This window comes from Gossypium raimondii, chromosome 12 (genome assembly GCF_025698545.1).
Source record: "Gossypium raimondii isolate GPD5lz chromosome 12, ASM2569854v1, whole genome shotgun sequence".
Classification (NCBI taxonomy): domain Eukaryota; kingdom Viridiplantae; phylum Streptophyta; class Magnoliopsida; order Malvales; family Malvaceae; genus Gossypium; species Gossypium raimondii.
In genome coordinates this window covers 7389869-7461957 of record NC_068576.1, presented here as the reverse complement: position 1 = coordinate 7461957, position 72089 = coordinate 7389869, and the positions used below count along the sequence as shown (strand labels likewise).

At 33.0% G+C, this 72089-nt stretch overlaps 5 protein-coding genes across 7 annotated transcripts; 2 read left to right on the top strand and 3 right to left on the bottom strand.

Annotated features, from left to right (window-relative positions):
- The first annotated feature begins 2414 nt into the window (after nucleotides 1-2414).
- LOC105763102 (actin-related protein 2/3 complex subunit 2A) lies at nucleotides 2415-9282 on the top strand. Of its 2 annotated transcripts, none has more exons than XM_052625771.1 (10): nucleotides 2415-2646; nucleotides 3526-3592; nucleotides 3769-3976; nucleotides 4972-5141; nucleotides 5399-5479; nucleotides 5564-5696; nucleotides 5784-5875; nucleotides 8653-8709; nucleotides 8872-8943; nucleotides 9029-9282. In XM_052625771.1, exons 1-10 carry the CDS (start codon nucleotides 2585-2587, stop codon nucleotides 9065-9067), a joined length of 981 nt encoding a protein of 326 aa, XP_052481731.1. In that variant the 5' UTR covers nucleotides 2415-2584; the 3' UTR covers nucleotides 9068-9282. The 2 variants fall into 2 exon arrangements, with proteins under 2 accessions (XP_052481731.1, XP_012436642.1); XM_012581188.2 differs by having other exon boundaries at nucleotides 2416-2646; nucleotides 5402-5479.
- A 4428-nt stretch (nucleotides 9283-13710) lies between these two features.
- LOC105763100 (transcription factor GTE1) lies at nucleotides 13711-17840 on the bottom strand. Of its 2 annotated transcripts, none has more exons than XM_012581179.2 (9): nucleotides 17717-17840; nucleotides 17484-17576; nucleotides 16869-17084; nucleotides 16035-16112; nucleotides 15550-15774; nucleotides 15294-15392; nucleotides 15117-15175; nucleotides 14342-14492; nucleotides 13711-14222 (listed from the first exon to the last, which is right to left on the bottom strand). In XM_012581179.2, the coding sequence occupies exons 2-9, from the start codon at nucleotides 17574-17576 to the stop codon at nucleotides 14019-14021; spliced, it is 1125 nt and encodes a 374-aa protein (XP_012436633.1). In that variant the 5' UTR covers nucleotides 17717-17840; the 3' UTR covers nucleotides 13711-14018. The 2 variants fall into 2 exon arrangements, with proteins under 2 accessions (XP_012436633.1, XP_012436635.1); XM_012581181.2 differs by having other exon boundaries at nucleotides 17484-17600; nucleotides 17717-17785.
- A 23127-nt stretch (nucleotides 17841-40967) lies between these two features.
- On the bottom strand, nucleotides 40968-43926 carry LOC105763099 (hypothetical protein). Its single transcript, XM_012581178.2, has 2 exons — nucleotides 42620-43926; nucleotides 40968-41576 (listed from the first exon to the last, which is right to left on the bottom strand). Exons 1-2 carry the CDS (start codon nucleotides 43744-43746, stop codon nucleotides 41225-41227), a joined length of 1479 nt encoding a protein of 492 aa, XP_012436632.1. The 5' UTR covers nucleotides 43747-43926; the 3' UTR covers nucleotides 40968-41224.
- Nucleotides 43927-52041: 8115 nt separating this feature from the next.
- Nucleotides 52042-56154, bottom strand: LOC105763098 (uncharacterized). The gene is made up of 7 exons (XM_012581175.2): nucleotides 54748-56154; nucleotides 54549-54649; nucleotides 53653-54444; nucleotides 52902-53526; nucleotides 52643-52784; nucleotides 52461-52554; nucleotides 52042-52383 (listed from the first exon to the last, which is right to left on the bottom strand). Exons 1-7 carry the CDS (start codon nucleotides 55906-55908, stop codon nucleotides 52275-52277), a joined length of 3024 nt encoding a protein of 1007 aa, XP_012436629.2. The 5' UTR covers nucleotides 55909-56154; the 3' UTR covers nucleotides 52042-52274.
- A 10966-nt stretch (nucleotides 56155-67120) lies between these two features.
- Nucleotides 67121-69248, top strand: LOC105763096 (hypothetical protein). The gene is made up of 3 exons (XM_012581173.2): nucleotides 67121-67274; nucleotides 67370-67507; nucleotides 68925-69248. Exons 1-3 carry the CDS (start codon nucleotides 67184-67186, stop codon nucleotides 68939-68941), a joined length of 246 nt encoding a protein of 81 aa, XP_012436627.1. The 5' UTR covers nucleotides 67121-67183; the 3' UTR covers nucleotides 68942-69248.
- The last annotated feature ends 2841 nt before the right edge of the window (nucleotides 69249-72089 follow it).

The window sequence follows — 72089 nt, the reverse complement described above, 5'->3', positions numbered from 1 at the left end:
TAATGACATGTATAGGTTACCTTGGTCAATGTTGGCATGTAAATGTTTTGTTGTGATTAGCCATTGGAATGACTTGTGTTAGTACAATTATATATATGTATGTGTATGTGGCCTCATCAACTAGATATGTATGTGAGTGAATGAATAGAAATGAAATGTAAATTGAATATGCATGTAATAAATAAGTCAACAAGGTAAGGTTGTGCGATAAAATGTTAAGTTTAATACTTAATATTGGCTTAATTCAAATGTTTTATATTGGTTTGGGAATGTATTTAAGTGTTATTGTAGGTGGAAGACAAGTTTGGGTGAGAAATATGGCTAGGAAATGACCTTATTTTATCTACACGGGCAGAGACACGGACGTGTATCTCAGCCATGTATGACACATGGCCTAGCACATGGGCGTGTGTTTTGGCCGTGTGTCCCCTGCATCTTAAAAATTTCAAAACAGAATACTTAAAAATTGATCACATGGCCTGGCACATGGGCGCGCGGCTTGGCCGTGTGACCCCTGCACCTATTTAATGCAAATTTTCATGTTCACATGGCCTAGAACATGGGCGTGTGGCTTGGCCGTGTGACCCAAGTCAGAGAGTTACACGGGTATGCACATGGGCTTGGATATGGCCGTGTGCCCTATTTCGAATATCCACATGGCCTGAGACACGAGCGTGCTCACACGGCCTGGCTATAGGGGCGTGTGGCCCTGTACCTTGGAAAAATTTTAAAATTTTGCGAAAAATTCTCTGGATACCCAATTTAGTCCCGACTTATTTCTAATGTATGTTTTGGGCCTCGAGGGCTCATATAAGGGACTTTATGAATAATATCTAACATGAATGTTAAATAATATGAAATGTTTGTATTTGATTTGTTTATTCCGATAATGCTCCGTAACCCTGTTCCGGCGACGGATATGGGTTAGGGGTGTTACACTATATTAAGCTTGTTCTTTTTACAAAGGAACCAATATTTTTAGGGCATTTATGTCTTTTACATTATAATAAATTTTTAAAAAAAAATTCATACTAATAATGAGAATCATGAGATTTAAACCTAAACTATTATAGCTTTCATTTATCACAACTTTACCATCTTAACTAAATTCATGTTTGATTTTTATTTTAATTTTTATAAATTTGTTAATGTAGTTTTGTTTAATGGCTATTTAACATCAATGTTAGATATATTCAATATTAATTTCGAGATAATGGCATATTTGGTATTTAAACTTTGACAAATCTTTTAATGTGGTACTTGAACGTAAAAAGAAAGTCAATTTTAAATTTGTCGGACACGTGACCTAATCATAAGGTGCCGCATATTTCATTTTTAAATAATATACCATAGACGTAAGAATAAATAATTAAAAGAAGGTTTTCTTTTCATTTTCACCTTGTTATGTTTTTAATGTTCAAACTAAAATAAATTTAAAAATTGAAATTAACTTCATTGTCTTGGAGAAAGCAGAAAATATGTTTCCTACCACTTAAAAACCATATTGATTTCTTTATTCTTCTTTTAATTTTCTTCAAATTAATCATTCACATTCTTTTCATCTAATTCAAACCTTAATTTCATGAATTTTTAAAAAGTAAACAACCCTTTTGCAATAAATCAATTTAAATAGTCATTTTAAAGTTTTTTTTAAAAAAAATTAAGAACATTTCTATCCCCTAACAACATTGCCAATTCTCAATTACCAAAACCAAATTGACAACCTCCAATTCCGAGACAACTAAACATATTCACTCAAACTCACCAATCCATTAGAACACCAAGCCCAAAAAATTAACATCACAAATAAAACCCATCAATCCAAGCAGATCAAAACCAAAGCCCATTTCAAGTTTCTGGTTCTTGAGGAAGCCACAGTCAAAATTCCATCAGGGCTTTAAAAGTTCTAAATATTGTGAAATTTTAACTAAGATTTTCAAGAAAGCTAACCGGAAAACTAGAAAGAAGAGAAATAGGCGAATCTTTCTGTCAAAATTTTGGCTGGACGGTAGCATAATGGCAACGACGCCTAATTCTCTTCACGGAAGAAGGAAACAAAACAAAACAAAAAGTTATTTTCTTTAATATTTATAAAATACATTTTAAGGGGTACTTTATTATTTTAATTAAATCAAAAAAATTAAAGGCATATTTTGATCTTAGGCCCTTGTCCTTGTTCAATTAAAATATTTTTACCTAACTTACACGATTGGGTTTCGGGTCCTGACAAGTAAAAAATTAACATCTTCAGCCAAAGGTACTACCACATAGATAAACAATGTTAAAAGTTCAGTACCAAAATCAATTTTTCCAAAATTCAGGTACCAAATTAGAATGTTTGCCAAATTTCAGTAGCAAGTCTGTGATTATCGCTTTAATTTATTTCTAACTTATTCTTTTAAGAGAAGTATTTTACGGGTGATTTGATCCTCCGTCCGGAAAAAGCCTCTTCCAAAGTAAAAACACTGCAATAGAAGCAACAGATCCCGGCTCTAAACGATAATTGGCACCGAAAGGAAGGAGCCGGAGAGATAGTTCGATTTTGGTCTTGTTTGTCCTTTTCGATCGACGGAGAAAGAAATCGATGATACTTTTACAGTCCCATTCACGATTCCTTCTCCAGACTTTGCTGAATCGAATTCAGAAGTACTTTTTCCTTCGTTTTCTTTTCTTTTAATCCGATAAGTATAAGCTTTTATCATTTGATTTGATTTCTTTTATTTTACTTCTTTAATTACATCTTAGTTCTTGTATGTATTTGATGTTTGAAAGACATGTTGGGAATTCGAGCAGAGTCAGGTCAAGGATTCCAACTACATTTCTAATTCATAGATGTATTTTTCATTCTTTACAACCTTCTCTTATGAGTTTGATGGTTCCTTTCCTAATCAATCTTCCATTGCTCGTCTCATTTTTTTTAACTAGTACTGTTACTTTTAAATACCTGACCTCCTACCCTACGCTTTGGTATGCCAGAGATGTATCATCTCCACTGACGATACTATCATCAAATATAGCCCTTCTTTAAAATTTTGTAGCTTAAGTTTTCCCAGAATTAGTGTTTTTTTTAAAGTTTATATTTATTAATAGTAATTAACATGAAATATACAAACTCCCATTCAAAACTGTAATAAATATCTAAATTAGAGTAATATGTGGTCAAGATCAGTATACAGGATTGTTAACTATTAGACTAACAATAGATCATCAAGAACAATTGGATACGGTTAGAATTTTCAAATGTGTTTAAGCTCTAGGGTTTTTTGTGTTTTACGGTTTAGTAATATGTTAAAGGTGTGGACCAAGTTGGAACTATGCCTACTCTTTTATGCCAAGCATGCTGTCCATGATGTGCTGTGCTTTAATATTTGTATTTCAATTATACATCCTGGTGTTGAGTGTACAAACATTCTTATTTATTTTGGGTGTAAAAACTGAATAATTTTCAGGCTACCTGGACCTTTTCTGCTTATTGTTTACACTTTCTTTCTCAGCTTGCTGATTTCTCTCATGTCGCTTTTGCAGTCTTGAAAAGTGTATTGAACTAGACCATCACTGGGTTGAATTTGATGATGTTCGTTACCATGTTCAGGTGATTTAGAAGCTTTTTCGTTGTTACACCTATGTAAAAGAAATTGAGTGATTGTATTATGAATTATTCATACTCATGTATTTCGTTTTGCTCCTCTGGGCTCTCTGAACTTATAGTTAAGGTACAAAAGCCACTGTAATTATATTATGCTCATGTAATTTGCAAATGATATGCAGGTGTCAATGAAGAATCCCCATATTCTACTGCTTTCATTATCATTACCTACCCCACCTCTGGAAACTGTTTTCGTTGGTGGACTTCCATTTGGAGCCATAGAAGCTATTAAAGCAGCTTATGGTGTAATCGTGCAAATTCTTGATCCTCCAAGGGATGGCTTCAATCTGACATTGAAACTGAATTTGTCCAAACTTCCTCAAGATGAAGGTCAACAAGTTCATTTTCTTAGGTCATTATGAGCTTGCACGGTTATATGACAAAGTATTGGCATCAGCATGTTGAAAATTCCTGTCCTTGATTAAAAATGACTTAAGGAACTAGTATTTGGAGTACATTAATGCGTCTAAGGTTCTTTATTATTTGATAAGACATTTTCTTAATTTTTCTGTGCTTAATTCTCTTGGTTTTAAGCTTGGATTTTAGTAAGTACTGTTATACCTGTAGTTGAAAGGTAGAAGATTCCTAGGTGAGAACTCATAGCTATAAGTATATATATGTACACACACCCCTTTTCCAGAACACAATAGTAGCGTTAGGTTAAGAGATCAATCATATTTTGTAGCATGCTTGTACTAAGTAGCTTCCATGTCAAATAGGATGGTTCTCTGATAGTTTCAGATGCATATGCAACGTAAATCATACCCGTATAAGAAAGGGTGCTTGTCATAGAAAATAATGATAATCTGACCAGTGACCAAGGGGGTCAGTGTCATAACAAATAGAATCAGCTTACTGCATTTAAAGTGTGCTCCAAAAACTGAAATTGTGTAGTGTTCTCTTATTGCTTGCACTGGCTGGGCTTATTGCCCCATCTAGTTTAGGAACAAGACAGCGGTTACAAATGAACAGCTAAAGTGGAACAAGACAGCAGTTAAAAATGAATTACAAGCATTACTAGATTAAATTTTGAGTTATTTTATTTTATTTTATTTTTTAAAAATTAAAAAAGAAATATTTGGGCCTTTCTGTTACAAAAGGAAAGGATGGGTGTATGCCGTTCAATTTGTGGCCGGGGGAGGATAACAAAAAGTGATCTCTATCTATTATTTAGCTTGTTTTGTGGTTAATCAGGATTGAGGGCTTAAATATCCATCTTGGCTGACTTTCACCGGAAAACTCTAATGAGTTTAGCTTATACTTGTCTCCTTGGTCTGCGTCATTCTTGTTCTTGTGTGACAGTTTCAACTTTTTATATCCTGCAGATCAGCGACATACTCTTTTGGTAAAGATTGCATCTGTTAGAGAAGTGGTATTAGGGGCCCCTTTAAGAGTAATCCTAAAACACCTTGCTTCAAGAACTGTTGCTCCTGATATAGATCAGTTTGTTGCCCTTGTGCATCGGCCAAATGAGTCCTTCTTCCTTGTTCCTCAGGTATAGTTTCAAGTGACTAGCCTGATTTAAGTTTTAATGATGGACACAAATTTGTAAGTTCATGTTATATTTCATTCTCTTATTATCTGTCCTGCAGTTTAGATTTATTTGTTATGCTTCAGATGGTCTGTCTCTCTCTTTTCTTTTATACAATTAATTGTTTGATTGTTTTGGGTCGAAGGTGCAAATGTGTCTACCTCATGTATGAGTGACTGTGGATGCATTCTTGTTTAACTGGGTAGAAAATTATAATTTAGCAGGCAGAGAAGGTGACGGTGGTGTTTCCAATGAGATTCAAGGACTCGATAGACACTGTTTTGGCAACCTCCTTCCTCCAGGTACGGTAAGAGGGTGCAACTATTGTATGCAGATCTTATGGTTATTTTTCTTGTTTCCCTCTCAAATGTTTCATCATCTTTCAGGAATTCATGGAGTCAAGGCGTACAGCTGGGTTGAGTAATGCACCTCCGTGTTTGTGGTCTCAAACTCCACCGCTGGAACTGAAGGGAGTAACTGATGATGCATTATCAGCAAATGCAGGCTTTGTAACTTTTGGTAATATCAGAAGATTAGAGTTTTGTTTTTTTCCACTTGTAGTTCTGTTGCCAATATGACAAACTCTGTTATGTGTAATAAATGCAGTTATTTTACCACGCCATGTGGAAGGCAGAAAATTGGACCGTACTGTGTGGAATTTATCAACATTTCATGCATATGTGAATTATCACGTTAAGGTTAGTTTTATTTTGTTTAACTTTCTTTGTTCCATTAGCGCTTTGAAATTTGAGAAACAATTAAGTCAAGAACTTGTAACCTAATTGTTATATTTATGACTGAGAAGTTCATTTAATAGTCATTAGTCTGGGTTCTAAATTGCCTTTGAAAAATTAATGTTAGTTATTATAAACAGAAGAATGTAACATTCATTTTTATTTGTATTCTTTTACTCGTACAGTCAACCCTCTCTATAACAGCCTCATTTGTCTGCCCAGATTTTGTCTGTTATAGAGAGGTGGCTGTTGTGATAATCGTTGCAAGCTTACCATAGAATTCATATCGTGAATTTCCATCAAATAAAGAAAGTGAGAATTATGTTCAAAAAAGTAAGAAAGTAGGAATCAAATCAACAAAATTAAAAGACGTATAACAAGTGCATGTCTTATTGCTTTTATGCATCTTTTATTTTACATTCTTTCACATGATTAATTATAAAGTTCATAAATCTAACAAGTTAAATTAATCATTACGAGTTATCAAATTAAATTAATTAATTTATCATGAGTTACTAAATTCAAGTAATCAATCTATAAGTTTATGATGTTCCAAATTTATAGTAGAATATTTAATTAGGGAACTTAATAGTTTCTTGAATTGTTATCTTTAATTCCACTCGTTGAATATTGTTTTCATTTAATAAAATATGACTAATAGGTTTCTTCGTGTGAAGTTTCATTTTTTATTGAAATAATATTTTAGTTAAGATCATTTTCATTTAATAAATGATAAATAATAGTTTTTATATGAAATAACTATAAATTTACTTAAAAATTTAGACCATATGCTGTTATAAAGAACTTATTTAATAAAGAACATACTTCATAACTATGAATGTTGCTGTCATAAGTGAAAAGCTGTTATAGAGTTTTAAAATAAAACATAAAGAATCGGTTCTTTTAGGAACTTGGATGTTATAGCGAAATGTTGTTATAACAGGCTGTTGTTATAGAGAGAGCTGACTGTATATGTTTTTGTACTTTGTTATTGTCGAAAGGATATAGTATAGAGTGAATGAATGATACATCCAAAGCTCATTTATGTTCCATCCAAACCACCGTTATCTTCTATTGGCATTTTTTCTTTACAAATATTCCATTTGGCGAATAATATTGTCTTAGCTGCAAAGGTATCACCTCTTTAGTACCTTGACAAATAGAAAGGTGATCAATCATGTGTTTATTTGTTCCATTGTTGATTGATTTGAGTGTCTGCTATAGCTGCTAGTAAACCAGTTGGATGAAGCAGTTGGGTTGTGAGGTTGCAAATATTTTTAGGTTGATATGGCTATTTGCATTTCCGAAAGCAGTAGATTTTGGAAGAATTTAAAGGGTTGCCTCTCTGCATAGGGAACCTTGGTGGTGAAGGAAGTACCATAAGGTTACATAGGTGTAGAAATGAAGAAATCTGGACAAGTACAAAGAACAACATTGGAAAGAGAGAGGTTAAGAAGACGGTTGACATGCTGTATGAAATTCTTTTTAGGGATTTTGTGTGCAATTGAACGAGGAGGGAGAATGATATGTGTGTGTGTATGTTTAAAAAGGTGAGAGAAAAGAGGACACATGTTCAAATAGGTTGCAGTTAAATATTAGAGTTGAGAAAAGTGCTTGTTCCTGAGAAGGCTGTTAAAGACAGAAAATTGTTTCAAAAAGTTGTCTGATAACAAATTATTGGTGCAATTTGAAAGAAAATAGACATCATACTTTTTGGTGGATTCAACTTAATACTTATAATGTAACAGTTGCTTGGCTAACTGCTATGTCTGTAGCAGTTCTAATCCTGTGTAAGGGACTCGTCAAGGTACAACTGAGTATGTTTCTATTGTTATAGGTTGGTACCAATGATCAATTTCGAACTCATATTTGCACTGGTAATAGGTGAATTTGCTGAAGATGTGCTTTCTGCTGATGAAATAGCACCTGTTGGATGAGAAACTCAAGAACTGTATGGTTTTTTGCTCTTGGTCTAAACAGACTTATGAATGTAAATTTTAGTACAAGCAGCAGTAGAGATGGAGTTTTAGAGAGAATATGAAGTGAGCAACTTGAGTTTCTTCACTCAGTTGTCCAAAAAGAAAGGAGAGTTCATAATGATGTCAATCATGGGATTTAAGGAGGATGTCTGATATGATGCAGTCTTTAGAGAGGTTATTCCTGGCACACACTTTAACTGATATTAAAATAAATACTCATAAGATCAGCAAATTTGTAGAGGACATGGTGTCAGGCAACTGATATCGGTATAAGCACAAATTAAGTAGGATATGGCATGCAAGGAAATAAAGTGTAGAAAGGATTGCATGAAGGAAAAGATTGAACTCATGCCTATCGAGAACTAATTTGGAGTATATTTTCCCTATTCAGAAGATATAACTTAATAGAACATACCAAGTCAAGAGAGGGGCGGAAAGAGTGAAAAGGGTAGGACTCTGTTTTACTGAAACTACTAATAGTGTGGTTTTCAATGCCCGAAAAGGAAAAGGGAACCTGAGTTTAAAAAGGATAATAGTATAATATAATCACCAATTTCTTTTTGTAATCTGTTATGGCTTTTTTCTTATATTTCAAATTGCATAGTAACTATCTACACTACCTGGTTATATCATTTTAATTTGTTATTAACAGGAGTTAAAAAGGAGCATCATGCATTTGTGCATTTTTAACGTTCTGACATTGCTGCATGATTAGGCACTTGTGTGATATTTGATTTATATGACTGCCATTCTGTTCCTCAGTGCTCAGAAGGGTTTATGCACAGCCGGATGCGGCGGCGTGTGGAGTCACTTATTCAGGTAGTATCATCTTTTACTTGATAATGATTGCGTGAATAGCATGTGCAGTTTGATGGTGGTTCCATAAGATCCATTTTGCTGCTAGCTTTCTTGCTAATATGTTTTGAAAATTTTGCCTTTGACAGCATTACTGTTGGTTTGAATGTATATTTTGTCATGCAGGCTCTGAATTGTGCCAAACCAGATCAGGAGAAGACCAAGAAAACACCACAAACAAGATCTTTCAAACGTCTGGTATGTGATGTAAATGCTAAAGTAGATATTTAACAAGATGGAATTGGCTGATGCTAAATAAGAAAAGAAATACGGTTGGTTGCAGAATCTCAAGGACAGTCGAACCAATTCAAGTAGTTCATAAATGTGCTAGCTGTTGATATGCCCTTGTCGTTCGTACCAAGAATAGAAGTAGGTGGACTGCCTTCTTGAGTGAAAAATGATGGTATGAAATTATTCTATCCGATTTTTTTTGTGAATGTGGATACTAACTCTACTTTTGAATAGGAATCCTCGAAAGTTTGAGTTCGCTTTGGTTTATTTCGGATAACATTTGATATCTGAATTCTCTTTTACTTATGTGGATACTCAAATCCATTATCTGCTTACATTATTCTTAAATATTTAAAAAAAAATTATATTTTGACCCGAAGTTTTTCCTAATTCAAATTTGGATGAAATAATTTAGGGTGTGGAATTCGATTTCCAATATTTAATCCACTGCAGTCTTTAATAGGAAAACATTGGGTCAATGAGCCTCTTGTTGAATTAACACTGTTTCACAAATGATTAGAAAGAAACGATATAGCTTTATCTGATAACAACTAAATTCCAAACAATGAGGGATTCATACGGTTGAATGAAAGATTTTAATCCAATCTATTACAACCAATAAATCGACATCCTTTGACATATTATCATATAACCTAAAACTACATCCTGTCACGCCTCTTATACTAACACAAAAATAAGACATTTTGATCTATTCATTCTGACACACAACACTACTCCTTGGTGCACTCAATCCTTATCATGTTCCAAATTTTCTGCTACTGTTTCGAGTCTTAAAGTAATTATAATGAGTTGTGGTCGGATTTTTATGAAGATCGTGGATGTGAAAATATGAAAAAGGACTATATTAAAAATTTTAAAAAGTATGATGACTAAAGTGTAAAATGACCAATTAGAGAAATAGTGGAGTGATAAGTTACGACTAAATTAAATAAAATAAAAAGTACAGAGATTAAATTATAAAATTTTCATTTTGGCCAAAAAAGATTAAAGTGTAAATTTTGGATAATATTATGGACCCTTGTGGTGTTATGTGAAGTTATAATGTGTTAAATGTCACATTTAGTAATTATAAAGTGAAGTGACATGAGAAAGGGACTAAAAGTGCAAATACATTAAAAGATATTTTAGGCCTTCCAAGAGTATTATAATGATAGTTTTAGAATTTATTTTTAAAACATGATCTTTCTTTCCTTTGACCATTAAATGAAAAAAAAAGAAGGAAAGGAATAAAATATGAAAGCATTCATCTTTCTTTCCTTTTGTTACGTCCCTCTCCATGAAGAAAAGAAAGATTTCTCCTCATCTCTTCCTTCACTTTCTCAAATTCAACAAAAAAATCTTCACTACCCAAGTTGTTTTCTTGTTAAAATTTTGTAGAAAATCAATTTCTAAACTTAGTTCCACCATCATTTTCATCATTAGAAGCAAGGGTTTTTAAGAGCTGGAAATAGAATGCTTGAGTTAGTGTGAAAAAGTGAAGAATAAAGAACGGGTACCTATAGTGCAAGTGATAGTGAGGAAACTTTGATTTGGTTGTAGATGACCCTTTCGACTTAAGTGCATATATATGGTAAAACGAATTGTGACAAGAACCATTAGACTTGTGTCAGTAAAGATAAACAATGGGTATTGGCAGACCTGGGATGGTAAATTTCACAAATAGAAAGACTAGTGAAGCAAGCTATAACGATTTGAGTGGACTTCAAGGTGTATTCTTGCCCAAAAATGAACCAAACATGTGCTCTAGAAGTTGATTCCCCAAAAAGGACAGATTGATTGAGGGGATAATTGCTCAGAGTAACTTTGGAGGCTGGAAATCAATCCTTTCTTCATCATTGATTTGGGTATTTATAGGAAAAGTTCCTTGTCTATTCGTGTGATGTGGGAAGTTTCTAAGAAGAAAGTTATCCTCGTCTACTGCATGAAGGACATATATCATGAGGCCTATTCCGTTATTCATTCAATCAATACGAGGTTGTTATGCTTAGATGACCCCCGTAACCTTGAAATAGTGTTCACACTTGAAGAGCATTCACACTTAAAAAGTGGGTGGGTGGCCCTTTCTAAAAGTAGCGAACAGTCAAGAGCGTAGGATGTTGATGCTTCCTTAAGCAAAGCGGGTGGTTAGGCAAAGCATAGTTTCAGATGAAGTCAACAAAGCGGTCAATGCTACTTCTAGTGTTGACATGTGTCCAGATGGCAGAGGGATATAACAATAGACCCCCTCAAGTCGAACGAGAGGTTATAAAATAGCCTTCCATGAGACATGATCTTGATCAAGTATTTGATGATGGGAAATAACTTGCCTTGCTCTCAGACGCATGAGGAGAGACATACTGAAGGTAATAAAATTGTGTCGATCGCACTACCCTAGGCTCTTATGGCCTAGGATTACATGGGGAGTGTAACATTAGTATAATAATAGTAGGAGAAATCATTTGTAAAAGAATAGTGATAATTGATCTTTTATTGACAAATCGGACAATATATCATACATATAACACATTACTTAAAAGGAAGAACGTAATAGTAGAATAAGTAGATCACAAGTAAAATTTACAGAAAGAGTTAAAATAACGACCGATATGAGAAAGGAATAAAAGATGAGAGCCTTCATCTTTCTTTCCCTTTACGTGGTCCCCCTCTATGGAAAAAGAGAAAGATTTCTTTCTCATCTCTTTCTTCTCTCTTTCAAATTAAAAAAAAAAAACAACTGCACTACCCATATTGTTTTCTTGTTAAAACTTTGTAGACTAGTTCTATCATCATATTCATCATTAGAAGAAAGTGTTTTCATGAATTAGACAGAGAAAGCTTTAGTTAGTGTGAGAAAATTAAGAATAAGGTAAGAAAGTGCATTTTTGTCATCTTTAATATGATTATTCAAGGTTACTTGTTAGGATTTCTACATGAACATGATTTTTGGGTATCATGTGTGATATGTATTATGAAGGAAACGAAATTGATAAGTGGATGGTGAAGCTTTTGGCTAGTGAGTGTAAAGGGAATTAGTGATATTGCTCTTCCAACGGAAAGTAAGTTTTAAAGGATCCATCCTTACATTGTTTGAATTAAAATTGATTACTCTTAGAGGTTAAATGGCTAAATGCTAAAATGGAATTAAATATTAATAATCAATATTAAATGAAATAGTTTAGTGGAAATGAGAATAGAAACAATTATAAGTATGCCATGATCTTGGACCAAAAATGTAGATTGTGAGTCTTATTGTGTTTTGATAAGTAGTGAGTAATAAATTGATTTGAATCATGGTAAATGACAATTTTAAAAAGTTCATTAATTTGTAAAGTAAGAGTAAGTTATGATATTTAATGAAACATTCTATGTTTTGGTGTAAAAATGTGAAAAAGGGTATTAATACTTTGAACAGTATAATAATAAGAATTTGGAAAATAAAACATTTTATGGGATATAAATGTAATGGTAAATTGCAATAATGGAATGATTTGTAGCTCGTGGAGCTTTTGTGAATTCATATTATGAAATGTTAAACTTATGTTAAATTAGCGTAATATGACATAATTGTTCATATTACAAAACCCCATATTGAACATAAGTGCGAACTCTTAAATTAAAATGTGAATGATTGTCCAATGAATGCTTATTTATGAGATGAAATGTGGATACCACCTTGAGATGTATCAAGTGGAAATGTGTAAGCATAAGTGTGATGATGCGTGTGTGTAAGATTGTCTTATAAATGAAATTGATTTGTTAATTAAACTTTGCCGTAGAAACTTAGAAAAGTAGTTACGATAGCATGCTCATATGTATTAGATATAGAGTTCTGTTTATGGGCTTGGAGTTTTATTTTGGCATGAACTTTGTTTGACCAGGAGTTTTATACTTATTGGTGTTATGTGGAGTTCTAGGGCTATATGATGATACTTGAAGTTCTGATATGTTACCCCTTGGTCGGGTATACTATTTGGACCACTGGGGCACACACCACCTCTTTAGAGGTCCTCATGATATTTGGAGTTTTGTTGCATTTGGGCTTCGCACATATTACGTACACTTTCTGTTAGCCTTTGGGCCTTGCATTCATGAGCAATTTCTAAAGCTTTCGGGCTTAATGTTTCGATGCCCTCGGTGCTGTGGAGGTTAGCACTTGGTGGTCTTTGATGTTTGGATGTATCATGAGTATTCAAGTTTCCTTCTACTAGTATTTACCAAGGGCTGAATGTCATAAAAGAATGGAAATTCTAATAGGTTATAAAACATAACTACACATGAGATGCAATAAATTCTAAGGATTAAAAATGACTTGTTATAATGCTTCCAAAACATGAGTTATCATTGAATCACTAGGCTATATGGAATTGAGAAAATGAATAATGAATCATGTAGATTAATCTAGTTAAAGGAAATGGACTTATGAAAGGTATGAAATGAGAATGTTAGACCATCCCCCTTCATAAAGTTTAATTATATTGTAAATTGGTAATGAGAGAGCAAAGCCCTAATGTGGATTAACCCTTATAAGACCTCAAGGTAAGTAGAGCATCTTAGTAAACATTTATGCTTAACGCATCGTTAGTCCAAGCTTGTAGATTGATTGCGGATCATGTCGGGAGATTTCATCACCTTTGCAAAACTTGAAGAGTACTGTATAAACATAAATAATTCAAAAGACAAGGCAGTGAGGCATCTAATAAAATAATTCAAAAGGCAGTGAGGCATAGAAAGATATAAACAAAAATAAATGCATTGTATATAAAGCACGGACATGCCTGGCAGTGTCGCTATGTCATATGGTACCTGTATTATGTGTCGGCGTTCGTCAATGTCATTATTTACCCTTCAATAATAAGACAAAAAATTTACAAGGTTCTGTAATCAAAATCTATCTATGGACCTTTACATAGTCGTAACGAGTTCTGCCACCATCATAACTCCGATTCTAACAACTACACATTTAAGAATAATATTCAGCATCTGGGCAACTTCACCGGTTTAAGGACAAAACCAGTATAATACTAGCCTGCAACAGTGCTTGCTCATGAGTTAGGAGAGAGCTTCCTATTCCTCTTTATGGCATTCTTTGTAAGCGCGTCAGATATCTCTCTTCTTCTTTTCGAGTTGCTCTTGATGGTATTCTCATTATTGTTTATGTTGTTGCAGACCACAGCTTCAGAGCACTTTCCAGCAAGTTTTAGTTTATCTTGAACAAAAACCTTCAATCTCCACAACGTTAATTCACTCTGTGCAGTCAAAACAATGGGGGATACACCTTAGCAGCTGCTTTGCAGCCTTACACGGACATAGTTATCTATATAGAAAATATGAATTATTAGACTCATTACCGGACCAAAGCAATTACCTGGGCATCTATATCAAGATCAACCTCTTGTGCTGTTGGTTGAAAGCCTGGATTGTTCTCAGCAACTATCTCTAGAGCCTTACCAAGATCTTCCGGCGACAATCGGGTGAGAGCTGTCCCAAGTTTCTTTTTCTCTTCAGTCGACATTTTTCTATATGATAGTCCATAATCAGTATTTTTAACTAAAGGTCTCAGAAGAATTAAAAATACAAACTCAAATGACAGGCATATAAACATAGACAGAAACAAAGTGCAAGTAATACTTTAGACATATTTATTTACAATGGAATTAGCCCAACCAAAATGTTATTCTGTTTATGGCCAATAACCTAAATGTGATCTTTATTTTATCAACAAATGTCAGAATCTTGGCACCTCTACCAAAAACATGATAAATGGACCATCATTTACCACGAAACGATATAAAGAAATGAGAGACCAATGGCTGGTTGAAAATGAAAGACTTGACTCTCACCATACTTCACTAAAATGCAATTAAGAACTAAATACTGATGATGTGAAGATTTGGTTGAAGGTTATATAGAAGATTAACTCTCTCTCTCTATATATATTTACATCTTTGTCCAAAGCAATATAAAAAGCTACAGACTAGTAATTACTAGTTGCAAACAAATGGTTGTTCTCAAATTCATGACAACAAACTACCATATGTCCATCTGATACAGCTCTCACCCTGATGCAAACCAATTGATAGTATTCATAAATTTGTGCCAAACGCACCAAACTCCATACAATTACATATCTTTAACCATACCTGCATTTCTGAATGACTATCTGTCTGAGTTTCTCCAATTGCAAATCAACGTCACAAAGCTGAAAGAATTGACAAATCTATTTGTTCAGAGTTGATGGATGAGGATTGGTTTAAAAACAAAAGGGGAAATAAATCCAATTTATATTTCATATGCAAGAGGCTACTTATTTTACAGACTTCATTGCTCAACTCTTTGGCCATGTTAGCATGAACTGCCTCTTGTGCCAGCTTCACATCTAGCTCTGCTTTTGCTTCCTCCTCAACCTGTCTTTTCTCCTGCAAGTAACCTCAAGCAAGTGAACTGACACAACTTGCCTGAAGCAGGATGATTCTAGAGCCTCCAGCTAAAAACACAAAAGACTACTGAAAACAAGTCTAATAAATCATCAACCATTTACCAGTTGAAGTTCATCATACCCAGATAAACGCTTACCTCTTCAGCAACTTTAGGCAAAAGTTGCAGCCACTTCTCCTCAAATTTTTCCAATAAAGTTTTGGCCATTATATGGACATCATGTCTTTCATCATTGTATTTCATGGCATTTTTAAAAACCAACCTAACATCAGAATAAATTTCGCGTACATTCTTGTACCCAGTACCATCCTTAGCTTCCATCTTGCTTTTTATTGTACCAAAGTCCATAGGCTTCTGAACAATCTAAAATGCACAACCATATGATGCATCAGTTAAAGCATACATGTTAAAGTATAAATAAATTAAACAATCAAAATTTAAGAAGTATGGATGAGTTAGTGGTCTACATGAGCAAGCATGTGCTTAAGAAAAAAAATTAGCACAGCATATTTCTAAAGCACAGAAAAGAGTCTCAAATATAAAGACCAATAAAAACAGAAAATATGTCTTCTTATACATGAGAAAGCCAGTCAGAAAATATTGAAACAATCAATAAGCTTTACCTCATAATAGTCATGCAAACCAAGACCTTCAACATCAACCGGATGCATAAAGGGATGTGCCCATTTGTGCTGAGTGATCTGACAAACAGCAAGTATAATTAAAAATTAATTAGATTGTGACTAAGAACCAGCTCTGCTGTTAAAGAAAACTAATATTTAAAATGAGAAATGAGAATTAAGAGGGGGGTGGGGGGTGAAGCCTTAAATTTTTATAAATAAATTTTGAAATCACCTAGATGATATTGGCAAAAAGAATGATTGCTAGAGTATAGAGTTCAGTACAAGGACAAATTTTGAGTGTGTGGATAAATGCAATAACTGTAATCCAACAAACTGGCAAAGATTTCCCCTAAAAGCAGAAAAAATATTAAGAAAAGAGAGAGCGTAGAAGAATAATGACAAAGAATCAAGCTCTAGCATAACCTGCCCACTTAAAGGGAAAAACTTCCAAGAAAACATTTGCCATGTCAACCATCTGTAATAGAAGTTTATATACCAGATAAATAAAAGCTGCAGCTACTATTCATGTAAAAAGTCCCTGATTAAACTCACTAAGGTACTATTTATGTAAAATGATCCCTGATTAAAAAACCAAGCTAACGTCTTATTAACATTCTTTGAGAATATTCTAATACGAACTTTGTTTTCTTTGCCTAGTCTAGGTATCGAATTAATAATCTTTAATCAGAAAACACAAAAGAAAAAAAAAATCAGATGAACGAAATCTATAAGAAAGAAACTAGGAGGAATAGATAGGCTTTCAAAATAGAAGGTGAAACCAGACAATATGATTGATACCTCTGAAGAAAATTTCAAAATAGAAATTATGCTTACCTGACGTAAAATTGTGGCAAATTGGCGCATAAGTTCCTGCATTCTCTTCAGAGCAGCAGCTTCTCTTTGTGATGCTTCTTGCTGCTGCTTTTCAAGGCCAGTAAGCTGTTTTTCCTTGACTTTTTCCTTAAAAGCTGAAGCAGATTTGGTAATAGTCAACTCCATATTATCTGTAGTCAAGTAGAACTGCTCGACATCGTTAACTCTTTGCTCGAGCTGCAAGTTCAATATGGTTCCAATCAATAATGTAAAGATGTAAGTATATGTGCAAGCTGCAAAATGCAGGACTTATTAAGTGTTTGGAAACGTTACCAGAGGGATAATATCAAGAAAAACAAAAAGCTGCTAAAACTTAAATGAATAAATAAAAGCTGATCATAAATTTATGGTGTAGTATAATATACTTCAGACAATTACAACGAAATTTGACATGCATTATGAGTTGTATTTAGGTACTAGCTCCCAGTTTTCCATTTTGAATTTAGCTTACATTAAATACCAGAATGACAAATCTAAAGAAAGAATAATAATTGAACATCTGTAGCTGTACAGAAGCCCTGGGGTGCAAATTAGAAATTAAAAAGAAGGGGAAATAATTTGGGGCGGGGAGTTTACCCGACTGACAGTGGTGGAAATTTCATCAACGCATCGTCCTAAATCCTCCACTTCTGAATCAGGGCCAAAACCTTCAACCTTCACTGCTTCCATCTGTGATTCCATTTGCATGGATTGCTAGGGTTACATAAATATATACATAAAGATTCTTTTGGATATATATACATAAATACATGCGAAGCAGAAAAGCCTTAAGAAAGTTAGCGGGAATAATTAGGTTAGCATAGCCTTACCCGGCCGCAGTTACAGAGGCTGAGACATGAAGATATTCTGCTGCTTCTGGTTCCGGGCAGTGTTAGACTTTAGAGAGCCCCAGAAACAAATTTTGGGCTCTCATTTCTAATTTATCCTAAGCCCATTCAACTTCTATTTTGGACCGCTTTTATCTTATATTTTTCCCTCTCTTTTTTTTTCTTTTTAATCCCACTCCCTACTCATTCCAAAATTTAACTTTCCCACTCTAAAATCAAATTTTGATAATTAAAATTAAAATTTTAATTTTTTATTTCGTAAAATAAATCAAAAGTAACACATCAATTACAAAGGGAGTGTTCGATAAATAGAGTTTTGAATCTTTTTTAACTGATTTGGGCACAAATGAAGGATTAGGTAGTCAAACCCTCTAATTGTAGTGTTTGGTGAATGAAGGTTTGCAAAAATTTGTTGAGTTAAAACCTCCAAAACAAAAAAAAAACGTTGAGATGGACAACTTTTTACAACAGCTGATTAGGAATGAGATATGTGGAATAACATATCTGACCATGCTTGCTCAAAAATTACTTCATTTGCCACATGCTCTCAAACCTAATAGGGGTGACATGATATTTGTAGCCTTCATTCTTTCATTTTCACTTTTACCTCCAAAGTTCAAAGTAAATCTCAAAAAAAAAAACCCCTCCACCGTGAATCTACAAAAATCAACATTGCCAAGAGAAATTTTCAATCGAGCACATTCATCCTTGAATATTTATGTACTCTTAGTTTATTTTCAATTTACTTGCGTAAAATGATTTCTTATGCAACTTTATATTGATTAAATATGCTACTTGACAATTTCATTCAGAGTGTGACGTAATTATTACTAATTTACATACTAAGAACATGACATAATTATCACTAAGAATATAGTTTACAATTATATTGATACACTATTAATATTTATCAATTTCCACAATGTTAATATTTGCAAATAAGGAGCTTAAAGAATTTGTTTATTTAAAATTTCAAAAATATTCACTAATTAATCTCCATAATGGATGTTTTAACTTTTGGAAATAGTGTTTTATTTCAATAATTTCACCCAATAAAGACTAAATTATAAACAAATAAATACTTAACAAATAAAATGTGTCATGCTCTTATTTGTCATTTTACACATATCGACTTTTAAACTATTAGCTAAGTTTTACCATACATTTTAAATAAACAGTTAATAGAATTAGTTGATTAAACCAATCACTGCAATCAAGAATCAACTGTCACCAATTGCCAAACAAAGCCAAATTTTTTTTTACAATTTCAAAGATTAAAACAAAGAAATAAAATGAGCAACATTTCATAATCATTACTAGTATTTTGAATAAGAAAATAAAGCAGCTTTTACGACTCATATTTTTTAGTTCTAAAAATTTATCCTCAATCTTTTATTTTGAGTTGGGTTTTATTTGATAAAATGTTGAAAAAAAATCAATTAATTAAAATTTAATATTTTAACAATTTAATTTATTAAATGTGTTTGATAACCCACAATGAAATTTACTCAATAGAATTTTTTTCACAAATAAGTATGAAAAATGATAAGTAGATAGGGACCTCCTTATCAATTATCACTTAATAGAAAATAAATTCAATTATTATTTTTATTTTATTCTTGTTATGGTAAATAACAAAGAAAGTAAAAGAACAATAAATAGAAAAGCAAAAGAGTAATAAGAATTTTATTGATTAATAGGAATATTTTCAATACTTCTCAAAATCTATATTTATAGACATAAGAAATATAAATGATATACAACTCTCCTTCGCTATTAGATTCCTAAAGTATATCAAACTTATCTTGATCTTAATAGACATCCACTTAATAATAAAATATTCATAACACTCACCATTAGATGTTGCCTCATTAAAAATCTTACCAAGAAAAACCAAAAAGACAAAATCTCAATTAAGGGAAAAAGAGTACAACACGTGTTACTCTCCCTCATGACAACATCCCATGATATCTCTTATTCTACGTATTCAATCTTGAATTCTAGCTTTTCAAATGATCACTTGAATGTATTTGTTAAGCATTTATATCACCATTCTTTTGAAAGTCATGAGTGAGGGAAAATTTTGTAGAAATATATTTTGATCTTTTTAAGAGTTTCAACAATAATTATAACAAATTTTGATCATGATCCTTCTGTAGAAAATACAAATAAGTATTTTGGATCATTTTGTAATCTTCCTTCAACTATTATTCACTGAGTCAAAATTACCATTTATGTTCAAATCATTTCAGTTCACACAAACATATTAAACAATTTTTTGGGAATTTCTATATGTTTCTATTATTCTAAAACCTTCAAGGATTTTAATATAAACTTCCACTATATAGTGATTCATATAAAAGGGTGTTACAACAACCATTAGACGCGTGTCAAATCAAACTGTCAGACTAATAAGATATCTAAAGGTTATTGCATTCACCACAAAAAAATGTTATACCTTTCATAATCAATGCTAGGACTTGAAATACTTCATTTTTCTTACTTCATTCTCGTAAAACTACGCATTTGTACCCTCATTGGCTTTATACCTTTAGATATTTATACTACTAGTCCAAAAATTTCACGACTTTAATTTTAATTGTGTGTTTCTTTCTTTGCCAATCTATTCCATATTTATATTTCTCGAAAATTTTATCAAGATCCTTAATTTCTCTAATTATTTCAACATTGCAACAACTCTTCATTTTCACAGTTCCATATTTTCCTGTATTGGCATAACTTATCAATATCTCTTTATTTTCATTATTTCATCTTCAGATACCTGAATCTATTTTGGAGTTTTAATAATTAGTTATGTCTTAGGTCTCTTCAGAGTACCCACCTCCACTTTATGACCATTTTAATTTATTATTTTCTTTTAAGATAATTTTATCTTTGGAACCAATCAATCTACCATGATTTAAGCATCCATTATTTTCATTTATTCTAATAGGTTGTCCTCTTGTGACATCAACATATCGGTTCTTATATAAGACTTGGTTATTCTTATTAGGTCGGAAAATATATCGACAATCAACTTGGAATAAAGTGAATTATCCTTTAAACTTTTAGTTCAAATTACTTTTTATGAGGAGCTAAATAATGATACGTCATTACAAGTAATTATTTCATCTAGCTATAATTTTTCTCCCCTAATGTTGGGAAAATTATCAAATCAAAATAGTAATCCTAAAATCATGACATAATTAATATTTATTCCCAACATTATTTGAATACCCATTTTGTGCATTGTGGTGGAGCAACTTGTACATATCTTGTACATTCTTTCTTTTTTATATATAAACATATGTCGTACATTCAAAAATTCTAAAATGGGTTGTTTTTGCTCCTAACCAAAAGTCAATTCTAATAAGGAGTTTTATTGTAACTTACTAACATGATGAGTACAAGTGACAATTCATGTAAAATGACATATCTTTATATATATACAAAAACTTTTGTTCTAAAAAATATACTTTAGCTACTAACTAGAGGTAGTTACTTCATAAATTCTACTAAACCATTTTACATGTATAAACAACATGCTTTTGCAATAGTTACTCGCATTGAAAATCAAGCATACAATGATCATTGAATGCTTGAGTAATAAAGTCACCAACAATAGCAATAATTGTCTCGATTGTATAATCTGAAAGTTTTATTCTTAAACAAATCGTTAAAAAAATAATCTCGCAAACTATAGGTTGCACATTGATAACTCATATGTGATTATCTTGTAAATGCATCTATAAAATCATATCAAAACATCCACTTGCTAGATAAAATGGACTCATATTTCTTTCAGAAATGCAAGAGATTCAATCTTAACTTTTGCTAGTGCGATTCTAATAAATCATTTGTTTGAAAACAAGCAACACTTGATAAATCTTTAGAATGAAGAATCTTTGGGTTCTTATTTATCTTTATGTTTCCACTTCTTGGGGCAATAAGAATTATTACTAATAAGATATCCAAGATTCAAGTAATGAATTTCACAATTCACAAAAGGATGCAATTCATACTTCTAGAAATTTCCTTTTCTTTTAAAAATAAAATACATACGATCTTAAGGAATATGGTCGTAAAATTTCATAAAAATATCAAAATAAAATCATATGAATAAAAATAAATTACAACAATAAGTTTCTCAATATGAATTATCGAAATCCTAAAATTGACATGATAGTATTTAAAATGATCACCATCATAGAGACAATATCAGTATCCCTTTATTATTTAGATTCATCATGATCATCAATCTAGCATGCCAAATTTGATGTAACGTCATTCTTATTATTCGATTTTGCATTGTCTCCTTTCCATTTGATGGAATCTTGATAGAGTTTAACTAAATGTTTAGGCATACAATAAGTACGCAACCAATGACCTTCGATAACATAAGTTATCTCCACTCCTTGAAGAGTTCTCTTGGGAATTCTAGTTCATATTTATCTTTATTTTTCTACTTCTGATGGTGAAAAGAATTATTATGACACCTCATTAATTATTATTATAGTTCCACCTTCCACATTCATGATTAGATCTTTCAGATTTATTATGTATTGTTGCATTCATTTTAAGGAATGAAGCAAATCTAGTAGGATGGGCTTCATGATCTTCATTAATAGTTTTTTTATTTTATTCACCCACAAGTAAACATTCAAAATATATCTTAAAATCTTTTTCATGATATTACTACTACAAGAGCACATTTGAAACATGAAAAGCTAAAGCAAAATCTCTAACATGTTCTCATTAGTAATATTCTCACATAATTTTAATTGAGAACTCATCTTGAATACTATAGGGTTAAACTCACAATTTCAAAATCTTGCAACTTCAGGTGCACCAAATCATAATGAACTTTAGATAGGAGATCTTGCAACTTTAGATGCAAAAAATTATCATATTTTAATGGTCATATCTTTCACAATTAAACATTTGCATGGATAAAGCTCACATCCAAAATATAAAAAATTGACATAATTTTTTCATAACCATCATCACAAACATGCATGAATTTCAATTCAAAATCTATTAGTTCATTTTTTATCATGATTAATCTCCAATTATAATAAGCATACTATAATAAAATAAATCATAGTGAAGTATACGAAGATCTTTACCATCATCGTCATCACCACAGCTATTATTAGAAGCACTATTACAAATACTATATAACAACTTTACTTTCATAATAACATTTATAAATTAATAGTAAAAATCATTAATAAAACAACCAAAATTTTCACGTCGGTGCTTGAAAGTTAAATAATACACATTGTACCAAATTCAATACCAAATATATGTTATAGAATTTTATGATGCTCAAATAAATTATTTATAATTTATTATTCAATTTAAAAGATATAATTCAATCATTCAACAATGGCAAGTTAATAAGACTCAATTAGATCCTATCAAATTTCATTTATTCAAAAAGGCGATTAATAATGGTCTCTATCATAATTTTAATCAAATTTTAAGCATATTTAATATAATAAGAATTTAATTGTCAAATATTTAATCATCAAATATCATGTATAATATAACTCAATTAAAAAACCTAGTTTAAAACAAACCTTAAAATAATAATTTTATTTTTAAAGAAAGATAAGAACAATATTATAAATAAAAAATAGTGGAGCGAATATACTGATACGATTTATATAAATTTCTTAGGTATATAAAACCTAAAAAAACTTTAAGTGTCTGAGTGATAAAACGCTCTGAATGTTGTTGCTACCAAAAGTCTTGACAAAAGAGCACAAAAATTCATTGGTAGTCGAGCAGTTGAGGAAGATAAATGAATTCTGAAGACGAGTGTTGGTTCAAACTAATTTTATCGTGTTAGGGGAAATAAAGAAAGTTTAGAATAAAATCATGTTGATAACGTGTTATGAAATAAAAGAATAGATAGAGGAAAAAAAAAGAAATAAGAGAACACAAGAAAAGAATGTATTTTTTTGATAAATAGGAATGTTTACAATGCTTCTTCAAAGTTATTTATCATACATTTTAATCTAAATCCCTAAACATTAAGTTTTCCTTCTTAAATTTCTAATAACAACTTTAAATTGACAAAAAAAATGTAAACTATTTTTGATAAATGTTTTGTATCGTTTTGCAACACCCGAGATCAAAACTCAGTGATTCGAGTTGGGTTATGGGTGTTACGGTAAGACCACAACTCAGTTGTGGCAACCAATAGAGTCCACCAAAGTAGTAAACATGGAGTAGTCCATATGGATGTTCTAATAATGCAAACTACCAAAACGGTAAGGGTAAGGTGCACTGCATAGAGCAACAATAGTCATGCCTAATAGTCCTCCAAAAGGTAAGCGGAATAAGGAGAAGGGTATAAGATCGTAGCTCGACTACGACAACCCATAAAGCCCGCCAAGAGACAAGCGCGAAAAGTTTGTTAGGACCTCGAGCGAGGGGTATAGGCCAGTGCTCAAGTATGGGAAGCCACGTAGGTGGAAGAAGAGTTGAAGGAAAGTGTAAATGGTGCCAAGCGGATTTAAAAGAATTTGCCAAAATTGATGAAAACGGTAATAGTAGATATGAAAGCTGATTTGGCATGGATGAAGACCTGACAAGAATTAGAGAATGATGGATCGAGTGAAAATTGGCCCAATTATAGAAATGTAAAAGATGAAGCAGACTCATGTAGTCTTATGAGTGATAGCCTGCCAGGACAATAGGTCAACTGCTTATCACATGGGACAAGTGAGATCTCAAGTTAGTCTCGTGTATAAGGCAGATTAATGGAAGTAATACCATCGTTGTTACCAATAGCAAGGAACGAAAATGGGTTCGCCAGAGTGGCAAGGTCTATTGAAGGTCAGAATAATACAGAAAATGTCAATGAGTTCTTCGGGACTAGGGTATGGAAAGAGGGAGCCTGCCAAGGACTAGGTTGACCATGGAAGTCTGCAAAGGAAGGTAAGTCTTGGGAACCCTTGGGACGGAAGTCGAGAAAGGTAACACGGAAGAACATTTTAGGAAAACAAGCGTATAGCCAAGTAAGTCAGATACCAACAAACACCCTGTATGTGGGGTATATGAAGGGAAAGAAAGACGGAAGTAAGGATAGGTCTCGCTAATATGACGAGGTATTCGATATCCAATTGAGCGGAGAGTCCTGCCAGAGGAAAGTATCATAATGAGCCGAGAAGCTCAAAGGAAAGGGTAGAGTCCACCACCCTAATAAGGAACACCCACCATGAGCAAGCAAGGAGTTAATTTAAGCTTAAATTATTTTACATTTGTTACCCTCGTGTGATGGAGTTTAAATATAATGCAGTGAAGAAACTCATTAAGTTCATTTAAACTTACAACGGTGTAGCTGTTGTTCGTAGGATTGAAAGGTTGATCGAGGAATTAGAGAGGGATCAAGCTAGATGGAGTGGAGATCAGTGATCACAAGCAATTAAAGTCATACACATAGGAAAAAGGTTCCATTAGAGGCTTCGCCTCAGGTTCAATAACAATGAAGCTAGATAGCATTTCTAATATCTGAATTTTTAGAAGAGATAATCATTAGTTAATTTTTAAAAGTTTTTTTGTAAACAAATAGACTGATTAGAAATAGAAACTGTAAGGCTCTAAACATGTAGTGGCTTAAGGCCTTGGGTGTAATAATTTCTATTGACTTTATTTTGGTCTGATTCATAACTGTTTAGTCGAAAAAATTTTAGGTTAAGTTAGTCTGGTCCATTTGTGACGCTCCATACCCGGATCCGATAGACAGGTCGAGCGTGGGTTGTTATAGAAGCCACTAACCATGTGTGTGTTTCTTTACAGGGGTTCAGTGAAACGAGAAGTCTGCGTGACAGAAGGCTCTCATTGTGAACCAGAGATGAGAGCTTTGTTTCAGCCAAAATAATGGGAGAAATTATTTTACATTTTGATGATTTTAGGAAGATTGTTTTAAAGGATGTGTCTTATGTACCTCATTTTAAAATGAACTTAATTTCTATAGTATGTTTATTTAAAAACGATTATTCTGTGGCATTCAATAAAGAGATTGTTATTCATAAAAATCGTTCTTTGATTTGTAATTGATGGATGGAAAATAATCTTTATTTTATCAAAACCAAATAACTACTTGATGCTTCAAACTTAAATGGTGAATAAGAAGCTTAAAACTTCTCACTTTAATGAGGGGTACCTATGGCACTTAAGGCTTGGTCATATTAACTAAGAAAAAATCACTAGACTTGTGAAAGATGGTCCCTTAAATATGTTTAAGGAAGTTAGCCTTCCACAATGTGAATATTGCTTGTAAAGTAAAATGACTAAGAGTTCTTTTAATGCAAAAAGTAGAAGGGGTACCCAACCTTTAGAACTTGTGTACACAAATGTATATGGTTCCATGAACATCGATGCCCGATGAGGTTATTGTAACAGCCCATTTTCAATAAAATCGAAAAAGTGGTTTTGGGACTACAAATTTGAAGTCAAAAAATTTAGTTTAATATTATTTTATGGTCAATAGTATGATAGAAATATCGTATAAAAATTTCGTTAAGAAATTTTACCGTTTACATAATTTGATAAAAAAAGGACTAAATTGCATAAAGTGCAAATGTTGTGTTCTAATAGCTAAAAGTATTAAATAACTATATAATTTTAAATTGGAGGTTCTTATATAGTAAATAGGCCATCAAAGTGCTTAGTGGTTAGGCATGAGTAGTCATCATTGAAATTGAAAAAAAATTAAGGTTAATTTTGGAAATTAGTGATTAAAGTTATAATAAATAAAATAAAATAAAATCATATAATATAATATATTCTCATCATCATCCACCAAAAATAAAAACCTTAGCTATGAAAGCTTCAATTTGGACTAGCTTATTTTACTTAATTAGGTATGTATTTTTGTCTCATTTTTATGATTCATATGTTTCAAATCGTAGTAGCTTAATCTAACTAGTTCGGGATTAATTTGAAAATTTTTAAAGTATTAGGGTTTTTCCATTGATGAATATGCTTGAATTTTGAAGTTTGATGATAGAAAATGAATGATTGTTATTAGATAAACAACTTTTGTAAAGAGAATTTTGATAAAATTATCAATTAGGGATTAAATTGAAAAAGATGATAAATTTATGGTAAAATTTGCAAATTTTTCGAAATATATGGGTTGCTATTAATATGTACAAAAATCGGCTAGGCTTGAGTAAGGATTAAATTGTATGAATTTTATTTTTCGAGCCTAAGGACTAAATTACAAAGGAATTAAAAGTGTAGAGCAAACTGGTAATTTTGCCAAAATTCCATGTTGGATTAAATTGAATGAGAATTATATTGAAATGAGTTAAATTTATTCGTATAGATCTTGTCAGACCTCGTACAGAGTTAGATCGAGACAAAGAGAAAATATATGATTAGTCGCCTTCGTATCTATGTACACTTGTCGAGGTAAGCTCGTGTAATTAAATTGTACATTTATATGTTTTACATTGAATTATTTGTTTGTGAATTGTATAATTGCCATGAATAAATACCGGTTGTATATTTGACAATTACCGATCCCCATTTGAACATTAGAAATTCGTAGGATACAAATAACATGTCATTAGGGTCACCGATTTCAGCTCTTATGAGCTTCCTGATAATCAGCTCGCATGAGCTTCCCATTCAGCTCGCATGAGTTTTCCGTTTACAATTCGTATGAGCATACATGTACATGAATTGACAGATTACAGTTACGTACACTTCGGGTGTACTACCCATGTATCCAACGATATTTTAAATGGTTCAACGGGCAAAGTTCTATTACGAGATTATATGAGTTCTATATGAACTATTACTGGTATTTACATGAAATATGATTATTTGATGAATTCAACCATGTGTGTTGAATTTTATATGTGATTTTCGTGGCTAATATGTTGGTGATCATGTAAGCTTTTGGCCAAATTGGTTGAGATATGCTTTGTTTACTTACTTATTTTATGGATATATGGTAAGTTAAATTCTGTGTTATATGAACTTACTAAGCTTAAATGCTTACTCTGTGTTATTTTCCATGTTTTATAGTAATTCAGAAGCCTGTATGGGTTGGAAGCTGGTTGGAGTTATTTCACACTATCCATCAGTTCTTTTTAGTACTTTCAGTAAATTAATTTTGGTTATAATGGCATGTATAAGTTATTTTGGCCAATGATGGGATATAAATGTTTTGTTGAGATTAACCATGTATATAGCTTGTTTTTGGTATATTTTGATGTGTATATAAGTGACCTTATCATGTTTGATGTGTGATTGATATGGTAGAATGAAAAAAAGTAAAATGTGGCTTAAATATACTTATATGAATTTGGTTATTTAAGTAAGTTGAGATACTTGGTTGACATGCCTTTAAGATGTCATTTGAGGTGCCTAAGGGCATATTGGTTGTATGTAATGATGTTTCATGTTTAAGACTTGATTTTGGCTTGTTTTGAATGCCTTACTATGGCTAGTTGATGTGAAAAGAAATGTTGGGTTAAGTTGATGTCAAATTGGGTGAGAAATGTGGCTTGGAAATTGGTCTATTTTCGTCCACATAGGCAGAGACACGGACATGTATCTCAGCCATGTGTGGCACACTGCCAGGTGACACAATCGTGTGTCCCTTGTATCTTTTAAATTGCACAAGTTAGTATGCTCACATGACCTAGCACACGAGCGTGTGGTTTGGTCGTGTGGCCCAAGTTAGGGAGTTATACGGGCACGAACACGGTTGTGTGTCCCTATTTCGAATGTCCACACGGTCTAAGACACGGGCGTGTCACTTGGCCGTATGAGTCACACGGTCTGGCCACACGGCCGTGTGACCCCTACAGCTTTGAATATTTTTAAATTTTTTGAAAAATTCTTTGAGTACTTGGTTTAGTCCCAACTTGTTTTTAATGCGTATTTTGGGTCTCGAAGGCTCATATAAGGGACAATATGTTTGATTTCGATTGGTTTCTGACATGAATATTATATGATGTGAAATGTTTGAAATTTCTATCTATTTATTCTGTAAACTCTGGTAATGCTCCGTAACCATGTTCTGGCAATGGATACAGGTTAGGGGTGTTACATTTATTGGTATCAGAGCTACGGTTTAGTTGATTCTTAGACTGAACGTAGTATATACGAGTTTAGCTATACATGCCATTATATAACCTCTGATAGTGTGATATCTCCTAATCGTTTTAGAACATGTTTTCATATAAAAATGACATCCAACCGAGCTGATTCTGATGAAGTAGAGAGTGACGCTCAAGCCTCCATTCAAGGAGTAGCTTCAAGTGGTATGAGGCTCGTATTTGAGGGCCAGAGAGGAGAGGCTAAATAAGCCTTCTTCGAAATGATGAATGAGTGGTTCACTGAGTTTGTACGAATAAACCTAGTTATTCAACAACCTCTACCCCTTCCTATTCCTTAACCGATTCCCGTCATTCCTCAAAGTATAGAACCTATCATAGTTGGTAAGCCTCCTATTGATAAGATTCGTAAGTACGGTGCTGAAGAATTCTGAGCTACAACTGAGGATGATCCCGAGAGAGCTAAGTTTTGGTTAGAAAATACTATCAGAGTTATTGATGAATTATCTTGTTCACAGGCTGAATGTCTTAAGTGTGCGGTATCTCTATTAAAAGATTCAGCTTATCAGTAGTGGAACACTTTAATTTCTATTGTGCCCAAAGATCGGGTCACTTGGGAATTCTTTCAAACCGAGTTCCAAAAGAAATATATCAGTCAGAGGTTTCTCGACCAAAAACGTAAAGAATTTTTGGAGCTTAAACAGGGCTGTATGACAGTGTCCGAATATGAACGAAAATTTGTTCGATTGAACAAATATGCTCAAGAATGTTCTGACTGAAACTGCAATGTGTAAGTAATTTGAAGATGGCTTAAATGAAGATATAAAATTATTAGTCAGATTCCTCGAGTTGAAAGAATTTATTGCACTAGTTGGTCGGGCATATAAAGCTGAAAAGCTGAGTAAAGAGAAAAGACACGCTAAAATTAAAGCTAGAGACTCGAGAAAGAGATCGACGGGAAAGTCATACCAGTCAGCATCAAAGAAATCTAAAGAACAACACTATCATTCTACTACTTTTATGGGATGCTCTGGTATAGACAGAGGTATCTGACGCTCCAATCCTAAATCTCAGGCTACATCTGTAGCGAATGTGAGTAGTGCTAGAAACACCAAACCCAAGTACAAGCACTATAACAAGCTACATTTTGGTGAGTGTCGAATAAAGAGTGGAGCTTGTAACAAGCTACATTTTGTTTTAGATGTGGTTCCTTTGATCACTATCTTAGAGATTGCCAAGAGAAATTTGAAACAGATAATATACAAACTTCGAGGCCGAGCAACATAGCTGTGAGAGGTAGACCACCTCGTAATCTTGAAAATGTGAGTGGTAGTCGTGGTGTGACGAAAGACTCTACTGCAAAGTCTAAGGCACAAACACCGACTAAGGCTTATGCTATTCGTGTGCGTGAAGGTGCTTTTGCGCCAGATGTTATTACAGGTGCTTTCTCTCTTATTGATACTGATGTAATTGCTTTAATTGATCCCGGATCGAATCATTCATATGTTTGCACAAAATTAACGTCTAGTAAAAATTTACCTATTGAGTTCGCTGAATTCGTGGTTAAAGTATCAAACCCTCTAGGTCAATATGTGTTAGTTGATAAGGTTTGCGAGAACTGTCCGTTAATGATTCAGGGTTACTGTTTTCTAGTTAATTTGATGCTATTACCATTCGATGAATTTGATGTGATATTGGGCATGGATTGACTAACTTTGCATGGTGCTAAGGTAAATTATAGGCGAAAGAATATCATATTGAAATGTTAGAATGGTGAGATACGTTATATTGAATCAGATAAATTGAATGAGTTACTTATTGTGATATCAGCTATGTCAGCACAGAAATATGTGAGAAAAGGTTGTAATGCTTACCTTGCTTATGTATTGGATACTAAAGTGTCTTAGTTGAAGCTTGAATCAATGTCAATGGTTTGCGAGTATTCCAATTTGTTTCTAGAGGAGTTACCTGGATTACCGCTGGTTAAAGAAGTTGGATTTGCTATAGCACTTGTACAGGGAACAACGCTAATATCGATAGCACCATACAGAATGGCTCTTACTGAGTTAAAAGAGTTGAAAGCACAGTTGTAAGAGTTGACTGATAGGGGTTTTGCTCAACCTAGTTTTTCACCTTGGGATGCACCGGTTCTATTTGTTAAGAAAAATGACAGATCGATGAGATTATGCATTGACTACTGTCAGCTCAACAAAGTTACAATCAATAATAAATATCCACTGCCTCGCATTGATGCTTTGTTTGATCAGTTGAAAGGTGCCACAGTGTTCTTGAATATTAATTTTAGTTCTGGCTATTACCAGTTATGAGTGAAAGATTCAGATGTACCGAAAACAACATTTAGAACCAGGTACGGACATTATGAATTTCTTGTGACGCCATTTGGTTTAACTAACGCACCTACAATATTTATGGATTTGATGAATAGAATTTTCAGACCATATTTAGATAGATTTGTTGTGATATTTCTTGAAGATATTCTGATATATTCTCGAAATGAGACTGAACATGCTGAGCATCTGAGAATTGTTCTGCAAACTTCGTGAGATAAACAATTGTTTGCTAAATTTAGCAAATGTGAGTTTAGGCTTCGGGAAGTTGGTTTTCTGGGACACACGGTATCGGCTGAAGTCGTCAGAGTTTATCCGAATAAAATTTTAGCGATTGTTAACTGGAAACCACCGAGAAACGTATCTGAAGTCAGAAGTTTTCTGGGATTAGTTGGTTATTACCAGAGATATGTAAAAGGGTTTTTGATGATAGCTACACTGGTGACACGACTATTACAAAAAGATGTGAAATTTGAATGGTCTGATAAATGTCAACAAAGTTTTAACCAGTTGAAATCCCTGTTGACCGAAACACCAGTTCTGGTTTAGCCTGAATCAAGTAAGGAATTTGTGATTTTTAAGTGACGCATCATTGAACAGTTTAGGTTGTGTTTTGATGTAAGAAGGTAAAGTAATAACTTATGTTTCTAGACAATTAAAGCTATACGAAAAGAACTATCTGACACATGACTTAGAGTTGGCAACTATTGTATTTGTATTGAAAATTTGACGACACCATTTGTTCGGTGAAAAATGTCATATATTTACCGATCAAAAGAGTTTAAAGTATCTTATGTCACAAAAATATTTGAATCTGAGACAACGTAGATGGCTCGAACTATTGAAATATTATGAGTTAGTTATTGATTACCATCTAGGAAAAGCAAATGTAGTTGCTGATGCTTTGAGTATAAAATCTTTGTTTGCTTTGTGAGCGATGAATACCCGACTGTCACTATCTGATGATGGCTTGATTTTAGCCGAGTTAAAAGCTAAACCAACGTTTTTACAACAGATCTGCGAAGCTCAAAAATGTGATAATGAGATATTAGCTAAACGGGTACAGTGTGAGTCAACTTTTGATTCAGAATTTCAGTTAGAACCCGATGATTATTTGTTATTCAGAGGTAGAGTTTGTGTACCGAAGAATCCAGAGCTTATACAGAAAATTTTGCATGAAGCTCATAGTGGTAGCTTGTCTGTTCATCCGGGGAGTAATAAAATGTACAATAATTTGAAACAGATGTACTGGTGGCTGGGAATGAAACGTGATATTTCTGATTTTGTATCTATATGTTTGATATGTCAACAAGTTAAAGCTGAACATCAGGTACCTTCAGTACTGTTATAGCCAATAATGATACTAGAGTGGAAATGGGATAGAGTTACTATAGATTTTGTATTGGGGTTACCTCTATCTCCGGAATAGAAAGATGTCATTTGGGTTATTGTCGATTGTTTGACGAAGTCTGCATATTTTATTCTGGTACATACAATCAATATAACTTCATGTTTTGAAATATTTCATGTTTTTAATGTGCACATTTTACTTTCTTTCATTCTATCATATCAATCACACATCAAACATGATAAGGTCACACATCAAAACATGCCAAAAACAAGCCATATACATGGTTAATCTCAACAAAACATTTATATGCCATCATTGGCCAAAATAACCTATACATGTTATTATAACCAGAATTAATTTACTGAAAGTACATAAAAAGACCGATGGATAGTGTGAAATAGCTCCGACCAGCTTCCAACTCGTACGAGCTTCCGAATTACTATAAAACATGGAAAATAACACAGAGTAAGTATTTAAACTTAATAAGTTCGTATAACATAGAATTTAACTTACCATATATCTATAAAATAGGTAAGTAAACAAAGCATATTTCAACCAATTTGGCCAAAAGCTTACATGATCACCAACATATTAGCCATGAAAATCACATATAAAATTCAACACACATGGTTGAATTCATCAAATAATCATATTTCATGTATTCCATGTAAATACTAGTAATAGTTCATATCGAACTCATATAATCTCATAACAGAATTATGTCTGTTGAAGCATTTAGAATATCGTTGGATACACGGGTAGTACACATGAAGTGTACTTAACTGTAATCCGTCAATTCATGTACATGTATGCTCATACGAGCTGTAAACGAGAAGCTCATTTGAGCTGGATAACGGAAAGCTCGTGTGAGCTGAATAATGGGAAGCCATTGCGAGCTAAGGATCAGGAAGCTCATAAGAGCTGAAATCGGTGACCCTAATGACATGTCATTTGTATCCTACGGATTCCTAAGTTTCAAATAGGGCTCGGTAATTATCGAATATACAACCGGTATTTATTCATGGAAATTATACAATTCACAAACAAATAATTCAATTTAAAACATATAAATGTACAATTTAATTACACGAGCTTACATCAACAAGTGTACGTAGATACGAAGGCGACTAATCAGATATTTTCTCTTTGTCTCAATCTAAATTTGTACGAGGTCTGACAAGATCTATACGAATAAATTTAACTCATTTCAATATAATTCTCATTCAATTTAATCCAACATGAAATTTTGGTAAAATTACCATTTTACCCTTCACTTTTAATTCCTTCGTAATTTAGTCTCTAGGCTCGAACAATGAAATTAATACAATTTAATTCTTACTCAAGCCTAGCCGATTTTTATACATATTAATAGCAGCCCATATATTTCAAAAAATTCACAAATTTTACCATAAATTTATCATCTTTTTCAATTTAATCCCTAATTGATAATTTCATCAAAATTCTCTTTACAAAATTTGTTTATCTAACAACAACCATTCATTTTCTATCATCAAACGTCAAATTCAAACATATTCATCAATGGAAAAATACTAATACTTTAATAATTTTTCAAATTAATCCCGAACTAGCTAGATTAAACTACTACGATCTCAAAAATATAGGAATCATAAAAAAGGGGATAAAAATACATACCTAATTGAGTAAAATAAGCTTGTCCAAATTCAAGCTTCCATGGCTAGGTTTCTTTCTTTTTTTTTTTAATTTTTGGTGGATGATGATGAGAATAGATTATTTTATTTTATTTATCATAACTTTAATCACTAATTTCCAAAATTAACCTTAATATTTTATTCAATTTCCAATGATGACTACTCATGTTTAACCACTAAACACTTTAAAGAGCTATTTAATATATAAGAACCTCTAAATTAAAATTATATAGCTATTTAATACTTTTAGCTTTTAGAACACAACATTTGTACTTTATTCAATTTAGTCCTTTTTTATCAAATTAGGCATGTAAACGATAAAATTTCTTAACGAAATTTTTATACGATATTTCTATCATACTGTAGACCATAAAATAATATCAAACTAAATTTTTTGACTTCGGATTTGTGGTCCCGAAACCACTATTCTGATTTTACTAAAAACGTGCTGTTACAGTTACAATTATTACATAACTTTCATTGATGACTATTCTCGATATGAATATGTGTATCTAATGCACTGCAAAAGTGCAACCTTTGATAAATTTTGAGAGTTTCGTGCGAAAGTGGAAAAACAATTAGGTTTATCCATAAATAATCTTTGATTTGGCTGAGGTGGGAAATACTTGTCCGATGAGTTCTTAGGATACCACATAGAGAATGAGATTTTATCCTAATTGACTATACTGGACACTCTGCAGCAGAATGGCATAGCTAAGAGAAGGAACAAAACATTGCTTGACATGATTCGTTCAATGTTAAGCTATTCATAACTCCCTACTTCCTTTTGAGAATATGTGATACAAACAACTTGTTATATTCTGAATGATATGCCAACCAAGTCTGTTTGTAAGAAGCCTTAACTGTGGCATGGAAAGAAACCCGCTCTAAATTACTTTAGAATATGGGGTTGTCCAACACACGTTCTGGATAAGGATGCAAAAAAATTGGATACACGGGCAGAATTGTGAATGTTTGTAGGATATTCGAAAGGCACAAATGATGAATTATTCTACAATCCAAAAGATAATACGATTAAAATTTCTACTCATGATATTTTCATTGAGGAAAACTACATGAATAATTTTAAGTTTCGAAGTAAAGTGGTACTCGAGGAACTTTCGGGAGTTGTAGAATAATCACCAAGTTTAGACCTACAAATGATCAACAACATAGAGGAATCCGTCGTAGTGGAGAGTTTCTAAGAAACCAGACTTCTTCGTCTATGATGGTAGTATTTATAATACGAAAGTCAATAATGAGGATGATGATCCATTCACTTACGAGGAAGCTATACAGGACGTTGATTCCAAGCTTTGGAAACAGGCTAAGGATGTCAAGATAGATTCTATAGAATCTAATACGGTGTGGGAACTTGTAGACTTATCAGTTGGGATTAAACCCATAGGGTGTAAGTGGATCTACAAGAAGAAGAGAAATGCAGAAGGAAAAATGGAAACACATAAAGCTAGACTTGTAAGGAAAGACTATACACAGAAAAAAGGCATCGATTACAATGAGACATTCTCTTCGGTAGTTATGCTCAAGTCTATCTGCATACTCTTATCCATTGTCGTTGCTCTCAATTATGAGATCTGACAAATGGATGTCAAGACAGCATTCTTGAATAACTATCTTGATAAGACCATTTACATGGCTTAACCCACTGGCTATGTTGTCAAAAGAAAGGACTAGAAAGTTTGCAAATTGCTAAGATTTATTTATGGACTTAAGCAGGTGTCTAGCTTATGGAATAAAAGATTTGATCAAACGATTAAAACTTTTAAGTTTGAGCAAAACACTAATTAACCTTGTGTTTATAATCGTATAAAGGACAAAAAGGTGGTCTTCTTCGTTTTGTATGTCGATGATATTCTACTTATCAAAAATGATATATAGGAGAATTATCATCAATTAAACTATGGTTAGCTCAACAGTTTAGCTTGAAAGACTTCGGGTGAAGTTAGTTATATTCTTAGAATTCTAATCCTTAAGGATCGAAAGAATAAAATGATAGCTCTATCACAAGCTATATTCATCGATAAAGTACTGGAACAGTTTGTAATGACCGATGCGAGGTCAGGAATCAGCTGACTACATCTAGTTTTCATCTTTCTTTGGATGACTATCTTAAGACAGCGTAAGAAAGTGAGCATATAAGTAAGATTTTATATGCTTCGGAAGTTGGAAGCCTTATGTATGTTATGCTTTGCACACGTCCAGATATCTGTTTAGCCGAAGTGATAATAGACATGGTGAAAGTAGCTTCTGAATATAACCTTACAGATTCGTTTACTTAGACTCTTATAACTAGGAGTTTTAACAAACACATCAAGGATATGAGAATGCGAAACATAACACATTTACTTTACTAGGGCAAGTGGGTGATTGTTGGGAAATGTGACAATATTGTAGTAAACATGTAATTATTTTCTATGTATTTGAAAGATAAATGAATAAATAAAGTTAATTTCACATTTCACTATTATGTCTTTTGTGTTTCCGTCTTTCATGTTTTGTATACATAGAGAAATTGTGACAAGCAAATATTAGCTCTGTGATTGTTTAAGTTCAAACTGATGATAAGTGGAACTATAAGAACATTTATATTACGAAAACGACAACTTACTTTAGTAGAGAATCTAAACGAATTTGTAATCCCATAAAAGAATCAAAGTGAGCATTTGATTCAAATACATAGAAAGATTGTTATGTCATTTACAATTCCAATTGGGGAGATGGCTAGTCTTGACTATGAAAGCAGTTGACTCTATGGATAGAGACATAGATGTATTCATTGGAAGAATGATACATTGGACTGGACCCAAGATGAATTAATTTTGAATTCATTTGTGACGTTCATGGTGCGATTTACCTAAATCATGAGTTAGTCACTGACCATGCATATGTACCTTATGTACTTTGATATAAGTGAAGGCTTATGCTTTAAAGATGATCGAGCTCATAGCCGGAATGTTGGGTACATAACTTCTGTATGGTATGACTTTACTAGCAACAATAGAATTCACAGTTAACGATATCCTCTCATTGGCATTGTGTGAATTGATGAATATGGAACGTGACCACAAGAACAAGCAATTTATCACAGTCATTTGTTGACAATGATCATATTAATCATTAAGAAGACACAACGATGACAATGAGATAAAATAGGATTGTATTAAATGAACAGATTTAATCATTAAGACAACACAATAGTCACTAGGCCTAGACTGAACTGGTAATAGCCGAATTGGCTTGAGGGTGCTGTGAGGGTGTCGCATTTGCGATGGCACCACCGGACACAACGGTGCTGACGACGACATTCCGATGAGCGATGGGTGGTCCTTCGGCGGTTGAGTAGTGGAGGAATCACACTCCTACCGGAACTCTATCAGATAATTTGATTTCAGATTAACTATTCTAAAAATAATATTATTTTAATATATTTAATATTAACTTTAATTGACTACCTATCTTGATAGTATTTTATTAATTTAATATTAAACTGATTATCTTAATATTAAAATTAATTTAATATTTATCTTATAGATAAATATTCTATCAATTTAATAAGATTTAATATTAAATTTAATCTAATATTTATCTTGATAAGTATTATATTAATTTAATATTAAAGTGATTAAATTTAATTATAATTGAACTCTCTAAACTTTCTCCATATAAAGAGAGTCATGGGCCATTATTTTTCACACACTTGAATTTAAGAGAAAGTTGTAGAGAAAAATTCTTTGAAGAAATTATTTCGAAAATTTCTAGAGATATTTTAATATTTACAACTTGATTCAAAAGTATAGAGAAATTGTGAAATTACTCCACTAGTAATTTTGTGAAAAATTTTATGATTCAAAGCAAGCCTACACTCGACACATGTTTGAGAATCGAGGAGAAAATTACTCATTTGAAGCGTTCATCCTAGATGAATAAAAAATGTATAATTTTGATTAAGTGTTTATTACTTTAGATATCACAACCAATTTCTTATTTTGAAAAAGAAAAATTTAAAACTCTAATTTTTCCCTTAAATTTATCTTTTGTTGTGTTTTCCAATTTTGATTTTCCAACATGAACTTGGCAAATAAGTTCATATTGTCCCCTAAACTTAACAACTAGGTCCATTTTGATCTCTGAACTTGAAAAATCTAAAAGCTTGATGACGTGACATTGTGAGTTTGAAAAATAAAAAAGAATTAGATGATGATGTGGTACAATCTCATAGTGTCATATTTAGTGTTTTAATAACCGAACCCATGGTTGAACAGGTTAGACCACCAGTTCTCGATTCAACTAGTTCGGTCGGTTCGACCGTTGGACCAACAATAATTAAAAATTCTTAAAAATCTAAAAAGAAAGATAAAACCAATTTTACTTGGCTTTTTAGATTATTATGAATTTTTAATTATTTATTTAATTATTGTTGGTCCAACGGTTGAACCAGCTAGTTTTACTTAGCTTTTTAGATTTTTATGAATTCTTAATTATTTATTTAATTATTATTGGTCCGATGTTCGAATCAGTCGAACTGGTTGAATTGAGAACTGATGATCTAACCTATTCATCCATCGGTTTGATTATTAAAACATTGAATATGACATTGTGAGATTATACCACATCATCATCTAATTTTTTTTCAAACTTAGAGTGTTACACATATTTCTAGTTCAAGAATCAAAATGGACCTAATTGTCAAGTTTAAAATAGACTAAAAAAGTGGTCAAGTTCAGGGCTAATGTGGACTTACTTGCCAAGTTCAAGGGCTAAAAGTTACATTATCCCCTTTTTTTTCACAATCATTGCTTAAATGAATAACTATTTTCAAATTCAAAAGTGAAAATGAATAGAAAAAAATTGGGGCCAATATGAATCTTGCCAAATTCAAGGGCTAAAAGTTACAATTCTTCTTGTATTTTATACATCAATAAATTAAATGTATTGTTGTTGACAATGGAGCAACCTCCCTCCGCCTCCGTTGTTTTCTTCTTCCTACCAATAAAAAAACACCTTCCTCTCATTGGCAAGAAATGTTGTGTGGGGCCCACTTCTTTTTCAATCCAAAGTCATAATTGATCATGCCTTTTTTGGGCTTTCGACCCAAAAATCCTTTTTCTTTGTTTGTTCATCGACAAGATGGGCCCTTCTGGACTTGTCCAGATCCGAAATCAAACCCAAACTAACCATTAATGAAAGTCAACCACCACTGGCATCACCTCCACCCTCTTGTCTTCTACTTCAATCAAATTTTACATTTTCATTATATCTAATAATAAAAATTAAGAATTTTTTAAACGTTAAATAAAAATGTATTTATATTTATAATTGTATCACAAATTAATCAAAAATCAATTTAATTAGAAAATAACTAAAAAAATCTTTAGTTTTTTTAAAGTAAATATTATAAGTATATTTTTATCTTTTCAGAATATTTTTATATAAAATTAAAAAAATTGTTCATATAATAAAATTAAAACTTAAAACACATAATCTTTTTTAAAAATCAACTTTCTTTTATTTTGATTGTGCTATAATTTAATAACAATATAAACAATTGTGCTATAATTGAATAACAATACTAGCCACCGTTGCCCCTTGCCTATTTGCAACCTCTAGGCCCACTGGCGCTTCGCAGTTCTGCCCCCCCCCCCCAACTATACAGTCCCCATCCCCATTCGGAACAGCTAATCTAACCTAATCAACACAATTATTCTCCCTTTCTCTTTTCTATTTATAATATACAGGGTAAATTGCACCTAATATCACTAAATTATTAATAAATTTATATTTTAGTTATTTAACTTCAAAATGTTACAAAATAATCATTAAATTATTCGAAAGTTTTCATTTAAGTTATTGAACTATTCAGAAGTTTTTATTTAAGTCATAAGGATGTTAAGTTATTTTTTTATTAAAAAAATTTGGTTTGTGAGCTCCAAGTGAGGATTCGACGATCAATACTCATCAATGAATAGAAGAACATACCTTAGATCCAGGTCAATCTGATGATCAATCTCGAAGATTGGAAAAGAAAATTGTTTAGATTTTAGTTCGTAAATTTGTAGCGTTCAAAGTTGTTTCATGAAAAAAAAAACTAAACTATAAAAGAGAAGAGAGTGGAGAGCTTTCGATTGGTGGATGCAGTGCGAACAGAGAAAGTCATGCAACGACAATTTTAACAGCTCGATGACTTAAATGAAAACTTTTAAATAATTCAATGATCATTTTGTAACATTTTGAAATTGAATGACCAAAATGTAAACTTATTAATATTTTAATGACCTTGGGTGTAGTTTACCTTACCAACTCTAGTATAAACTAAAATAATTTTACATCTTTTATAGTTTTAATACCATTAATATTTTAATAATTTAATAAATAAATTTATCAATATAATTATAATTATAATATATAAATTTTAAAATTGATTCAATATTTTTATCCCATCGATAGATAATATAAATTAAATATAGTATTTATATATATTTAAATTGATCCGAGATTTCTATCACATCGATCGGTAATATTACTTAAACCTTAACATACACGAAACTCAAATTATGTTCATCAACCATAAGAGTAATAACTTGAGTTAAAATCATTGTTATATGTAAAAAAAAAAAATCAACATGAGTAAATGGAAAGATTAACTAATTGAATCTCCTTCTTAATATATATATATATAAATAAAAGCAAAATATTGTCAGTTTGAATTACATTAATTTAATTGAAAGTAAAATCAAATAAAGAATAACATAAAACAAATAAAGAATGCAACTCTTCTCTGTTTTATCATCTAAAGCGACGTGTTAGCATATCTATCATGCTCAGCGTATACCGTCTGGGGTTTATATATACTATGAAAAATCAATCCTACAAATAAAAAATAAAAAATGAACCAACCTCCCAATAAAAATATTTCTTTAAGTGTACATTCTACCCAAGATAATGATAATCACAAAATAGTAAAAGAAGAAACAATCTAACTAATTATAGTATGTAGGAAGCAGCATGTACTGTTACTATTGGCGAGTGTTGTATAATCTAGAGCCAATCATTTTGAGCTCAAATTTCTTCACAGATCCAGCAAGGTCCCTCAAGGTAGTGTCCAGAACAAAAGGGTTGTTTTCAAAGTTGATGTCGGTAGAATTAACAAGGTTTCGGCATGGCTCCCGTCTTTGTGCAATGGTTCCATGATAATGAAAATACTTGATCCTGCCCTCCGTCTTGTGGGTGGTCTTGGCCCCTGCCCCTAGGTTCTGTGACATGTGAACCCCTGTTGCATACACGTTGCGTGGTTGAATTGCGTACTTCCGGTCCCTCCTTATTCCTCTTTTCACATCTCTATATACCAGCTTCTCAAACCCCCATTTCCTGCACGTTTACATTTACATCGTCAATAACCCACACATACCAACCCCCACTACCTATCCATCTATCATTCAACCTTATACATTTCAACAAGTCAACTTTTGCGCATGGCATGCAAATCAGAACAAGACGATGCATTTGGAATATTCCCCCTAGCTGTAATATTAATATACCTCACTAATTTGCTAGTCCTTTCATTGTAAGGTTATTTGTTTACTAGTTCTCTGTTATTTTCCACCAAAGGTAATAAATAAATCCATCTGAAGAATATCAATCTGCAAGACGTTGCAAACCTATCCGGTTCAAGGAGATCAGCTAAATAAAATAGCTGTCTTGAAATAGGAATTTACAGCAAATAAGAAACTAGTTGCAATCTAAGCTTATCTCACATATATTCCCAACTAGAGGAGAGTTTCCATCTTACAATTAAAGCCAATACTAGCAGCCGGCCTAATCTCTCACCACCATCAACATGATTGAAGATTCAATACCTTTCTGAATTTTGTTGCCTAAGTTCAGCAATCGAAGGACTGATTGGAATGTTCCCTTAAAACAAATGTGACCTTTGAACCAAATAGCAAGGGTCCTAAATCCTAATCAAGAGTACATAACAATGACTCTGAAAACAAATTTGGAACTCCCCAGTTCCACCTGCCCTAGCTAATACAGTCAGGACTATTACAGGGTAAAATAACTACAACCATGTAGAAAGCACGTGATTTTGGTTTTCAACATCAGCTGTGAAATTGTTGCAATCAGTTAACCATCACAAGATTAATTACAATTATCAGACTATTAGCCAGTGAAATTGACAAACAGAGCAGAGTTTATGTTTCCCTTTCTATGCTAGGAAGGAATACTAGTAGTGCTAGTAGTTAAAAAGGTTTGGTATTTCTTGGATTAACGAAATCCAGCCAGTTTCTTATAATTTTAATCACCCCCATGTAAAATCTTCCCAAATAGGATAAGGCATAAGCATTAAATCGAAATTTCTGCAGCTAGAGACAGATCATAATTAATCGGTCAAATAATAGAAAGAAGCATACCTGTGACGTTTAGCAGCATCAACAGAGTGGCAAAGCTTGTTGCTCATAGGCATCTGCTCAATAGTGATCTGAGAATAGTCGGAGAGGGAATCGAGCACAGAACCAAGGGTGGTCTTGGGAGGCACAAAGATGTACTCATCCACATCGAAGAAGAATATCCACTTTGCCATAAACTTGTACCTGTGCAAGCAATCGTTCACCACCAAGAACTGGTTGTGGTAGTACCCATCGAATCTCTCCTGCTCCCTTATGTCTTGAAGCGACACATAGCCAAGCTCCATCCATGGCTTTAAAACCTCCAACACTTCCTCATGAACCCCACCAGCGTCGTGTATAACGAAATGAGACCTCTCCCCGAACAGCCTGACATGGTAGGCTATCCACTCCCTCACTCTCTGGGGACTCAGAGTCCCGTACAAGGAAGATCCACAGTAAAGGTAATCGTACTTGGGTTTGGAGGTGAAGAGAGAAAGATTGAAGGTACCGGGTGGTTCTGTCAAGGCAGGGATGGTGTCGGTGAGGTTGAATTTGGAGTCACCTCCTCCAGATGTGGAGGCGTGGAGAAGGAGCGTCCCTCCAGAGTTGTCCAGGTTAACGGGATGGGAGAAGGTACAATTCACCACAACCACAGTATAAACGCGGCCATAACCCCAGTCAGGGAGAATCTTGTAAGCTAGGCTACTAGTGATGTTGGTGTTGTTTTGTTTAGTATTGGAAGGAAGCCACTGGCACTGGTACGCTGGGCGGGAGTAGAGATGGAGGGGCTTGGAGGCGAGGCCAACGATGGCAAAGGTGTTGGGGCCGCCCCGGTATGTGCCCATGGTGATGAAGTTATAGGCGGCAGCACCGTAGGGGTGGAATGCACGCCGTAGGATGCCGCTAGAGAGGAGGTCATCAGATTGTGTGTCGGAAAGGGAGGGAGAAGGGGAGGCGGCGATTGGCGAGATGCAGAAGCGGAGATCAGAGGCGGATATGGTGAAGCGAGAAGGGACAAATTGGAGGAGGGTAACGAGGGTGCAAAGGAGGAGGAGTGCTGTTAACAAGAGCTTGAGTTCAGCAGCGAAGTTGCATACCACCCCAACTACCATCCTCTTCTGCTTCTCTCCACCTGGTCTCTCTTTTCCCATTGCAAAGTAACACTAATGTAAGAACCCAAAGCTTCTCTTCTGCACTGCGGCCTCACAGCTATGTGTATAAGAATAAAGACAGCGACGCAAAGCCTAATTCGAGGAACATGGCAAGAGAGATGAAGGAAACTATTCTTTGTCCATTCAACTCTCTCTTTCCATCTGTCTCTCCCTGTCGTCTTCTTTTTATTATTATTATTAAATAAACTTTTATATTATTACTTTACTTAAAAGTTTGGACCATTCCTTCCAAAAAAAAATAAGTTTGGAACGGCGGTGTCAAACATAAATAACTTTATATATAAAATAACATAAATAACTTATAATAAAAAATTGAGCCACCAATTAAAACCTAGTTTTAAACAAAACCTTGTAGTCCAAGTTTCTAATGTTCCATGATTTAATTAATTATATTAGTAAACAAATACCACCCCCACTCCTTGCTCTTTGCATTAAACTTTTCTTGAATTTCTTTTCACTTTGAAAAGATAATTTTATATGATATTATTTTGTTGGTTTATTATTAAAGTATTTATCCTTAATGAACCCAATGTGGTGACCTAATGATTAAGGGTGTTCACCGCCTCAGGTGTGGCCTAGGTTCTAATCGTGTTAGTCGAAAGTCGATTACCAACCTAGCATCCAACTCCACAATTAATTGTTAAATGCCCAAGCCCTTTGCTAATCACAAGTATTCTCAAACACCTTCAAAGTTTTGCTTGTAGACTATATGTTCGCCCTATCTTGTATATAAATCCTTTTATGATGAGAATCAAAGAGTAAACGTAGCTGTCCAAGCTCAAGTGAGTAATTTTGGGCCAATAACTCGTGCTGAGGCCAAACAAATATAAGTTGATATTGCATTATTCATGCAAGAATATTCAGCCCAATTACAGAAGCTTAAAGACAATGAATCCAAGCCCAAAGAAGACAAACCCAAGTTCGTTTCACTTTTGCTGTGCAAGAGCTTGGAAAATTCCTAGTTTACTTTTGAGTTTATGCTTTCATTAAATACATAACATGCATGAATGGGGAAGTGAGTACATGAATGAATGTATGTATGGTTAGATGCATGAACTTAGATACTTATACTTGAACATTAATCATTAATGCATGTATTTAGCCTATGCTTGGGGGCATGTCCCAAGTTCTTATAAATACCCATTCATAATAGTGAAATAGGATGTTGAATGTTCTAAAATTTAGAATTAGCTTATTCTTATTCTTATCCACTCTTTTCTAATCAACTTTCTTTGTTTAGTAGTGAGTAAACTTGATTCTTATTACTTTACCTTCTTTCTTTCTTAAAGTGTGGTAAATCAGCCTAGTTCTTATTTGTGGCGGATTTTTTCTTATCAACCAAGGTTGCTAAGTTTTTTTATCATTTTCCTTTGTTTTTAATTGTAATTATCTTTGATAATTTCTTTCAGTATTTCTTGATACATGGGCTCATCATATTGATATCAGAGCTTTAGGTTGTAGTGTATTTCCCCGAGTTAAACCCATGGAAAACAATTTACCACCTACCAATGTGAGAGGAATTTTCATGAAGCAAGCCAAAATCATTGGTCTATAAAGAAGGTAAGAAAAAATGATGATGCAACTCAGGCGATTAACTCAAGCATTCGAAAGAATGACAATTCAACCACTTCTTCAAGAATAAGCATTAAGGAGGGATGATCGTGATGGTGATGAAAATGAGGATGATGGTAATTTGGATGGTGTAGAGGATGTAGTGGAAGTTGAATAGCCACGACAAAGGATACAATAATAGAAGTCAAATTTGAAGTTGAAGATTCCCTAATTCAAAGGAATTAGCTCTCCTAAGGAGTACTTAGAATGGGTGTAATGAATGGAGAAGATTTTGAGTATAAAGACTACTTGGAAACTAGAAAATGCCAACCTGCTGCCTTTAACTTCATAGATTATGCCAATTTGTGGTGAGAAAATTTGAAGGCCCAACATTGAAGGGAAGGTGAATGGGAGATTCGAAGTTGGAGACTCATTAAAAGACTTATACAATGAAGATTTGTTCTTACATATTATAGGAAGGAGTTATACATTAGATTGGAAAGCTTGGGATAATGAGGTATATGTGTAGAGGATTATGTTAATGAGTTTGAGACGTTGATGCAGTGTAAACTGCAAGAACCTCGAGAACAAACAATTTCTAGGTTCATTGCTAGATTAAGTAAAGAAATAGTTGATGTTCTTGAACTACAACTTTATGTGTTTTTGGAAAATGTGATTAAGGTGGAAAGACAATGGGAATGTGATGCAACCAAACCTAAAGTTTCAAAGCCAAATACTTGCAAGACGCCCAATGCTGTATATGCATCTTCAGGTGTGGAAACGAAGTGGACTAGACCAAAAAAGAAAATTGGTGATTCTAGTAAATCACAAACGAAGTCTCCCAAAGACAAGGAAAATGTTAGGGAATCCAAAGCCCAATCTAAGAGGAGTCGTGACATAAAGTGTTTCAAGTGCCTTGGTGTTGGACATATTGGTTCAGAATGTCCAAATAAGTGTGTGATGGTCTTTGGAGAGACACATGGAGAAATTGAAAGTGATATGAGATATGAGGATTCATATCATGTATGAAGGGACATATTATATATGCTATTGACTCGTATTAATCGTAAGTCCTTAGCCAAGGCAACTAGTTAAGGTTAATAGAAGGAGTTGAATAACTAAAAAGGATAAGCAAAGATAGACATCGTGCCATGACTTTTGGCTTATTCGGGATATAGGATGGAAGGATCTAATTACACATAGATACTAAACACTGAAAGGCTTTGTCAAAAATATATTTTAACTCTTTCAATAATTAAGGGTCATGATGGGTTGCTAGATCCGACTCATGATCTACAAATATAATTATTTCTTGATTGAAATGAATTATAGTTGTTGCCAACATAATTGGAAGCCTAATGGGTCACACACGAGAATAGAATGTGGAAATCAAAACGAGAAAGAACTAAATTGAATAGTTCAACAAAGTTTAAAGGGATAAAGTGCAATTAATCAAATGTTCGTTAAAACCCTATCCTAAATATTCTAACTTAGCCACACAAGTAGTTTTTTTTTTTGGTATCTATTTTTCATGGATAAATAGAAAATAGAACAAAGATTAATCTTTGAATTTTTGCTTCTAGTTTTCTTATTGGAATTGAAATTAAGACCAAAAAAGGTGTGGATATGCGTAATCAGATAGCTAGCACTATATTGGAAAAGTGGATCTCGAGCTTATAAAGGTTTTCTAAATTCCTAGTGTGGACTACTGGTAGAGGTCGGACCTTTAGATGATTGTAGGTTTTAGACAACTGAGCCTTATGTTCGTATGAAAACAAAGAAAGTATTGAACGAGGATGGAGACTACCCTTGTCCAAGGTATAAATTCTTCTATTTTATTTCATGAATGATGACGTGATAAAATCATTCAAATTGATCTTTGGTGGAATCAGATTCGTTGTATGTTTTCTTTTTTCGTTGCCTTTATTTTGATGCTGGTTTAAATTTTATTTTAAACTTTTTGCTATAATAGGATTCCAACAATTAACGCATATAGTCATGGGCCTTTGTGTGTTGGATGAGACATGTATACATATCAACATAAAAGAAAGGGTATGTGTTATGATTGACCCGATTAAGCAACAAGTAAAAAAATAATGGAATAAATTGAGAAATTGAACACACAAATTTAACATGGAAAAACCCCTCTAAAGAGGATAAAAAAACCACGAGCAAAGATAATTTTACTATAATGACAAAAGAACGAAGAGTACAAAAGATGGAGATAAAAACTAAACCCCGAAAATAAATAACCTTCAAAACGTAAACACAAAATTCTCTAAATGTGTTATGAGTTCTAATCTCTAATGGGTGTATTTTCTAAGGTTGTAAAAGAACCTATTTATAGGCTAAATTAGTAAGTCAAATAAACTATGCTAATAAATGCTAAATATATTATACTAATAAATACTAAATCTTCTAGAAAGAAAATAAATTTTGTTTAACTTGACTTGCAAGCAATCTTTTAGAATTTGGGTCACACAACTCTAACAATCTCCACATTGACACGAATTCTTACAATTCCATCTTTAACAAAGCCCGACATGGTCATATCTTAAACTATGCAGGGAATTAACTGAGTCGAAGTTGTACTTAGAAGCTGGAAGATTTCTAGCCTTTAACTTGTGCACTGCCAAATTAAAACTAACCTGGGACTGATTTTCACGAACACAGTGCCCTAACTTTTCAAAACATGCATCCAAAAGAGAACATTTCTTCAACAAAATGATCATACCTTTTTCCCTCCTATGACCAAGCTGCCTCCGCTCCAAACGAGTTAACTTCGACTCCGTAACGGACGAGGGACGTCCGATTTCACTGATCACTATAGAACCTTTCAGAATATAAAGACTGCCGGTTCTTTTACCTTTTAACAAAATAAGAGCTCCACGAGATACTTTAATGTCGTTCGACTCGATGTTGATTCTGCATCCTTGCAAGTATAAAATATTCAAGGAGATGAGATTCTTTTGTAAATCAGGTACATACTTGACATCTGAGAGTACCCTAATTGTCCCATCGTGTATCCTAATTTTAACAGTACCAGTACCAATTACCTTACTAGATGAATCGTTTCCCATGCGCACAACTCCACCTTCAACCAAACTGTATGTGGAGAACCATTCTCTATTGGGACACATGTGGAAAGAAAATCTTGCATCTAGGATCCACTCGGACGTGAGCTTGAAGTTATCGTTCGTTGACAATAATAAGAAATCATCACCAGCTATATCTTTCTCGTTGCTCTCAGTAACTCTTTTATTTTGTAGTTTATAACAATCTACTTTGACGTGACCTAACTTTTTACAATAGTAACACATTTTGTCTTGTTTCTGTGATGCTACCAAAATAGAAGCTTGCCTATCTGCCTTGCTATCCAAACCAAACTCATTGTCGAGTTTGTTTCTACTCAACAAATGACCCTTCACATCTTCGAACGAGAGTTTGTCTCTACCATAAATCAGGGTCTCCCTGAAAGACTTGTATGAAGACTTGTATGAAGGGGGTAAAGAGCACAATAATAGCATAGTCTGATCTTCATCGTCAATATGAACCTCAACGTTCTTTAAATCATTTAAAAGAGTAATGAATTGGCTGATGTGATCTCTAAGAAGCTCACCTTCGTTCATGCGAAACGTAAATAGACATTGTTTCAACACTAAACAGTTAGCCAGAGACTTAGTCGCATAAAGAGTTTCTAAGCTTTTTCACAAGGAAAATGAGGTTTTCTCCATCAATACCTCCTGCAATACCGTATTCGCGAGGCACAACTAGATTGTAGACAAGGCCTTTTCATCAAGCTCTTCCCATTTTTTTATTTAGATTCTCAGGCTTTTTCCCGGTAACAACATTTTTCAAACCGGTTTGAACTAGAATTGTCATCATCCGAACATGCCACAGATTGAAATTTGTCTCACCATCAAACTTTTCAATTTCAAACCTTGTTACTGCCATCTTTGAATGGACTGATCTATGAAAATTGAACTAGCTTTGATACCACTTGTTAGGATCGACCCGATTAAGCAACAAGTAAAAAAAAATAGTGGAATAAATTGAGAAATTGAACACACAAATTTAAAGTGGAAAAACCCCTCCAAAGAGGATAAAAAACCACGGGCAAAGATAATTTTACTATAATGGCAAAAGAACAAAGAGTACAAAAGATGGAGATAAAAACTAAACCCCAAAAACTCGAAAACAAAGAACCCTCAAAACGTAAACACAAAATTCTCTAAATGTGTTATGAGTCCTAATCTCTAATGGGTGTATTTTCTAATGTTGTAAAAGAACCTATTTATAGGCTAAATTAGTAAGTCAAATAAATTATGCTAATAAATGCTAAATATATTATACTAATAAATACTAAATCTTTTAGAAAGAAAATAAATTTTGTTTAACTTGACTTGTAAGAATTTCTTAGAATTTGAGTTACACAACTCTAACAGTATGTATACCCAAAAATTGACTCAGAAGTCCAAAAAGCTCAGCGCTCGAGCTTTTAGTTCTGCGCGCAGATTAGTGATAGTTTGTGAGTTCGTAATCAATCAATAGCATCATCAAAGAGTCTCCACAATCATTGTTTTGTAAGGACCCCTTGAAATAGTATAGTTTGACATGTACTAATAATTTGCTAATTGGTAGATTTGGGTGTTTTGATTTTTATTCGGAATTTATTTGATAATTTCATTAAGTTTTGTTAAATGTTTTATTATTTGTATTATATGTTTTTAAAATTTTGCTTTAATTTGTAATCATTGAATGATTAATTGAGTGGGCCGCTCTAGTGACCACTATAACGCTCCAAATCCGATCTAACTCATCCATTAATGAAAATATTTGTTAACCCATTTGATGCTAATGTGGCAAATGAAAACGTTGACATGTTGACACGTGGCGTGCCATGATAATGTTGCATACCGAGGGCTTAGTTGGTTTTTTGATTTTCTACTATGATGTTTTTTTTATTCTTCTGCTTAAAAAATATAAAAAAATATAAAAAATACATAAAATATTAAAAAATTTAAAATTACAATAAATTTAATTTTTAAAAGTTGTTAATCTTTTAAAAAATATTAATAATATAAAACAATTATAGAAAAAAAACAATGAATTATTAAACAATTATAATCTTTTTATTATTATTAATCTTTATTTCTTTTCATTCTCTCTTCTTTTTCCCTTTCCTTTAGTCCATCTCCGTCGCCATTTTCTAGCTCCAGTACAGTGGATTTTCTTTCTTTTCTTATTTTTTTGGATTCATTTTTATTAAGTTTGTGACCACAGATTACTAACTTTACTAATTTTTGAAGTCATGTTTAATTTGAGTTTCTAGCATGAGACATGGTAAATAGCTTTGAATTCTATATTTCACATTTCATTGAGAAAAAAGTGATATATTTTTATTTCATTTTAACCATAAAGTGTATTATTTAATTATATGATTGGAAGTTCAATTTCTATGCATGAGAATGTAATATATTTTATGATCAATTATTTACCACCTTAGAGAACACTCATGATGAAGAAATTAATATTTTATTTACAATCAGTGAAAAACAACACCATTTTGTTAGCTAATACTGTTAACATCATTCTTTATTTGTTCAATTTTGGAGAATTCAACTCCTTAGACATTTTAACTTCACCAGTGTTATCTTTAGAAAATTGAGTGAATTTATATCAAATTATGAAAAGGAAAATTGAGAAAAGGCCTCCATTGTTTACTCATTTATTTTCTTGCAAATTTAGATTGACTAGAAGTTTTTTAGTTTTATATGTATAAAGAGTTACTGTATTTTTTCTTTTTTTCTTTTCTGATTGTTGAGTAATATTTTATCGTGTTGTATTAAGGGAAACACTGTTTTATCTTGGCATTTAGGCCGAGGGTACTACATTCTCTATCCCTGGGCATTCTCCAGGCCTCTTTTGGTTTATCGGATGCTTGCTTGTGGAGCACGCGGTCCTTTCTGATCTTGAGACTGACTCTCCCAACGAACCTCGCACCTGCCAGTCACAAGCGGGGGTCTTGCGAGGCTTAGGCGAGCTCTCCTCTTGTGACCTTATTCCTGCGAAGCTTATGCGAGCGCGAGCTATCTTTGCAAACATCTTGCATTCCCGCAAGGTCCTCAGCTGACTGTGCCTGTAGGCGAACATTCTTCTTCCGAGTCGAGTTCATTTGAGTCGGAGGTCCAGATCTTATTGGTCACTTGGACTATCAAATCTTTTAAAAAAAAATCATTAAATTCAATTAAACACTTAATATTTTAATCTATGTGATGCAGCTTAATCTATGTGATGCAGCACGTGTCAGTTAAATAGACAGCTTTTGATAAAAATCAATGGTCAATTTCACTAAAGTTGAATGGACTTTTTGTTTTGTTTTTCTAGAAAAGGCTATTTGCAGCCTTGTGCGTAATTATCTTTTTGTGCCTCAAATTCTTCCAAAGAAGTTTCTTAGATTGACAAATGTGACCACATGACATGAGCTTCAGAATATAATGATTTAGTTATTATACTTATTTTTAAAAGTTTATGTTATTACTTACTTCTTTTTTAGAATGTTTTGATTGAATCATTAAAATTAAAAACAAAATAATTAAAGCGATTCAATTATCAATTGAAGAAATTTCTGATTATTATGACTTGTTGCATAAGTAACGAATTGGAGAAATGAACACAAGAGACGGTTGATTAAGAGCGGACCAATACAAGACATATGTGCATTCCAAATATAGGGTATATAGTACACATGATACATGTATCTAGTGATTACATGGAAAAACTATACAAAAGACAAAACCATTGAGATATATGATTAAACTTCAAAAATTAAATTATTACAAGAAAATGAAAATGGTAATTAATTAATGTGCTGCATTAATTTGAATTAGTGTTAACTAAGAATTAATGCAAACGACGTACGGTCCTCTGGAGCAAGAACTCGATGCGATGCGTCATCACTTGGCAGGCACAACATCCAGTATTGGAGCTCGGCATATTGGGCACTTCCCACTCCTCCATTGTAATTCATTCCCGCATTTCAGACAGGTGCACATGTGCCCGCATCTGACCATTTCATATCCAATAAGAAATTAATTTTTGAACAAATGAACTGCATGCCTCTTTGTATCGGTATAATTTACCTGTACAAAAGTGAGTCCACCTGCATTTCATAGCAAATACAACATCTACGTTTCCAAGGCGTCCTATCTGCTGAATTCTTCCCTTCCCCTTCAACTGTATCGGTATAATTTTTTAATCAAAACTATGCATGTAAGTAGCATTCTTGTATAAAACAAATAATTACCAAGTAGTCAAGTCTCACCCGAATGAACTTCACGATTAAGGGAGTAGTGTTGCCATTTCATCTGCATGTCCATGCATGTCATAACTGATTTTCTTAGTTCACTAATCTCGCTGTGAAGTTGCTCGATATGCCCTCTTAAATCACATATGAGTTCCATTTCCTGCATTATATGTATGTATGTATATATAGCAATGCAAAACCAATGACATATGGCTGTCTGACACAATTACTTTTCATGTATGAAATCAACATAAATGAAATATCCAAAACAACTCACGAGCGAAGGACGGTTTATCGAAGAAGCGGACTGTCTAGCATCCTGGTAACGTTCAGCTTGAGATGGTTGGGGTGGAGGTGAATATAAAGATGCACCCCGCTCGTCGTTACTGGTTTCGTTATCATCCTGAAAACTCCATGACCTCGTCATCATAGCTGATGGTGAAGGCATTTGTATAGATGGTGAGGAATTATTGAAGTAGTTATTGACTTCTTGACATTGACGGCTGCTTAAGCTCCTTTCTTCTTCATCGTCGTATTCTTCTTCCTCTTCCTCTTCTTCTTCTTCTTCTTCTTCTTCTTCTTCTTCTTCTTCTTCTTCTTCTTCTTCTTCTTCTTCTTCTTCGTAAGACACTGGTTGGACCATTCCTTCCTTATCCTCAACTTCTTGTTGACTTTCAGCAACATCAGCTTGCATTTGTACACGAGAAGTCATTAATCGGTTCATTTTCTCTAGGAAATCACTGTCAAATAAAGTTGAAACTCTTCCCCTGCATATAATTCCTTCCTTATCATCCACTTCTTGTTGACTTTCAGCCTCATCCGCTTGCATTTGTACACGAGAAGTCATTAATCGGTCCATTGTATCTCGGAAATCACTGCCAAGCAAAGTTGAAACTCTTCCCCTGCAAGTAAATTGGAAATTATGTATTATGATGAGTTTTTTACATCTTGCAAGATAAAGAGAGGTCAGACAAGCATGTTCCCAATTCAGTTTGATAGTGACAGATAAACAGTAAAATATCGTATACCTTTCTAGGAGCTGACGAATCTCCTCATTATTTGAGGTAGTGTTAAGCACTTCTTCGTACCATGCTTGCCTTAAGCCTTCCCAATAACTTCTAGGTCGAGATATATTGCTAAACCAATCATAATCATCAGTTTCATCAAAATATTGTTGGTAATGATCCTCCTCTTCTTCTGTAACCTCATTCTCATTCCTGTCATTAATGCAGGATGTTGATGTATTGTCTACAATATCCTGAGACTGAGGGTCTACGCAGATATGCTGCTGATCACCAATGTCCTCTTCAACTATCTCATTCTCTATGCTACTAACCACGGATGTTGTTGTTGTTGTTGTTGTTTCCATGGTTTCTTGCGAGTCAAGAATAAGTTGATGCTGGTCCTTTTCTTGCTCTGCTTTTGCAACCTCATTTTGGGTTACTGTTTCTGCAGTTTCTTGTGAGCCAAGGATGAGTTGTTGGCTGCTCAAATCTTCTTTTTTTGCCACGTCATTCTCCGATGGACCCTCCAATGGCTTCGTTTCCTTAGCAATTTTTGGTGATTCAGGGGATTTTGCTTCCAGGCTTGTTTTCTGTTGCACGGCATCTGAAGGTGGCTTGGCCTGTTCTTTAACATCTCCATTTTTGTTGGTTGTCAAACTAACAACCGGCGATGAACTCTGTTGCCCCTTTTGGCAATGAGTATCTTCCCTTTGCGGGGGTTTGCAAGTGGAGCTTTTGTCCTTACAGATGTATCTTGGAGTAGCTGACACATTCTGGGCTGTCATGCCTTGCTCAGCACCGGTGCTAAACTTCTCCCTGGAATTAGTTAAATTTAAGACGTCTTGATGAAACTAGGCACATGCATTTAGAGGCTGAAAGTAAGACTTTAGATGGATGACATAGATTGGCATTAGTGGTACCTGAGATGCATAATGGTAGACCCTTGAGAGCGATTCAGTTGTGGACGACATTTATCTTGAATAGTCAGGCAGCGTTGTAAGCTTTTAAGCCGTAGCATTGACTATAAGAATAGAAGCATAAAGCAAACAATAACAAAAAAATGATGAGTTGGAATGAATGAAGGAACAAAAGAAGGAAGATTGTGAAAAGAAAACACACCTGAACACGGCCACGCTGTGGGAATTTGGAAACAGCCTGGCGTTTCACCAGTGAATCCAACTCTCTTTTCTTATCTCGCTCTATCCGTACGAGAAAATCTTGGAATGCTTGTCGCCCTCTTATTAGGGGTGAGTTTATGACCAGTGAGAAACACCTCCGCAATGATTCATTTGGTTTTGAACAATGCTTTGGCTCTTTACACTGCGAGTGGGAGCCTGTATGCTCATGATCATCCGCATCTTCCCTGCAATTTTTCAATTTCTTGATGATATCCACAATTCTAACTCTTTCAATCTCCCCAGCGTCAAAAGTCTTGCTACACGAAGAAGAAGAAGAAGAAGCTGCTTCACCTGCCGCGGTTCTATCTGAAGGTGACTCCAACTCTATTAAGGAATCTACATTGTTTGTTCTGTTCTCCATTTTTTCCTCAAATGGTTCACTTGTTGAAGATTCTTCCATAGGGGAGGCATTATTCTCGTTAGAGCTTACACCAGAACTTGTCCTGCTAGTGTTGGAATCCATGCTTTGATTCTGGTATGAGTTTATGCTGTTGGATCGATTTAGCCTAGCCTCCCATATTTGAACAAGGGAAGAAGCGGCAAGATTATGCGTGACCGAAGCATTCTCCGATCGAGTTTGGGCATTTTTTGTGGTAGAACTTGATGCCATCGGTGGCGGTGGCGGTGGTGGTGATACGGGGTTTGAATGTGAAGGAGCCAACACTTGTTCTGCTGCTTCATTTACCTGTTTGTCAATGGTGGATACCGCCACATCTTGCGACTGCCTAGTCACCCACCGATCAAGAACCGGGGATTGCTTTGGGTTGATTGGTGAAGGGTCCCCCTTTTTCTTGTTGTGGTGGTTCTTGTTTGAGAATGATGGCAAGTTATGACGGTTAGCGTTGGCGTTGGCATTGGCATTGGCATTGCCTTGTTCGGCGCTGACCCAAGAAGCGACATTATTATGATTTTGTGGACTTTTGGGGGAAGAGAGAGAGATGCAGCCATTGATATGATCTCGAACCAGGTCATTGAAATTCTTGTCGAACACAGTTTGCACGCTGCTCACATTGCTGTCCCTGCATCGTTCTTTACGGTTGTGATCCCTTAGGACACAACCAAAAGGCGAAGAGGGAACAATTTCCAGCTGGGAAGATGCCATATTCACAAAACGCGGAGTTGATTAAAGTGGAAGGTATATGGCCATGGCCGAGGCCAATTAGGCCAATGCAAAGGAACATATATCAATGAGGACTCTAGAATTCGGGAACTTGAGAAAGGTCATAGGAATTTGGAAATGGGGATTACAGACTCTGTCATGCTCCAATTAAGAGAGTAAAATTAGAGAGAAGCAGAGGTGGAGAAGGACAAGGAATTTGAAATTGTTAGACGAAAACAACGGAGTGGGTTTGAATTGTTAGTATTGTTACGTAGGGCAATTCGAATCTGCATGGGAACCATTGGTATTGACTCCTGGTCTTAAATGTATACTATATTTGCCAAATTTTGAACCTCTAACCAGACACAGCCCAAATTCCCCAGGGCACCAACCCGGATTGGATATATTTTGGGTGGATGCGAGAAAACCATGCTTGCCTAACCTTTGCCATTTTCTATTTTCTCTTCTTTTTTGGTTCAACGTTAAATCATATTTCTTATTCTGATTCAGCTAAATGCGGGTTTCTCTACTAATATCTTTTTTCTTTTTGGTACACAATATTTAAAAAAACAATAAAACAAAAACAATATAATTAAATCAAACATTCCGTTATTTAATTTTTTAAAAAACCTTATATTTAAAATAAATTGTTGTTTTTATTTAAAAAAATACTCAAAATATTATATTTATTTATTTAAAAAATGTTCTTAAATGTTTTTAGCTAAGTCTAAAGCAATGTCTCAGTACAACTAAATCAGTAAGTAATATTGTTGAAATAAGGGAGAGTAGTACTGAAACATACCTAGATGTATCTGTACATCTTGGGTTATATTGGTACATGTCCTGAAGTTGTATCGCAACAATGAAGCCAGTATGCTCCTTAAACGACTATATTTACCCTCCAACGACTATATTTGTAAAAGATGTATCAATACATAAAGACATGTATCGGAACATGGTGTTTGTAAACTACAATTAATGTATGAATTGAATGTTGCAACAACTCCAAACTTCCTCTTGCGACTCCAAACATTTAAAAATTAATTTAAAGGTATAAATAGAGTCAAGATCGCATGAAGACATAAAGAGACACATATCCAAGCATCAAAGTTCACATTGTAAAATATTTTATCACTCTCATTTCATTTAGTTGGGAGCTTAACTTTGCAAACATGTCTTCTAAGAGGTTTTGTTGTTTAATTCATCTTTATCACCGATTATAAATTTAGTGGGCTTTAGTTTAGCCATAAAAACTAAGAAGTGTTCTAAGTTAGCCATAAAAGTTACGCGAAAAGTTCTATCTAAGCCTTAATAAAAAAATAGTGTTGTAAAGATTATTTCTTTTTATTGAAAGGTATCAATTCTTAGAGTGAAATGAGGAATCCTTAGTTGAGATAGCCTAAGGTGTCGGAGGTAACCTAAAATAGCGTCATTCCTATTTTAATCATTCTAATTTTTTCTATCAATTTAGTCAATCTAATTAAGATAATTGCTCAAAATGGTCTGTGCTGTTAAAAAATTCGCTAATCCACTAGCGAATTGCTAACATGACATTTTTTTTTACTTTTAACTAAAGTTGGGGACCTTTTTATAATTAGTCCAAAACACATGTTTGTTTATTTATTTACAACATGAAGATTTTGATAGTGGAGTCATTCACATTTGAATGACGACAACGACAAACCATGACCATATTCATGACCCCATCCTTTCGGATGAGCCTGTTAGCATAATACCACCAACCACCCTACCGCCCCCAACAGCTAAATGATTAATTTTCAATGGTTTGAATTTTGAGACTCAAAAATTAAGGTCCATCTGCTCTTTCCATTATCAGCATAATAGGTCGTCCAAGCTCGCACTGGCTTCTTATGTTGTAACTTCATCGTTATCCTTCACGCTTCCGTAATCTCTCTTCTCTTAATAATAATCTTCGGTTTATTTCAAAAATTCAAATTCGGAGATGCTTTCTTTCAACTCCTAAAATATTTATTCATTTTTTTAAAAAACTTTAAAGTCAATACATTGAGACTGCCATCAATGCCTCTGTACCACATATTCTACCGAGCCATCATTTTCTACAATCAAAAGACTAACTCATAGGTTAGTACTAAAAGTTCACCCAAAATTTTGCTCAACATCTAGTCTCAACCCAGAAACCAAACCGCCCCATTTCTTTACCTGTCTGTTTTTGTTAAAAAATATCAATGTAAACACATATTCTATACTTTCTAGTCCTCCTTTAAGTCAAGAAAAATACAACCATTTTGCTTAATTAATTAATTTAGGTTTTAATTTAATTAATACAAAAGTTGGACCTTGCTGAGATGTTCCCCTTTTACAAACAGTCAAAGTAGATACTCTCATGTTTTCGCCATTTAAATACATAATATTTTTGGAGTAAGTTAAAAATGAAGTTAAAAGTAAAGATATTTTGAGAAACAATAAGTTTTTTACATTGAGAACTCGTGGTCCTTTCCAAGAAATTTTTTTTTATCTTTCCTCCCATTTTTTGTAACTTCAGCAAATATATCACCATTTTTCTCTCTTCTCTGCCTGTTCTTGTTTTGTATGTATTTAACTAGTGAAAATTGAGCTTTTAGCTATTGGTTGTGGTAAGGTGGTCGGTGGTGTTATACTAACAGGTAGGCTCATAGAAAAGGGTGGGGTCATGGTCCTAGTTTGTCGTCACTGTCGATAGATTCTCTCTTCTTAAAAAGTCAAATGTTTATGATGCCACCATTGAAATCTTCATATTCCAAATAAACCAAAAAAGTGTTTTGAACTAGTTATAGAGAGGTCTCACGCTTTAGTCAAAAGTCTAAAAATTCCATGTCAACAATCCATTAGTGGATTAAAGAAATTTTGAACGGCAGTGATCAATTCGAGCAATTATCTTAATTAAAGTGACTAAATTGAAAAAAAAATTAGAGTGAACAAAATATGAATGACATTATTTTAGGGTGACTTATGGTGTAGTTGATAAACGATAAACCTAACATATTTTAATCATGTTCTTAATGCGTTTTTGAGTGATTATTTATGTAAAATGGTGAATTTGATGCTCCTAATCCTTTGAATTCATGTTCTTATACTTAGGTGAGCATTTGGGAGTAGAATGAGCAAAAATCAGAGAAAAAGAGCACATTTCAGAAGCCACACGGGTTGGGCACACACCCATGTGGGACACACGGGCTGGACACACGCCCTTGTGCCAGCCAGTGTCGATTTCGCACCATGCTTCCCAAATACGCAGAAAAAACACAATTTTTAGACTTTCTGAGCATTCTAAAGTCTATAAATACCAATTAGAAGAAGATATAAGGGAGCCATCAGAGAAGATCAAAGAAAACACTCGAAGAACACCATCAGAACCAACTCGGAAGCGGATCTCCATAAAGATTGAAGATCTTCTTTTAATTTCTTCTGAAGTTTTTATGAGTTTCTTTATGTCTTGTGGTTATTCTGACTTTGAGATGTTTTCATTCAAGATTATGAACTAATTCCCTAGATACCTAGGGAGGATGAAACCTATGACAAATTTTATTATTTAATTTCTGTTTTACATGATAAATACTTGATTCTTATTCTCAATTATGTGTGTTTATTTCTTGTTTTAATATTTCTGGGATATCAATTCATGTTTAATGTGCTTAATTCAGTGGAGCAAAAGTCTCTGTCTAAGAGTAGATCTAGCATAATTGAGTAGAGTTGCATGCAATCCTAGAAATAGGATAACATAAATCTACTAGATTAGAGTCAAATCTAATAGGGGAATCCATAGATCGAGTTAATGCGACAATATGTGTTTTAATTAGAAAGAGGTTTTAATTAGAAAGAGATTTTAATTAATCAACTTAGAGTCAGTTGTTCTTACTCTCAAAAGAGATATTAACATAATTTAGGGATTTCTACGAATCAAAACATCAAGTGAATAAATTGTTTAAATCGGATAAATAATAATATGAGGAGTCTAAGTGGATTCTTTCTTAGGTATTGTCTCTCTCATTGGTTAATATTCAATTATTTCCTTGATTCATTCTCTGTTGCGTTCTTAGTTAAATTATTTTAGTAATTCTAGCTTTAAAACCCATCACTCCAAATTATCAACTAAATAATAAGAAAACGATAATTACTAATACTTTTAGTCTTCGTGGATACAATATCTTTACTCACCTTAACTATACTATTGTTCGATAGGTGCACTTGCCTTTGTTGTATTTATAGTTAGTTTTGTGACCATCAGTAGTTTACCATAATTCTTATTAGCTAAGTTTTAGATACTTTTGCTTTAGTGAACCCTAGTAAAATACACTTGGATACTTGAGATTCCAACTAAACATCATTCATTGATTTGCACTAAAAGTGCAACCAACCGACACACCAAACACTTAGGGACCTTACTATGCACTTGCATGCTATGCCATAAGACTTTTTAAATTAAAGCTCAATAGTGATTACACTTTTACAATTTAGTACATATTTATGGTTTTATTACTTTAGGGCCCTTGGTTGATTTGCTATATAAGTCCTCTTGTGTTTTCTAAATTAAAATTCAATAGTGATTACACATTTATAACTTAGTCATTGTACTATATTTAACAACTTTCTTGATTTAATTTCTCTGAAATTCAATATTATAATCTTATACAAAATACATCAACTCTTCGATTGATAAAGACACCAACTTTATTTACGGAATCCAACTTTGAAACAACATATTCCAATACTGGCTAAAAATTGGGTCATTACAATTCACTTGTGATGTTCATAATGTGACTTAACTCAATCATGAGTAAGTGACATGCTATGTGTGTTTGACTTGTATACTTTGATGTATTGGTAGCTTGTGTTCAATTGATAATGGAGTCAAAAGTTGGTACATCGGGTATGCAACTTCTTCACGACATAACTTCATTTACCATAGTGAAACTTATAGCCCAATAAAGGGAAGACGATATCTTCTCATCAACATTACATGATAGATGGAAAATAACATGGCCACAGGTCATTTTCTTAGATAAATGACTTAATTACTACTTTTTAGTAATTGAATTTTTATAAAGGAAGATACAATGGTTACCGTAAGATAAAGTAGGATCATATTAGGAGAACAACTTTATCTTAAAGAGACAAAGGAAGATATATTTGGAGAACATATATGACAAGGTCATTGAACGAACACTTAGTAAAGTAGCTTTTGTAATGATATATAATGTGGAAAGCTCAATCATGATACTTTAGTGGAATGACTGACTAAATAATGTTGTAATTAGTAGATGGAGAGTCGAAATTTAATTACAAATTATTTGAGCCCTAATTATATATGTTTAATCGGTCCTTCAGCTAGCTCGGTATAACATTGATAATTTGTATTAAACGATGAAATGGAAAAGTGAGACGACGAGCTAGAGAAACAAATTGCATGTATCACTATCCGCAGTGAATGTGTTTTCTCGCTATGAATAAGAGATGGCTTGAAAATTAATTTATATATTCAAATTATTATTTAATTAATTTGAAATTAAATAGTTGAAGTTTAAAGTGGAAATTAAATTAATTAAGTCATCATAGTTTCTCGAGAATAAATAAATTAAATTAATTTTCTCATAGATTTTAGTGTGATAAAGTTGGCATGACTTTAATGGAATTAGAATTGAGTTGAGAAAATAATTTAATTAATATAATTAATTATTTTAATTAATCAAATGAATAAATAATATTTTGGGCATAGAAAAATATTTATTAGGCTAAGAAAATTATATGAATCGGTTTAAAAGACCAAATAATATATATAGTTGACCTGATAAATGACGAGGCCCGAATTAATAAGTAGGGGCAAAAAACTCTAGTCTTAGAAATGGTTGTCGCCACCCTTATCATACACACTACTTATAGCAGTCATTTTCCTATTAAAATATTATCATTTGATTTCATCTTGTTTTACTGAAACTCTTTTTTTTTTCTCTATAAATAGAGATCAAGGGCTATGACAAATATACACATCTCATACGTTGATATTCTGTCAAAATATAAAAAAGTCATTTTGCAAATAAATTATATCTTTTGATGGATTTAGTCTTTCGGTTTCTAGCCTAAAAGTTTCACACAAAGTTTTCATCGATTTGCGTATAAAGCCCACACTCTAGCAAACCCAAGTCGAGGATAACAGAGACGAACAAGTGGTCAAAAGTTGGGAATGATTTAGTCTGTCTCATCCAAAACACAGATACGATCTAGATAAATGAGTTTATTGCTATAAATATCACAATTGGTCGAAAATTTTAAAAATTCGTTGTGCATTATTTCAATATTTTTCAAACCGATTTTTCTACAATTTCTTGTCCTCTAGGCAAAGTGCATTGTTTTGGTCGTTTCGAACCCATCGAGACTCATACTTAACCTCGGACACTTCTGATCACCAGAAAATGTTTTTATATAATTTTAAAGTCTTTAAAATGTTTTTATATTGCTTTTATAATTTTATTTAAGTTTTTTAAAGCCTTTTATTTTTTTACTATCTCAATTTGAGTCTAATTAAAAATAAAACTACAAGGGAATAATCCAAATTCACTTGCCTAACTCCTATTACTGGAGCCTCCAAACCCACTGCTACCATTAGACCCATCATTCGAAACTGCTATCACTTGTGAATAATCAAAACTCACTTGCCCAACTCCAATTTTGTGAGCACCCCAGTTCCCAAAACCCCAAAGCAAAGGATAGAAAAGAGTCTAGAAGCCCCAAAAGAAAAAATAAAGAAAATAAAAGAAGACAAACTACAAGGGATTTTCAGGTTCCTCAAAATCAAGCCTTCATTCAAGAATCAGAATGGACGAGAAGGAAGACTACGACGAGGATAGGTTATAGTCTAAGGGTGGGTTTGGATGGGCGATTGGATGCAGTGCGGTGTGTTTAACTTACTTTTTGTCTCACGCTATAGTATCACTATAGTATCTAATTTTATTGCCACCGTTGTTTTTTACACTAACCGCAGGTAAACGCACCACCCATCCAAACCTACCCTAAGATATTGCTCCATCGAGCCATAGGCGGTAACAATCAGTCAGAGTGAGCTTAAGATAAATTGTACCCAATTTTAGGGAGAGGAAGAGGGAGAGAAGGGCAACTAATTGGTGGCTTTCTAATCAATGATAGTGTTAGACAAAACACGTTAGTGAACAAAATAAATTAAATATACATAAACACATATAAAATAAAATATAAATAGAATGATTTATAATTAATTTATCAAATACGAAAGTCAAGTAAATCATAATAAAAAGTTGAAATAAAGGAGAAAAGATATTTTATGAAACGTTGAGGCCTGTGATTCAGCCGCTCCTACGGTACTTGGAGAAACGTTGGTCGAATATCTCCCAGGATACAACAACAAGAGTGATCAAAGTAGTAGCACCTCTATAGCGATCAACGAACAAACTTTGCCTTTTTCTATCACCGAAACTTTGAAAAAATACGGAGAGGAAAAGGAAGACTTTTTAGAGTAAAATAGTTTCAGTGTGAGAGAGTATGAGTGTGTAAATTTCTACAGAATACTCAGCATTTTATAGGCATTTAGGATAGTGAAAAATTGGAAATAACCATAAAATCTGCCATTAAGGAGCCAAAAAATCAATTTGATTTAAAAATTAAATCAAATCAGATACTGTCCAATAAGCAGATTATGTCTTCTGTTGAGGGAAAATAAATTTGTGTTGAATCTAAAATGGGCTCGACCGATTTAGATATTTCGCGTCGCCCACGTCGTACGGGTGCGCCCTAACCTCGTCGAGTTTGGACCTATACCCCTTGTGCGCGAGGCAAGGTTATAAGCTTAGTCCTTCAATTACCTTTTAAGAGAGTTCACATATATAAACACTGTCGAAACCCCTTTTTGATAACAAAAAAAATAGGGTCGACTTATTTTAAAAATGAATTAGAGTCGCCACCAATCTTTTATTGAAGTGTGATTGGATCACCTAAAAACGATTTTGGTCTACGAGTTTTAGAAAAACGGGTTCGGGAGTCAGTTACGTACGAAGAGGATTAGCACCCTCGTAACGCCCAAAGTTGGTACCAAATTAATTATTTAATGTCTTAAGGTCGAATGATTGAAAATTCGGAAAGAAATTTAAAAATATGATCCTCTTTAAATCACCCAAAAATTTAAAGAAAGGTGTATTTCACATTAATCGAGAAAAAGAATTATATCCCGTAAGTTAGGACACAATACCTTTAATCCCGAAACGATAATAAACATCATAAATTTATTTATTTGAGAGATATTTGATTATCTCGATTTTGGAAAAGAACTCATGTTCCATAAGTTAGAGCACGATCTTTCACTAATTCACGAGATCGTTTAAAAAAAATTATGTTTAAAAAGGTTCATGTATTTGGATTTATTAAGAAAATCAAAACCCGTAAGTTAGGGTACAACCTTTCAAATATTTGAAATATGTAACATAAAAAATGATTTTATGCATCGGGTAAAGATTTTGGTGTGAATTTAAAAGCAATGAAATAACACAAAGTGATAATACTGAACAAAATATTAAGATGATAGTTAATAATAAAATAAAATACTATGATGACAATGTCGGTAATCGAATTGCAACAACAAAATAAATAAGATAACGTAAAATGAAATGAAAGTAAGAACTACACAATAAAAAATGTAACATGAGGATCTAATGATTTAAAGAAAATTAATAAAATATAAAGACGAATAAACTACTAACACAAGACACAAATAAAAACAATCTAAAATTTTAATGAAAGAGATTGATTATATAATAGCAAATAAATAATAAATGCAACTAATAGGTAAGAAGTAAATACATAAAATAATGAAAATAGAAACAGTATATAAATTTTAAGATAAATAATGATAAAAACTTAAAATAAGTAAATAATAAAAGACATAATAAAATAAATATATTTAAAATATTTGGATGAATATAAAATAAAAAGAGAAATATAATAATGCAAAACTTTTTAATTTAATAATGTGATGAAAATTATAAATAAATAAATAAAAGAGAAATAACAATAATAATAATAATAACAATAATAATAATAATAAACTAATTAGTTTAATAATAATAAAAGTAACAATAGAAAAGGACTAAATTGAAAATAAAACCAAGTTTTAGGGGAGAAATCGGGAATAAAATGAGTAAGGACCCAATAGAACACGCGGATGACAAAGAGGGGCCAAATGGGTAATAATTCCCTCCCTCCAAAACGCACAACTTCAAGGGACCAAATTATAAATTGAAATAAATTATAGGGCGAAATTTAAAAAATAAATGGAACTTAACAGCAAAGTAATTTAAAAGCGGAAGGGCTAAAAGCGCAAATTTCCCATTAATAAAAAACAAGCGGATCCTCCCCTCGGGTCAGGTCACCGCGCAGGTCAAGGCCTAAACGACGCCGTTTTGGTGCCTGAGAGGCTTGCCCAAAACGACGTCGTTTTGGGGGCCTATAAAAGTCAAGTTTTAGACCCAAAAAAAAATTCATTTAGCCTTTGGTTTCAGAAAAAAAAAGTTGAGAGCTCTCTCCTTCCCCTTCAAAGGTTTCCAGAATCTAACCAGCCTCGGCGCAGCATCATCATGGCGGTCACCGTGACAGTCTTTGCTGTCTGCATGGTGGTCGAAAAAGTTTAAATTTTTTTTTTGGTTTTTCAACTTCCGGCCTTAAAAAATACCGATTTTCCTCAGAATCGGCACCTCCTCCGCAATAAAGGTACGATTTCTACCCTTTGTATTTTCGATTTATTTTTTAAAAAAGAAAAGAAAAGAGAAAAAAACAATAAATAATAAATAAGCCGAAAAAAATAAAATAACCACCTTTGAGAATGCCCGATATTTGAACTGATTGCTTTCCAATCTCTTTTGATTCATTCGTGTGTGTTAAAATACATAAATTCGGGGCCTTTTTATAGCCTAAAATTTCTTATTTTCTCTACTTTTACATTATTTGTGTTGTTATTGGACTCTCCTAGTCCTTTTATAGGTACGAACGTGGCAAAGACGTCGGGAAGGCGGCGTGAGGAGGTCATTGCCGTTAGGTGCTGGCACTGAGGCTTGGCTGCTGCCTAGGGTTTTCTTTTTCTTTTGTTTTGGACTAGGGTTAGCTTTTAGGTTGTTGGGCCTATTTTTGGGTTTGGCAATTTGGGCCTGTTTCATTTATTTTGGTTTTAGTTTAAATTTGGTTTTATTATTTGTATATGGGCTGGGCAAATTTTGGGTTTGTACAAACACATCTCACACTTGGTATTTAACCAATGTGAGATCTAAGCTTTTACTTTTCCTCAACAATATTTTCAAGTAGCTTACTTTGAGCGTCAATTTCTCATTCATCACTCAACCATTTTGAGCATATGATATACCGTTGTAAAGGTCTCATGGAGTAAAATATGAAACCATAAATTTATGATTCAACTCTCTATCTTTACCTATTGAGAATAGGTCTCAAAGTTCCCATAAAAGTAATTTTTCCAACAGATAGTGCTAATGTTGATGGCGGGGTATTGAAGTGATTTTTTTCAAAAGTATTTTTGGGCCAATTTTTGACGTAGGAAAAATATTTTTTTCACAAAAAGTAGTTTATTTAAGACTGCTTTTGTCCAAAAGTGCTTCTTATAAGCAATACTAAACATACCCTAAAGAGAGACATGCTAAGAGTTCTAAGGCTTTCTTAAAAAAGAAGAAAATGAGGAGTTAAAAAATTATTTTGTATAATGTTAGAAAAATAATGTATAAAAATTAGATTAACTTATTATTTGATGGAAAATAAAATTTATTATATATATTTAAATTTTTTTTGAAAATATTTATGTATTATATATATTTTACTCTTTTAAAATTAGGATCAAATTAAGATCATATGTAATGTTGAGGGTTAATTTTTTAAAAAATTTATGACTAAATTAATATAACTTATATAAATTATGAGCTAAATTTATTATTATACCAATTTTTAAATTGTCACTTCACATTTCCCTTAAACACTCAACCACAATTAAGAAAAAGCAGCAACAACAAAAAAAAAAAACTAATTGATTGATCAATTTAAAACATTTGATAGTTGGATGACCAAAAAAGAAATTGAACCATAGTTGAGTGACTTGCCGTATAATTTAACCTTCTAAATTAAATGAGACACGTGGCGAGATCATGGAGCGTTGATGTTTGATTTGATAATAACAAAATAGAGAAAGAGAGGAAGAGGTACAGACAGAAAGGTAAAGCGCTAAGGAGAAGAGGAAGAAGAGATGGCAGTGAGCGCAACGGTGATCGGAGCACTTCTGGGACTGGGCACCCAGATGTACTCCAACGCTCTCCGCAAGCTCCCTTATATGCGACGTCCGATTTCTTTCTTTTTCTGTTCCTTTATATGGTTGCCACTTGTTCCTAATTTGAAACCCTAGACTGAAATTGAAATTTAAAACGAAATGCAGATCCGTGGGAGCACCTGTTGGGGATGGGTATGGGAGCCGTGTTCGTTAACCAGCTTGTGAATTGGGACGCTCAGCTCCAACGGGACCTTGACAATATGCTCGAAAAGGCCAAGGCTGCCAACGAGCGCCGCTACTTTGGTTAGCAATTCTATTTTCTTTCATTCATTTCATGACCTTCGATTCTACTACTAGTTGTTAGTTCTTTTTTATCTTATTTCATTGCAGAGTTTTCTATTTTCTAAAACTGAGCCTTAACTTTTATCAACTTACCTAATCAAATGGAATGAAATTAAAACTAAACTAAACAACTAGTATGATCTGCAATCAATTTTATCCTCAACCATTTATACTATTAGGTTGTGTTTGATTCAATGAATCTCACATTCTCTTCTCGGTGGTAATGTAAATGTAAGATGTTGGAACAATATTCTCATGTTTGGATTCCGAAAATTATTTTGAAAATCCAAAATTATTTTGAGCTGGTAATCTCTTTTTTTTCCAATAGTGTTAAGATTTGATACTATAGGATAATCTAAATATGAAATATTTCAGACCGATTTTCTCCGTTTCTTTTATATAATTTTAATCAATTTTACCCTTTTAAAAAAGAGTCATGTCTGATTAAACGAAGAAACTATTTCTTCAAAAAGTGAACTAGATAAGTTTTTTTTTTTTTTTTGTTCATTATGTTCATACGTTCTTTAAGTTACAACAAAATAGACCAATAAGTGCAGCCAGTTTTCAGAAGCAACGTTCTTTATTTTTCTTCAGAAAGAACCAAAAAGAGGAGCAATGAACTGATCATAAAATGCTGGCCCAGAAATAAAAAGAAAAAAAAGATCATAATATTATATAGATTTGCTATTCATATGCATTAAGTACCATACCATGCTATCATACTGGTTTTTGCTTTAAGACTTAGATGATGAAATAGAATGCTTATTAGTAACGATTTCTGACCATCAATATATAGTAGTTCTCTCATTAGAATTAGATGATGAAATATGAAGTTGATATTGATTTAATTATATAGCAAAAATGATTTAGTAAAATTGTGTTCTTAGGTAATCTTACATTTTGTCAATCAAACAACAAAATTTTATATTCTAGCCAAATGAACTAATCAGAGTAATCTAAAATACACAGTAATATGTTTAAGTACTCTTACATTTTGGTAATCCTATTACCAAAGGTAATCTTATATTTCGTGGACCAAACACTTCCCATATTGTTCTTATGTCAGGCTGCTCCAGATCATGCGGCTTTGCCTTCGCATGCTATGCCATATCCTTGTTTTTCAAAATTCTTTTGATGTTATTTGTACGTATGCATGCACTAGAATTCCCCAACCCAAAATGACCCTCCTTTGAAAATACCAAGCTGGAACCAGATATTTTGTTTTCATATTATCTTTCTGTTAGCTGATCAATGACAGTAGTAAAACAGTTCAGAGCTTGCTTTATATCAAAGCTTAAAGATTTAAAGTTACATATCGTATTTGCTTGCACACCATTGTTTTGATTTAACTTTCCTCCCTCTTCTTTTTCATCTGCAGATGGAGATGATGATTAATGCTTTCGCCCTATCATCAGATAAGACATTCATGCGCCAAGCTACTGTGGTCATAAACCGGTTCAGATTGTGAGTGGGTAAATTTGGACTCTTTTTTTGGTTTGATTTCAAGCCTGTTGAACCTTCTTTTGCTTTTATTTGTTGTCGAATATAAGCTTCGATGCATTGTGGTTTTGGCTACAAAGTGCAAGTGCTTATCTTGTAATAATTAAGAAATAATTCAAAGTGATTAAACTAGAACATTGGAAGTTTTGAACATTGATTAGGATGAGGAATTGAAATAGCAATGGAGTTGCAATTATGCCAATGTGTTTTACTGGCTCTAAATTGGTATAAGTTTCAATAAAATATTTTTATATTATGTAATTTTAACTCAATTTGTGTTCTTATATAGAATTGTGGTTTTTTTTTAAATCCAGAAATTATTTCAAAATTTTGACAAAAATGATGATCAATTGTTGGAAAGTTAAAAGAAATAATAAAATTTAAATTTTAAATCTTAAAATTAAAATATACATAATCAGTTTCATTTTCTAATTTCAAAATTATATAAAAAGTACAATATCTAATTTAAAATTTTAAAATAATATTTTATATATGCCAAAGAATGGATGATATTAATTATTTTTAAAATTAGAATAATTATATATCAAATTTAAAATTAAAGCAATTTTATTTTAAAATTGGAACTATACCCAACTAATTTCATTTTAAATTTCAAAATTATTTTTGACGTATCTAAAAATGCAACTAAAATTATTTTCTATATGTCCTAAATAATGAACTGATAGTAATATATTTTAATTAATTCATATAACTATTTATCTAATTTAATAGATATATTAAAATTTTAAATTACTTCTCATTAGATTTTCAATTTAAGAGGTAGTTTTAAATTTTTAAGAATTCCATATAATTATATTTTCTTAAAATTAATATATATCTAATTTAATAATTTAAAATTATTATTATACTTCAAATTTAATACTAAATCCTAATTACTTATATAAATCCTAATTGTACACTCAATAACTATAAATTTACACACGAAAATAAAATATTTATCAAAAGTCATACATATAAAATAAAAACCAAACAATTAATCAATATAAAATTATATTGACCAACTAATGGAACGGCCTTAAGTACATACCACTGTTAAAACAAGCAACAATTACGGAGACTTTGACGAAGCTACTCGAAAACATCTTTACGAACAAACAATTTTTTGTGGGTATTTTTTAATTTTTATGTGAACTAATACATTATTTATATAAAAAAATTTAATAAAATTTTGTGGGGGTGAATTGACCCCCCAAACATCAACGTGGCTATGACACTGCCTATGGTTGCCCATAGAAAAGCAATTTAGTTCCCACTATAGATCTACCAGCAAAGAGAAAATCAGTAGGGTAAGCTTATTTTGGAATAACAATCTCAATAGCTAAACCTTTAACTTTGTAACAAGTAACAACTAGTTCTCAAAAAGCCAAATAATGCAAAGAAATCGCAAATTTCATTAACTTGTGTTGATGTTGAGATCAGACAAGGAGAGATGATGGCAGTATCAAGTGGTTCACCTTACTTAGGGCAAGGTGACGAGCCATCGGGGAGGGAGTCCGGGTTATGGTGATGGTTCGATTGAATCGTAAGGATGGAAGTGGTGATAGGAAGGAAAAAAACATGAGTGATAGAGAGAGTCCCAAGGTGTCACGTGTCATGTAACACCCCTAACCCGTATCCATCGCCGGAATAGGGTTATAGAACATTACTGGAGTTTACAAATTAATTGACAGACATTTCATTTCATCAAGCATTCATATTTATAACTAATCAAAATCAAAACATTAATGAGCTATCGTTGGCCAATTTAACTTATACATGCCATTATAACCAGAATCAAATCATCCAAAATTACCGATAGAACCAATGGATAGTGTGATATATCTCCGATAAACTTCCAACCCAATCGAGCTTCTGATAATCATTTCAATGCATCTAATAATTATACATATTACCAATAATAATTCAATTCCAATAATAAAACACATATTTATATAATATTCATCATCAAATAACATTCACTTTAATTAAAATTATACGAATATAGTTCATACGAACTTACTAGGCTAAATTGCGTAAATATCAAAATTCAAAGGACATTTTGGTAATTTTCTATTTTCCTCAATTTCTACCCAATCTTGATCTAAGTTAATATTTCATTCAAATTATTAATTTAAATAATAAAACAATTCATTTCATGCAATTTGGTCACTTTTTGATATTTTTACAAATTTACCCTTAAAATTTTACTTTTATTCAATTTAGTCTCGAACCTAAAACATGCAAATTAGTCATTTTCAATGAAAACTCATGCTAGTTGAATAATCATATATTTTCCTCCTCCTCCTCTCCATTCCACATCCTTAATATATATAACATGCTTATATGTAACATTATTTATAATTTCACTATTTATTTATATGTTCATTCAAAGTTGTCCACGAGTTATAGTCACTAAATTATTTATATCTTGAGCTACAAAACTTCGAATTAAGATCCACTAAATTTCTATGAAACTAGACTCACATATCTTCTTACCATAAAATTTTCAGAATTTATGGTTTAGCCAATAAGTGCAGTTTATTCTTTAAAGTCATCAATGTTCTGTTGTCTAACAGTTTCGACCCTTCTTCACTAAAAATTAATTATCTCCTCGTACGGGATTCAGATGATGTTACCGTGTTATGAGTATTAAGTAATGTTAGTTTGGCGGTTAGCATAATTAGGTAGTTGTTAAAGAAACAGAAACGGTTATAAGTTTACACCTATTAAATAGGTCTGCAATTACCTATCTCATTAAGAAAGAAAGAAGTTTATTTTCCTGAGTTTCTTCTATACTTCAACATGGTATCACGAGCAATAGGTTTTATAGTGTAATTTTTTTCTCACGAGGTTTCTTCTTGGTTCATGGCTATTGATCCTATACATGAGGATGATACACCTCGCCATTCTTCCACTTTTGGGGGAAGTCCTTCGCCGAGTTCTGGCAGTGCTGTGTCATACACTATACACTCTTTTTCCAAACATGACACCATCAAGCTTACCGAGAGTAATTTTCTTCTCTGGGAGCATCAATTTTTGCTCA

Bases quoted from the DNA above. Each gene is read 5' to 3' on its own strand.
- LOC105763102 (XM_052625771.1), top strand. From the start codon at position 2,585: ATGATACTTTTACAGTCCCATTCACGATTCCTTCTCCAGACTTTGCTG. The intron at 5,142-5,398 runs GTATAGTTTCAA...ATTATAATTTAG, and splicing joins CCTTCTTCCTTGTTCCTCAG to CAGGCAGAGAAGGTGACGGT. The intron at 5,876-8,652 runs GTTAGTTTTATT...TCTGTTCCTCAG, and splicing joins ATGTGAATTATCACGTTAAG to TGCTCAGAAGGGTTTATGCA.
- LOC105763100 (XM_012581181.2), bottom strand. From the start codon at position 17,594: ATGCAAATGGAATCACAGATGGAAGCAGTGAAGGTTGAAGGTTTTGGC. The intron at 16,113-16,868 runs GTAAGCATAATT...GCTGTTTGTCAG, and splicing joins TTGCCACAATTTTACGTCAG to ATCACTCAGCACAAATGGGC. The intron at 15,775-16,034 runs GTAAAGCTTATT...TGTGCATTTTAG, and splicing joins GTTTGCATGACTATTATGAG to ATTGTTCAGAAGCCTATGGA.
- LOC105763099 (XM_012581178.2), bottom strand. From the start codon at position 43,746: ATGGGAAAAGAGAGACCAGGTGGAGAGAAGCAGAAGAGGATGGTAGTT. The intron at 41,577-42,619 runs GTATGCTTCTTT...GTAAACGTGCAG, and splicing joins GATGCTGCTAAACGTCACAG to GAAATGGGGGTTTGAGAAGC.
- LOC105763098 (XM_012581175.2), bottom strand. From the start codon at position 55,908: ATGGCATCTTCCCAGCTGGAAATTGTTCCCTCTTCGCCTTTTGGTTGT. The intron at 54,650-54,747 runs GTGTGTTTTCTT...CTATTCTTATAG, and splicing joins CACAGCGTGGCCGTGTTCAG to TCAATGCTACGGCTTAAAAG. The intron at 53,527-53,652 runs GTATACGATATT...ATTTACTTGCAG, and splicing joins ATTCGTCAGCTCCTAGAAAG to GGGAAGAGTTTCAACTTTGC.
- LOC105763096 (XM_012581173.2), top strand. From the start codon at position 67,184: ATGGCAGTGAGCGCAACGGTGATCGGAGCACTTCTGGGACTGGGCACC. The intron at 67,275-67,369 runs GTCCGATTTCTT...AACGAAATGCAG, and splicing joins CAAGCTCCCTTATATGCGAC to ATCCGTGGGAGCACCTGTTG.